The sequence below is a fragment of the Xyrauchen texanus genome, chromosome 3, assembly GCF_025860055.1.
Source record: "Xyrauchen texanus isolate HMW12.3.18 chromosome 3, RBS_HiC_50CHRs, whole genome shotgun sequence".
Classification (NCBI taxonomy): domain Eukaryota; kingdom Metazoa; phylum Chordata; class Actinopteri; order Cypriniformes; family Catostomidae; genus Xyrauchen; species Xyrauchen texanus.
In genome coordinates, this window is record NC_068278.1 from 54,523,321 (window position 1) to 54,595,409 (window position 72,089).

At 38.6% G+C, this 72,089-nt stretch overlaps 1 long non-coding RNA gene across 1 annotated transcript; it reads left to right on the forward strand.

Moving 5' to 3' along the window:
- Window positions 1–30,762: 30,762 nt before the first annotated feature.
- On the forward strand, window positions 30,763–33,883 carry LOC127628296 (uncharacterized). The gene is made up of 3 exons (XR_007968649.1): window positions 30,763–30,845; window positions 31,467–31,581; window positions 33,680–33,883. It is a non-coding gene; the product is annotated as an uncharacterized LOC127628296 (long non-coding RNA).
- The last annotated feature ends 38,206 nt before the right edge of the window (window positions 33,884–72,089 follow it).

Here is a 72,089-nt window from a genome sequence, read left to right on the forward strand (position 1 = left end):
GGCCCAGGAAAGGTTGTATGTCCTTTGCCAGCTGAGGAAGTTAAACCTGCCATAGGTGTTGCTGAAACAGTTCTACTCAGCATACATCGAGTCTGTCTTCTGCACTTCAGTAGCTGTGTGGTTTGGTGTAGCTATGAAATTGGATATCAGAAGAATACAAAGGACAGTTCAGAATAATGAGAGGATTATTGGTTGCCCGCCGCCCTCCCTGCAAGAACTGTACACTTCCAGAGTGAGGAAAACGGCTGGAAAACTCACTCTGGACTCCACTGGACCTTCACTGTGTGTATCATTCTGCTTGTGTTCGTGCTGTTCTAAACTAAAGTGTAAGAGTAGTGCATATGTGTTAAGAGTTACTGTATAAGTGTCACTTACATGTATTTTTTATTAAAGTTTTTGACATTACATATGTTAGCCAGCAGGTGGTGGCAAAAGATAATTTTTGTGTGTAATATGAGCAGTTGGAGACGTGAAGTGAATCCGTCAGTCTTTGTTTACATACAACAGCGCTCCATGATCGTATCTTGTATTACTACTACATGACAACAGCTAGAAAATAGCTTTAAACGGCTTTAAATGAACAACTTCAGCATTACGGCTCGTCACAGCTGAGAGACACAACAGACAGATTAATTACACAACTCATTACTTACTGGAGTTTACACACTGGAGAAAAAGTACTGTTCAAAATGCAGAGGACATTGCGGTTTCTATAATGAAAGACTCTTGAAAACTGGCTATCGTGAAATAGGGAGAATTACCCCCGCTTAGATGGCTATTTTTCCACTGAGAAAGCTGATATATATATATAATTTATTTATTTATTTATTTATTTTTTCCTATTGTGTATTTCTATATATACTTCCTATCCACCTTTTATTTTTATTCTATTATAATTTTGTATTATTATCTATGTCTTGTTGCTGTATTGTTTGTACACTGGAAGCTTCTGTCACCACGACAAATTCCTTGTATCTGTAATATCATACTTGGCAATAAAGCTCATTCGGATTCTGATTCTAATTATTAGCTGATGCTTCAAAAGCAACGGGTACAGAGTTGAAATTATTTACATTTTGAGTGGAGCATAGACAGACCCTCCACGGGAGCACTCCAACAAGCTGATAGTTAAGATTTGACATGCTTCTGTGGTCAAATTCTGAATTACAAATGATGCAAAGTACTTTATTTTTGTCACAAGTCCAATCTGAGTTTGTTTTGTAAGAGGTCCTTTCTCCATCACTTCATCATTGGCACGGTATTGCTGTTGTGTGTTTCTGGTGTGTACATAAGTGAAATGTCCCTGTTGGACACACCGCAAAGGTCTTGATCTATTCCAACCAGTGTTTAGAACTCACACGTGCTCAATGAAATGTCAGAATCTGATGCAAAATTTGTTAAATGTGTTAACAATTTTTTTATAAAAATTGGTAAAAAAAAACGGTTAATAAAAATTAATGCATTAAACATTTAAAATAAATCTCATCCGTTAACGCATTCATTTCAACAGCTCCACTTTAAACCCTTCAAAAATTTACTTCCACTGTAAGTGCCTTCCTATGAACTCGATTGATTTTTGCTTCTTTTAAAGAAAAGGAGGGACGAGTCAAAATATTTTTTTTTATGGTAATCAACATTACGCAACAAATGCTGTCGAGCTAAACTTGTGTTAAACCCTGAATATTCCTTTAACAAGATACAGATATGCAACAGTAAACTACTCCACACTAACCATCCTACTGGCTGTAGAGGGAATCCACACACCTGTTGAGAGGAAAATAAATGAAACTGCTCATTGAATTAGAAAGGGACTGTGGAAGAGTGAGTCTGTTCAATTGATTGTGTATGCACATTGTGATTTGGCATTACTTCTTTTTTTCAGGAGTAACTTTAGCAAATGGCAGGATAAAATTGCTGCAGTCAAAGTATTTCATGACTGCCATTCAATGGGGGAGAACTGCTTAACAAGAACACGTTATTGCATCATGCCAGCTAAATTTGGTTATGCCAGCTAGATTGGACAGATGATATGGAGTGGAGAGAAAGAATACTCTTATTTAGTTAAAATTTCTGCCCATTCACTTATGCTCTCTCTCTATCTCTCTCTCACTATCTGTGTACAGGCACTAGACACATTAATGTTCTATATCTTTGTTTTATAGTTTTTAAGCACTTTTACACATTAGACAAACTTAATGTACAGACATTTAAAGCAGTGGTCCTGAACTGATATGGTCAAAATGCAAATAACAAAATGCAACTATCCATGTAATTTTGCACACAGTAGTAATGTAAATATAGCAAAATAAAAAGGCTTATCAAGTTTGAAAAAAGTGAAAACGCTCCATATATATTTTGTTGTTGCCATCAAAGGCTGTGAATCCAGTCAAATTCTATAGTATTTTTCCACAAAATAATGTATTACTTGTGTTTGTTCTATATGTTAGGCTGGTAAATTGCACTTCAGCTGTTGTTTATGCATTTAAAAATGCCAATTTTGTATATTGTTGTGCCTGCACAATTTATGGTAATATTAGTACATTTCAATGTTTAAATGTAACCAAATCTTTCACATGATTAACAATTTTGGCACTTTGTTGTGTCGCACCTTCTTGGCCATTAAGCAAAAACCAGTTGAAAACCACTGAACTATAGATCGATTGAATCAACTGCCATCTTTTATTTAAAATACTGTAAAGTGATAATTTCAATCATTAATATTTAATAGTGATTTTTAAGTGTTTGCATGGCAGCTCATGTATGTATTGTTAAGTGTGTTAGATACAGGTCTTTGGTATTTAAGAGCATTCACATCTGGAAAGGACTAAGCGATTGTTAGTTTCCCTTAAAAAGTTCATAATGTCGGGTGTATGGCTGAATACCTACGGTGGTTGATGCAAAAGCCATTTGGAAGCAAGACGGGTAACTCCAGGGAAAAAATACAATGTACCTTTGAGCATACAAACCATGTCACTCTAAATAATTCAAAGCCCTAGCTGTTAATGTTGTCCCACTTCAGATTGAAGGCAAAAATAACATGGAAAAACAACAACAAACCTGAGTGGAGACATGCAGGATATTGAATATAAGAGCAAGTGAGATGACCTGGAATTTAATATTCAAACCGTTTTTGTTTTTTACATTAGAGGGTGTTTCTGTTTTTGGCTACTTCTAGATTTGATGGTTCCCCTAGGATAAGGGTTGTGAAATATACTATTATTATTTATTTAAAAGAAACAGATAAAACTTTGTGTTTAGGACATCTAAAAACTATTTTTCAAAAATGCAGTGAGCAGCCTAACTTTTTTTTAATAGATTTATCATGTAAACATGCACTAGATGGTGGTTTTTGACCATTGCGACATGTCACATTAACAATGCCTTAAGAAGCATTTAACCTTATTTGAGTCTACATCGATTTGCTATTGGATTACCCAAAGTATTTAACTAATACATCAGTACTTTGAGCAAAATATTGGAGATTTACATGCATGTCGTGGTGTTTCCTTGCATTCTTTGTGTTGCTTGGTTCTTGGCTCTTGGTCGAAAGTTCGTTCCGTCAAAGTTTTGGACCTCTGTAAGATCGGAAAGTTATTGTCTCTATGAATGATGAGGTTGGCTTTGAAGCGAGGCCTTCTCTGAACAATAGAGAGTGAGGGGCTTCCACGGGACTTCAAGCATCTATGACCTCACATGACATGGATCTGGTTCTGAAGAGATCCAGAGAAGCCCACGAGGGAAAAGTCAGAGTGAAGTCTGAGCAGGAGAGACAAGAGAGGAAGAGAGAGAGAGCAGAGAGAGTGTTCTTCCTTTTTGGAAACATTTGAACTGAAATTGGCCACATCCCCAAAGGTGTCCTGAGCCAATAAAAAGTGACTTTTCAGAGTCACATGGTCGACTGGGCTGTCCATTCCGACAGTTGATTTTATGGTCCTTAGTTTCAGAGTCTTACAAATCTCCCGCTCAAAAATATTTAATCAAGAACTTTTATATCTTGAGAATGGTGCAAGAGACATGATATCCGTTGTCATCAGCTTCCTCCATGTAACCAAGCAAGGGTTTGCATAACAAATGTTACATTCTTTCACTTTTATTATACGTGTACGTTACAAATCATACTGGTTAATTCCTTGGTTATACAACATGGATAAAACATTACACAAACTTTAAAGAGGTACATCAGGCTACAATCATTAATTTGTCAGTTATACAATTTACCACAGTTCAAATACATTTTCAGAATTACCTAGCAAGACTATGTATTGTATAAATCATGGAATTAAATGCATTCTGTACATTTTAGAAGGTTAAATAGGTAAAGTGCTGTGACTTTGTGTAAAATGTTCCTGGATTAAGATGAAATGTGTTAGTATTAGAGTCGTGCAAATCTGATGGTCTTTTGGAAACCTTTCAAGGAAAAGTCTGCTTTAACTCTGTGTGGAAGTTCAGACCCTCATGCTGAGGGGCCTCTCTGACCAATGACCCTTTTTGCTTTAAATTAGGTTGTTTAGAGTGTCTTGACCAATTTATTGTCCAAAGACAGTAGGAAGTTGATGCTTGGTCCATTAATTTATGATGTTGAGGAATTCCAGGAATAAAAAGGATGGATTTTTCCTAGATTCAAATCATGTCATTTCAATTCTTCTGCATGTATAATACTACATTTCTGAGCAATGTGTGTTCTTCTTTTTTGCATTTGTCAATTTACGCATTTGTTGATCATAATTTCTGAATGTGAAAAAGTTTACACATTTGTGCATCATATTTTATGGAAATACATTTGTTTGTGAATAGGAATTGATATTTTGTGAATATATTCTTTTTTGAGATGGCTCCATAGTCTCGTAAAACTTCTGTTCTAATTCCATTTGCAACGCTGTGTCTAGCTTTTTACTGCAAGAAAGTGTGCGGTGTGAGATGACCCTTAGAAGGCAGCTGCCATCAGTATGTTCTTGGTAGACATCAAGGCAGCTCGCTAGTAAAAAGCCATCTCAAAATCACAAGCTCCAATCGGTTTGGATGTCTGTACATATTGAAATTCAGACAACAAAATCTACACATGTTTTACGATCATTTCTCTATTTTTATCAGAGACCGTATACAGAGACTGTTTTTGACATTATTTGAATGACTCGCCCTATTATTCTGGGATCACCAATTTCAAATGCACTCACCCTTTAACATCACATATAGAACAAAACTGTGGTTGGTCACTTTACAGTGCATGTCACTCACACAACAAATTCCTCTCACTCGCCATTCTTAGCTGGAATAAGGAGCAATATGAACCAGACTGCATAACAATAGTCCTGGCTCTGTGAGACTACAATATGAGAGATTCAACCTTTTCCTCTACAAGCCCCATCATGCCCTTCTAAGTGTATTAGAAGTCAGTAAGGTGTTCTACTTCGGCCTTTGGAACAGCACTGATGGATGTTTTGTGCTATATGCCAGAATTGTAGGAAAAGCTGATGGACTGCTTTCTGTAAACCACTGCCCTCGGGTACTGACCTTTACACATGACGTTCATAATATTATATATGAACACATGTGAATCTTTAAGGCACTAGACAAATGTACTGATATATCTCAGAATAAATGTGATCAGGCATTACAATGAATGTTACACACTATGAGGGTAATTCATTTTGAATATAAAGGAGAGGATATACAAGATATAACTAAATGAGATGGCAGCAGAGCTGAAAAGACCAGCATGAATTTCCATGCTTGTATTTTTTCATTTTTCAACATCAAATTAAAATCACCATAATACAAGCTTTGTACTGAATTGTATTTTAATTTATTCATTTTGGGGCATATATTTGACCTTTAACTCATTTCCACAATCTCCTGTCATGCACAAGGACACTTCATCTTTTATCAATCAGGCTTCTGCTGTAGTCGGTCTGAAATGACCACTGTATTCTAGATCATGATCTAATTCTCAGTCAGTGTTTGAGTAATCTGAGCTGCAGTAGACCCAGAGTGCTCAGCCTGACCAGTGCTCTAAAGCAAGGAGTAATTGGACCTCCAGGGAATAGAGACGCTGCTCATGTGACTGCAGTGAGATTCTCTAGGGCCTGCTACAACACCACTGGTGGCAGGCAGAAGTGTCTTCGATTGCAAACAGCCAGCAAGCCAAATACAGTTCAGAAACGGCATGTAAACACTGTTTTCTCACCCATTCACACTTCAAATGGATGTGCCAAGTATGCGATTATGAATAAGCAGGAGAGAAAGAAGGATGCACACTTTCATAATAAAGTTTTTATACTGTTTATTCTGAAACCTATGTATTTAAAGGCGAAGTACTGCAGAATCTGCGCCTGTTTCAGTACTTGTGAGAAAGGGATAAATGCATACTGTAGATAGATAACTAGATATATTCCTTGTATATTCTTAGTTTCCTAGAGTAATTAGTCTCTCTAACAAAGGCCTGTGTAATTGAACTACTAATTACAAAGCTGAAAGGCACAAATAAAATCTGTTATAGTCAGTTTTATGGATGGAAAACGAGTGGGAGGGTGAGAGAGAGAAAGGTAGAGAGAGCTCATTTGCATCTGTTTTCTGTAATGAGAAATTTGGCTGTAGCTAATAAACATTCCATGCCAGACATCACACTGTAATTTCAATAAATTATCTCTGCAGATACGAAAAATAATAATTAAAAACAGGCGGTCATGAAACTTCAGTGGCGAGAAGCTTTGTTACTACAGGAAAATCCCCTGCCCTTCTGTGCTTCAGACATTAGAAACAAGCATATCCATTTCTCTTTTTTTTAGCTTAACAAATCTAACAAAACAAGTGCAATTTGAAAGGAACAATAGCATTTTCCTTGTCAGTATCCAGTGCAGCTACTTAATTTATTTATTTATCTGGGGTCGCAAGATCCATTGTTACCAACATAGTTCAACGATTTGGAGTTTCCCGAAACTGTAGTTCCAATGAACATTTGTTCCTTGCATAGTTCCTTGTTAGTTTGCTGTGTGTACATCATTTGACTTCGCTGAGGCTTCTATATAGTTTATTCCATATACAGTTTATCTTTCATTCAGTCAAGACTTTGACCACATATACATGCATTTAAAAAAACCTTAGGAAAGCCCGCTATCGCAGCGCAATGTATCTGTTGCATGCAGATTTTGTGTCTTCAGCCGCTTTCGGCCCTTAAACAGCTTTCTGGAGTACGTGTAAAAGAGCTATTATAATTTTATATCCGCAGAAGTTATTACTCCACACCCTGCATAACATCATTAACGACAGCACTATATTGTTGAATAATGGATGTGCAATATAGTTCTATCGGGAAGACACGCAGGCTTGAGTGAAGTTTAAGATGCCATTTATTTCATAGATGTAGAATAGAAACTAATGTCTCTCTCTTTGTCGTAGGCCCCGTCCGGCAGTCTGAGGGAGTTCTACCCGGAACCGTAATGTCCTGCCGGAGATAGGAGGCAGGGGCAAGGAGCCTACCCCCGTGTGGGACGGGGCTGAACTGGTGGTGGTGGGGTGGTGGAGGTTGCAGTGTTAGCACACAGAAACAGCAATGTGATAGAATGTGAGCGGACTTATAAAGCAACGACTTGCATGCGATTGGCTAGGAATTAACCAGCTAATGATGTGATGATGATGTACAGCTGCTAGTCTTCCCGCTAGAACTATGCTGCACTTCCAGTTCCTGCGGTTTTTGGAAATTTGTGACTAGCTAGTTAATTTCTCTAATGATGCATCGTACTATGGTGGTTAAGTAGTGAGTTACATAGTTGCACAGAAAATGCACTGCTGGCGTTGGTTTGTTGGTTAAGAAATTGTGATTTTTGTCTAGGAACCATTCTACAAATGAGTGCATGAAGTAATGAGTAATGATGCATTTGGAAAGCAAGATGGCGGCACGCTGCGATACACCTTGTTTGACGTATTAACAAATAAACTTTTAGGACTCTACATATACTCTATAAATACTTCTACTTCCAAAATGCATATGTTCTTAATTGCTGTTGCCTTTTGAGCATCCTGCATGCTGGTTTAACATATCAGTTTTCCTTGGGAGATAAATACAGTTTAATTGTATCCTGCTTTCAAAGACCCTTCACTACACAGAAAAATAAAATGTCTTGTTTTTTGTTTTCACTCTTACAGCATTATAAAAATCAAGACCTAGTGGAGATATAAGGCCTCCACTCAAAATTAGAGACTAGAAATGTTTATCATCCTCAATGTTTAAACCAGTGCTAATCAATGATAATATAACATCTTTTGCAGCCCACGTTATGATTTCATAATCAAAAATAAATGTATCAATAGCCTATCAAACGTTTATGAATTGGGAATTGTCCATGTTCAGGAGTATTTGCTGTTGTTCTCTGTATTGCCGAATCTCAGCACAGTTAGCTGTTAAAGTATGTAACAAATGGAATAATGAAAATGTTACTATAAAAAAATACATTTTACAACATTATGAAAATGGTTCATAAAATATGTATTAATGTGTGCATCCAACTGTTCTAAGTCTGGGAATGTGTTGTAGTAGTCTTGCTGGATAGACCCCTCTCCACATGTCCCCATACGTTCAACAAGACTTCCAACTTTGGACACTAGGGGCAGTGGTTACAATTTTGGTACAACTGCGTAACACAGGCTGATTTAAGCTGAAGAACCTTCGACCTACTATCGCAGAATTCAAAGTGAGATCAGTCTGGGTGGACATACTTTTCTTTTTCTAGAGTTTTCAAACACAATCCAGGCCAAACTCTCATCTGCAATAATTGAATAAAACATCAGTGTGGATCTTTCAACTTGTGGTGATGTGGGCGTGGCCAAGCAACGTCTGTGGTGAGCGAGGCCATGAGATGAAGAACAGTAAGGATTGACACTTGTGGGAAATTATCTCTAAATGCTGTTCTATGTTACAGTGAGAGCTGGAGAGGGATAAAAAGGGTGTCCGGATTGCCGGAGGAGATAGAGTGAGATTCACAAAGCTGGCTGTGTGTGTGTGTGTGTGTGTGTGTGTGTGTGTGTGTGTGTGTGTGTGTGTGTGTGTGTGCTTTTGATTAGTGTGCTGAAGAGCCAATAGTATGTGTGTTGATGCTGAAAAGTGTCAAAATAAAGACTCTTTGTGGATTGTTCACCCGGCTCCCGCTTCCTCCTTCAGAGAGAACTAAAGACGTGTTAATCTATTATAAATTACTGAGCAGTATCTCTTTTCTCCATCAAAACATGCACATGCACATTACATGCACATCAATGTCAAAAATTCTCACTCTAAGCATTTTTAAATCCTCCAACATCCATTCAAGTTTCAAAGCTGGCTGTATACACCAAATAAATGTTTCCTTTTCCAGTCTTATTCCATTTTCTTCTGATTTAACTAATACAGTGCATGGGAGAGACAAACTATAAATCGGTCTCCACAATATCCTCTCCCTACTGAAGTCCCACAGGGACCCTGTATTGGGGCCAATGCTATTCTTTGTCTAGGAAGAAATTGCTCATTTCTGTTATTAATTCATGCAGATTTTGTATTGCTTATATATAAGTTATTGTATCTTCTGAATAGCTACAAGCCAATGATTTGTTTGCAACAGATTTAAAAATCTGTAAATAGAAAGGGTGCACTATTAAAATGATCAAAATCCAATATTTCACGACTAACTGCTCCCTTTAAGATACAACAAGAGAGACACAGAGAGAATATCAGCCACAAAAAAGAGCAGAATTGAAATAGAGGGGTGTTTCATGAGAAGAGAAAGAGGGGGTGTTCGTAGAAAGAAAGCTCTTAGAAAAGTGTAAAGTAGAGGGGAAGCTTGGTGGAATAAGAGAGGGATGGATAATCACTCCCCTGTGTGGGCGTCACAGGGTTCCTCTAATGAGAATGTGGAGGGTTTTCTGCTGCAGTCGTGACTCGTTTGTTCTCTATTATTGTCTCTGAGTTTCTCCTGCACTGAGAATACAGGAAACATTTACACTGGCATTTACATTTATTAATTTGAAAGACGCTTTCATCCATAGAGACTTTCAAAAGAGGAAACATAAGCGAATCATCTGAAGGAGACAGTGGTATGAAAAATGCCACATTACAAAGTTTCACTAGCATCAGAACAGTATTCAAAACAGATTAAAGTGCAACAATAATTTAAAAAAAAACTTGTTAAGTGCTCATGGAAAAGATGCGTATTTAGCCTTTTTTAGAAAGTGAGTCAGCTTCTCGGAGGGAGTTGGGAAGGTCATTCCACCAGCGTGGTATGATGAAACTGAAAGTCCGGGAATGTGTTTTGTGCCTCTTTGTGTTGGTACAACAAGGCGACGTTCCTTATCCAAACGCAAGCTTCTAGTGATCGTGTAGCTCTGCAGAAATGCTTTTAGGTATGCTGGAGCAGACCCAGTGACTGTTCTGTATGCCAGCATCAGAGCCTTGAACTTGATATGTGGATCAACCGACTGCCAGTGAAGAGAGACAAGGAGAGGTGTAACATGTGCATTTATTAAAGACCATACATGCTGCTGCATTCTGGATCATTTGCAGGGGTCTAATTGCGCATGCAGGGAAGCCTGCAATTAGAGCATTACAGTAGTCCAGTCTAGTTATGACAAGTGACTGAACAAGCAGTTGTGTGGCATGTTCAGAGAAGAAAGGTCTTATCATCCTAATATTGTAGAGTGTAAATCTACATGATCTTGCGGTCTTTGAGATGTGGTCTGTGAAATTTTGTTTGTTATCGATGATTACCCTTAGATTTCTGACCGTTTTGGAAGGTGATACTGTAGTTGCACCCAGTTGCACAGTGATGTTGTGTTCAACAACAGGGTTTGCTGGAAAGACAAGGAGTTCGGTCTTGGCTGGGTTAAGTTGCAGGTCGTGTTCCTTCATCCAGGCCGTGATGTCTGCCAGGCAGGCAGAGATTAACAGGAAAGAGCAATACTTGTAGGTTTAGGTTGGTTTAGTGTAAGGACTTCTGTTTTGTTCAACTCTAAATTATTTTTTAAGAACACTATTGGTAAGGTTTAGGTTAAAGTTTTAGTTTAGGTACAGTATGTACGAATTACTAAAATACCCATCTAATACTTAATACTACATTTACATTTACGCATTTGGCAGATGCTTTCATCCAAAGCGACTTACAGTGCACTTATTACAGGGACAATCCCCCCAGAGCAACCTGGAGTTAAGTGCCTTGCTCAAGGACACAATGGTGGTGGCTGTGGGGATTGAACCAGCGACCTTCTGATTAACAGTTTACCAGTTATGTGGTTTAGACCACTACAAGACCACCACTCGACCTAATACTAATCAACTTAAAACTCTCGTGTGATGACAACATAATTGCACTTGCTTTTTTGAAGCGTGCCATTATTGTTTGCAAAAATGTTGCCATTGTAATGTAAATTTGCAATTTTTCCAAAAAGAAAAAGAAAAAAATAGTTAGAATTTATGCGCTGTGTCACTATGTGTGAAATGGAAAATTACATTTGAGAGTTGCAGGGGAAGGGAACATTTTCAGTGAATAATAACTTTAATATTGTTATGTTCCTTCACATATAGCATTTATTATTGTAATAACATTTATAGTTTGTCATGATCCACAGGAAAATAAATCCCAGGATACAGGTTTGGAATGACATAAAGGTGAGTAAATAATGACAACATTTAAAAGTTTGGGTAAACTATTCTTTTAAGACATGAATACTAAGATACTAAGGATATGCTCTTGACATGTGCATGACCCTTTTTGCGCTCTATACTTTCCTATCTATCTTTAATATACTCTTGAATAAAAGGCAGAAAGTCCATACATTTAAATATACTGTGTTATAGCACTTTAGGCATACTTAATTTATGGTGTATAATCTAAATGTTGAAGTTGTGTCTCTGTTATCGTCCTTCCTTTTATAGCACATATAGAGAGAGGCATAATGAGAAAATATGCATTAATGTGCTTTATGTGTGTAGTTTGCTTAAAACATATGCATCCATTTGTCATTGCACTGATCACAAACTGTGTTGAAAGGTCAGAAGAGAGCGAGGTGCTGTATCGGTTTGTATGCAGTGTTAAATGAAAAGCCTGGTATGTAAAGATGAACTTGAAAGCAGAGTATCTCCTCTAATTAGTGATATGAAGATAAAAGGCCATCATCCATAATTGGGCATGGCACGAATACCCTGTCATCTCCGGTTCTCAAACTTTTTCTTGAAGTTCGGTTTGAGTACTTGCCCTCTTTCATCTGATAAAAAATAAATAAATAAATAAAATACTAGTAGGTTCCTTGTAACTGCAAACACGTTACCTGCAAGTACTGGAGAAGAGGTTATTCCTGTGCAATTTAAGGTCCTCATCAATATATTGGATAAAATAAAAGGCTCACCAATTTTAAAGATGGCATTCATATTAGTAAGTTCTTATAATCAAAATATCACAATTAAAAGGATAGCTTCCCCAAAAATGATGTCATTATTTACACACCCACATGTGGTTCCAAATCTGTATATCTTTATTTCTTCTGAAAACCAGAGCTTGTATAGATCGCACCAAGGAGACTGCTGATGTCAGTGTTTATAGTGAAAGAGGAGTTGAAGTTTGGTCAGTTTCTCACCCAAAACTGATTTTTTCACTTCAGTAGACCTTAGAAGCAACACTATAAAATATAATTAAGCTTTTTTGAGAGAATGTATTATTAACCTTACTATACAGTTAGGTAATTTTTTATTAATATCAATATTTGAGAAGTAATAAAAATGGTTTCACCCGGCCCCTAATCAGGCTAATTAAGCCTCCGAGAGGAATAAAGGCCTACCGGAGACAGCAGTGCGACAGAGAGAGAGATTTACAGGCAGCTGCCCGACAACTGTGTGTGTGTTTGTCTTTTTGGTTCAGTTCTTCATTAAACTGTTATTTATATTGTTAAGCCTGTTCTCGCCTCCTCCTTTCCCTTTTATCCCTTTAAATCCTCCACTAGCTATCTGAACATACAACAAAAAAGGGCCACAATGCAGAAAAAGACACACTCAGAAATGAAGGAGTGAGACTTTAAGACATGCTGAGTGCAAAACTAATTTTCTCTAAAGCTGCTTTGAAATGATGAGTGTTGTGAAGAGTGCTATACAAATAAACATTTTTGAAGGCAGAACACAATGTTTGCATGTACACACTCATGCACACACACCTACACGCACTACACTTAAGCAAATTATTGGTAAACATTTCTTATTTTATGTCTTCTCTTTGGAACATCAGGTTTGGTTTGGTCAGGTTTGACTGTAAAAATTATGTGGCATTATTGCAGAAACTGACACTTCAAAACAGTTACAAAAATAATAGTTTAATCAGCCAATCGTGTGGCAGCAGTGCAGTGCAAAAAACATGCAGATATGTGTCAGGAGCTTCAGTTAATGTCCACATCAACAATCAGAAAGGGGGAAAAAATTTGATCTCAGTGATATGGAGCGTGGCATGATTGTTGGTGCCAGATGGGCTGGTTTGAGTATTTCTGTAACTGCTGATCTCTCTTCGCGTGATCACTGAAGCAATCAGGCATAACACCTGCCCTTAAGAATCTATTTGGGTGTGAGAAAAGTATCCAGTCAAGCAGGGATTTGGTTCTAGGGACGATTCTAGTCAGCTCATGAATTAGTTCGGTAACATTTAGACTACTAAGTATATTTTTTTCTTTGTCAGATGACTTAGCTAACCAGTTTTTGTTGAAATCACCTAATAAGATGATTTAATTTCTAAAGAAAATGGAATTAAAGGTGGAGATAAGGAAATTAAAGGACTGGTGGCATATATATATATATATATATATATATATATATATATATATATATATATATATATGCTACCAATGGTTAAACATTTATTTAAATGAAAAATCACCTTAACAAAAACACATTCAAAATGTAAAGCCTCAACTGTGGGTATGATTACCCCATATACGAGATCAGAGGAAACATACATAGCCACACCTCCACCCCTGTTGAGCCATGTTTCAGAGAGAATAATAGTAGGACAACACATGCATGAATTAAGTTGATTTTAGGCACAAGATTCCTAATAATCAAATTAATATGAAAATGAATTATTTTTAATCCTGTCTGGGAGCAAAAACTAGCAACGGTACTGTCACTAATCAAATATAGGGTTGAAAATAGTTTAATCCAAAAAACAACCACACACTGCAACCCCAGACACCATATCCCAGAGCATTTCCATGAGTAAACCGATCAGTGTAGGTAAAGACCATCTATTAAACTCTAAGCTTAAACTGAATTAATCAGTATTAGAAGAAGAAGACATTGCTCCAAAAAAAATTATAATAAATTCACAAGCAGATTGGGGCAGTAGTAATACACTGACAGGCACTAGCGTGGCAAAGAAGAAAATGATGAAGAAAAAGTAGCACAATCAGCTTTGCGACAACATGATGTAAACAAACAACAACAAAAGTTGAGAGAGATCAATACCTTTTGCATCTAACAACAGCACAAGAAGAATATCTAAAACAAAGAAAAAGAAAGAGCCAGATTGTTGGACTGTCGTACTGGAGGCTTATATTCTACAATTTGCCACAGCTTCAGTCATCAACCTCACCTCAGTAGGTAATCATTATCCTGCTGAAGTCAAAGAAGACATAAAGGCAGCTTCAGCCTCTTAATGGCAGCTGAAACGCCGCTGTTTGCCATCAACAAAAACACACAGCGTGCAAAGATAACGGAGAAAGAACTTCATATTAAGTTCACGAAGCTTGCGTTTGACAGGATCAAATAGCACTGAAGTCTGGTTAGATGTAGAAATGAGTCCCGTATCTACAGCTTCTTTTTCTCCCTGGCAAGGCGAAAGATTTTCACGTTATCCTGGAAGTTAAGAAGTTTGATCATAATAGGCCTGGGTCTGGCTCTGCCGCTTTGTCGGACAGTCGGAGAGCAGTGGGACCTCTCAATAATTGGTGGAGTGGGGAAGTTGTCTCGTCCCCGAAGCTGTGGAATCAACCTGTACATGAAACCAATGATATCATTGCCTTCAAAAGAGTTTTGAGCTCCAACGAAGTGAAGAATAAAGCATCGACTTTGGTTTTCCAAGTCATCAACTTTGTCCATCAGGTAAGAGTTGTCGTTCTCTAGCTGTTGAATACGAGCGACACACTCCTGCACATTGTCCTCATTATCCCCAACATGCTGCTGTAACAAATTAACTTAAGTTTAGTATTTAGTAGTTAAGGTATACAGAATACTGCTCAGACTACATTGAATGGGATCCAATTTTGTGTCAAATAGGGTGACCATATTCTGGTTTTCCAAAAAGAGGACACATCATTTTTTGCCGGGGAGGGGTGTCGGGGATTGGGGTGGGTTGGAATAATAGGGTTCAAAACAGTGTTACTATGAATGCAAACTTTAATATAGTGAAAAAGACACTCTATTAGAATGACATCAATATATATAAATAAATACAAATTTCCAACATTCTTTTGAATGTCCATGTACTAAAATAAAATATTTGATGCCATGAGTGTACCTTCATTTACTATTACTATTATTTTGAATGGCCATGCAAAATGAAGCAATGTGATAACAATTTTACCTGGTCACAAAAAGTAGTCTGTTAATCTACCTGATGAACTTTCACCTTTTGCTGACCCTTTATGCTTCGCAGAGCTGATGTGTGCTTCTAAATCACTTGCACTTTTATTAGCAACTGACACATAAGTGCCAGCTTTACATCTTACGTTCCGCTTCCCACGGATCTCGACCTGGACGAAAACATGGGAATTTTTGGTGCAAATCTTCTGTAAATGTGCACTTTCGTTTGGGCATTGTTTCCACTCAGCTGTCATTTGCTGCTACTGTCAAGCAACTGTTTGATGCCGAACACAACAGCGCTTCGCACGTTCGCGGAGAGATTGACAGGCAGGAATCTGACCATTAGTTGCTGCAAGCCTCTTATAATCGACCAATTGGTGTGCGAGAGGGCAGGACTTACAAAGAGGGGTTAAAGCAATTCAAATATGCACATCATAATGCAACTAAAGCTGAATCAGACAAAGAGGACATGTCTGGGAAAAAGAGGACGTATGGTCACCCTATGTCAAAGTGTCAGCATGTCAATCTTGATCCGTTGAATGGCATCCCACAAGGTTTGGAGTGATATATGCCGCACATCCATTGTGGCAAGAACACATAAAGATCAAATATACAGACCTCGTGGCTATGTAAAGTGACTTAGTTAAGGCTTATTTAGAATCAGTTCAGGTAAAAACATGTGAATCAGGATAAAGGAGAATTTACAAAGCTACTATTACATCAACAATCAGACTTGAGCTCGAGGTTGTTCACTCACACTGTGGCCATCTTTATGGGAATACATTCCAAATGTATCTCTCCCAATGGGTATGGCACACACTTGTCAATTTCCTTAATGTTTACCATTAACCACAGGATTTTGGCTAAAGGCACTAAACCATAGTCGCTCTGGATGTGAGTGTTTGCTTGAATGCCTTAAATGTAAATTTAAGAAACTCACCTAGAGTAGAGACATGAAATTTAATTAGCACACTCCTACTTTGTTTTGATGAGAGCTGACAATGCAGCACAACAGGAGTTGGATTCTGATGTGCTTCTGTGGTGTTGCTTTAGGGATATCGATTGACACTCTGCATAAAGTTTACAGCAGCACCTGTTTCTTTCACAGCATGAATCAACAGGCACAGCAAACCGAACCACCGGAGACTCAGTCTTTAATGCATGCCCACGGCTACTTGCGGATACAGGCACACACAGTATTTATACACGCACAATCAAACGTATTAAACAAAAACATAAAGCTATTTGAAAAGCAGGTTTATAGCAGAGATTTGTATAAAGGACAGATATTAATTTTCCTGTTATGCAGAAACCATTGAGCTCTATTACTTTACAAATTATTATGCGTGAGTGGTAATTAAAGGTTGTATTTCCATAACAAGGTATGCAAGACTTTTATAAATATGTTCTGGTTAAGCACAGGGACTAAAACTTGCTTTATTACTACTTGATTATTTGTACAATAGAAAGAAAATTAACAGAATGGAAGCTAATAGGATGGAAATAAAGAGCTAATGTTAGCTTATTTGAGGGTGTCAAACTAAAGTTAATGTAGATTTTCTTAAACTGTATTAAATTGTAAAACAAAATGTATTTTATCACACAAAACCTAACAAAATGAATAATAGGTACTGATATTTATGCCATAGTTTTCCAAACCGATCGTATCGCTTGAGAAAACATGGATTAAACCAATCGAGTCATACGGATTACTTTTGTACTGCCTTTATGTCCTTTTTGGAGCTTGAAATTTTTGGACCCCATTGACTTGATTTGTATAAACAAAAAACACATAAATTATTCTTCTAAATATATTTGTTTGTGATATAAGTGTAAACTAAATTTGCATGTAAATATAATTCAAAATGCATATTTCTTATGGTAATGCAAGCCTATATACTTTTTGTTAGTAACTTGTATTGTAGCTAACTGCTTTTTGCTTGACTAGTTTAACAACAGCTTAGGAGGCTATTGTCACATTTATGTGTTTTCCTCTTGGTTTCATATCTTTTATTTTCTAGTTTAGTACCTTTTCTGGTCATGTGGTCCTTTGTCATGTGATTCCCGTTTCCCTCCATGTCATGTGTCTTGTTTTCATTGGTTTATTGTCATGTTACTCATTATCAGTTCTATTGGGAAGACACGCAGGCTTGAGTGAGATTTAAGATGCCATTTATTTGATGCCCAGATAGCAAGAAGTCGGCGGTCCGCTGGCGGTGCGCCGGCGGCAGTAGAAGCGGCAGAATGGCGATATCGCAAACACGTTCGTTTTTGAAAGCGGCAGCCGCCTTCCTACCGCCTTCGATACGCGGACGGCCCGCTGGCCAGCCGCCGCTCCGCCGCCGTTATATCGAAGGCGGACCGTCGGAGGCAAACGCTTTTTTTGAGCGATCTGCCGCCGCTTATTGTATATATATATATATATATTTATAGCATGCAGTTTATCAATAATAATGATTGATCAAACCAGACAAATTTCCATTTGGCGTTTTAATTCCACAATTCAAAGTACAGTAACTGTCATTGAAACAAGATGTCAGATCACTGAAATATAAATAACAGGAAAATACAAACATTATATATACACACACAAAAGAACATGCAGGTTTCCAATTTCTTTTTTTTTTTAAAAAACACTATTGTAACACTTACAATAATTGTTAATAATATAAAGAGGTCAGCTCTGGGATGAAAAGAATTACCAGTAAACACAAGCAATGAGGATATTTGGTACCAAAGAAAGTGCAGGATACCAAATAAATTGAGGTATAACATCATATTTACAAGTCATTTCTAACAATAGGTTAAGTGGTAATAATTTAGAGTAAAGCTCTGGAGTAGAATATACCATTATAACTGCAATACTGACCTGTGGCACAAGGATTTACAAGCTATATGTAACAATAGAATAACAGTTAAACACTGTGGTGGAATGAAAGTAGAATTTTTGTTACTAGTTAATGTGCAATATCAAGTATCAGAGGTATGAAATAGGATTTACAAACTATAATAGAATTGTTAAGCACTGACGGAATGAAATAAGCCAATACTAAAGTCACGGTAAGTAGAATATTTGATACCAGATAATGTGCAAATATCAAGTATTAGATGTATAATCTAGGATTTACAAGCTATATTTAAAAATAGAATAGTTAAGCACTGTAACAATGAAATAAGCAGCAAATTGTATATGAAATAATTGAGATCTTTGGTATCAAGGAATGTGCAGGTATAATATACATTTTGACATTCAACTTACACATGACAACAAGTGGGAATAAATATAATTAACAGCAGAAAATCTGGCTGTAGAGAACACAGCCAATCAGAATGTCTGGAGAGGTTGGGGACTTCTGGGGGAATCACCGGTTTTCCCCGACCTCCAGAATGAGGCAGTGCAAATTGGCATATCTTCAGTGTTTCCTCGTGCGCCTGTATAAAAGGACAAACCATCCCATATTCATCCAAGGAGCTGCCCTCAAAGCAGGGTCACGAGAAAAAAAAAAAAAAAGAGCAATTTCCACAGTGAACAGTGTGGATTGGGTGAGTGTAGTCTGACACTTTTAGCAGGCTTTTTAGGGGTCTTGATGTTACTGACTGCAGGATAAAGAAAGGGTTCCAGTTGTCAGTGATGCTGGGGTGTCAGTAGTCAGCCTAGGTTTAAGGGGTCGGCTGTGGGTCCCTCTCAGCTGTGCGGCGCTTTTTCCACCTTCATGTTCAGATGCTCCTTTCAGGTAACGCGTAACGTTAACCTGGATCGCCTCATCAGTGGCATCCTGGGTTGCTGGGTTCTTCCGGATGGCTCCTGTAGAAAATAAAGATCTGTCATTCCATTTGAATGGCATAAGGTCATACACATCTACTTAAATATAAAAAAATATCCAACTTACTTTGAACAATGGTCTTCAGGAACATGTCTCTAAAACATGCTTTATCCCCTACACCAGTCCAGGTTGTATTGATGGAAAGGTGATTAGAGAAGATACTCTGAAGCATTCGCCACACGGTTGTCTTTAGGTCCCTCCCACATTTGATTGCCAAAACCGAAGCTGAAAATACAAAAAACATGTTACAAATTACATTTCTCTGAAGCTTCTCATAAATTTAAAATGTGACAGGCTGTGGATTCAGACTGTAGAATATGCAGTGTACAATCTTAATTGTACTTTTTAGATTACCCTATACCGTTATAAACGAAATCGGCACACTTACAAATCGTTGCTGGAGCTCTTTATCCTGCCTCAAACTGTTGTCAAGCAACGCCAAATGTTCCTGGGTGTCTAGGGGAGTAACAGATCCCCTGTCAGGGATAACTCTCCAACAGACACATTGGCACTGAAACGTTGCAGCATAGCATTTTGTCGTCCATGCTACGCACAACATCGCCAAACTCCCAAGACGCCGCAGCATTAGGGTTTGATCTGCACCTACAGGGGTTCCCAGAATAAAAGAATAAAGTAGTCAGTCCTGGACCTTCAAATACTAAACTATGACATTTATATCTAGGTCTACTACATGTACAGGTGGCCCCAGTGGGAATTAAACCAACAACCACAGGTGTTGTTTGCAAGTTGTACCTGATTGCCCAGTGCGAGCAAATGTCTTCAACATTGTCCCAACTTGCTTCACCTGCTCTTGAAGCGAGCCGCTGTCATCTGGGAAGTAACAATATATTGATTAGCAATACACTAAATATAATAGTAATATAATATAACCACAATTATCATACCAGTAACTTTCCCTGTAATTTCTATCCACAGTATGTTATGCATGGCATACAAGTTCATAATGAAGAACCCTTATGATAACATCAATTTCATTTTTTTTTCTTTGAAGCAGAATATTTGTTTGTAAAAGGGGAGGAAAAAGAAAATGAAATATTGGTATACAGATTTTGGTTGATATATCATACCGTACAGTGAAATGTGCTATTGTTATATCCCTACTCACCTGAAGGACGGATAGATCAGGCAAATCTCCAGTCAGGCCTTTGTGGAGTGTGTGCTCCTGCATATCCACAGGTATTTTAATTCAAACATGCAACATATTGTAATAAATCTACAATATTCAGCCTTTACCTTACACCCTCGGTTGTTGCTCTACACTTATTATATTAAATACTTATTTATATAGCTTGCTCACTGTATAATCATGATAGCCTAATACTTATAACACAAGATTGGATCTTAAACGAATGACTGAGTTGAAAACTTGAATAAGAACGCATTTTACACAGAGGGGACCAGCTAGGGAAACTTAGCTGCCTACAATAACTGTTTTCATTTGAGTTACATTAATCATGAATAACCTTAGCCGAGTCCCCAGGAACATCGGGCTATTAAAGTAACAAGCCTATAACTGCGGTCTTATTAATTCTAGCTTCACCATACACTCAAACTGTGAGGTTTATCTGCTTTTCTCATGGACCTGTAACACAATGCCCTGACAGTGACTTCACCGGTGTCCTGATCTTTATTAGAAACTGAGAGGAGAGCAAGTTAATATAATTGATATCACAATTATCACAAAAATTAACAAACAGTCTGCTTTAAAACTAAGAAAAAACAAGCTTCTATACTAACGTTACATTAAAAATGAGCTAACTAGCTTAGCCGCTATCTGCCGGCACACCACATTAGATTAAAATACTTACCCTTGTAGTTGTGCAGATAACTCGATATGTAGAGTTTAAAGCCCTTGTCCCTCTTGCTTGTCGGAGCAGGGGACCAGGCATCAACAATGCGATGAACATCGCTGACGCGTATTTTCGGAAGATTCTGGAGACGTCCAGTAAAAACAGACATTTTGGGCGACGCGCAAGTAAACCGGAAACAGATTTGGCAACAGCGGAACTTCACTGTTCAGTCTTTGTCATGTGTTTTAGCAATACATTTTTAACATTTATAATGCGTTTAGATTTTTTTTATTACCTTTACAGGGACTTTAACACTTTCTTAAACATTTGTACAGGTCAAATTGCAAAACCTGTAAAATAACAAAAAAAATCGAGGTTGGAAAAAATGTAGACATAAACGAAATTTCTGCGCAACTGTGAAACCAGAGGATAATTTAGCTTTTTCATTGAGTTTATCCTTCACGTCAAAACAGGGATTTTCATGTTTATGATAGATATCACCATGGTTGCAAATTAATAAAAAATAATTAAAGTATAGGCTACCCGATATTTTGGCCATGTTGCATACTCATACTGGCTCACTCTCGAGAGTTACTATGCGCACACAGAGACCAGGTGCTCAGGCACCTCAGCTGTTTGGGGCTTCAGGTCAACCGGGAAAAGAGCAAGCTCTCCCCGGTCCAGAGCATCTCTTTTCTCGGTCTGGAGTTAGACTCAGTCTCAATGACAGCACGTCTCTCCAACGAGCGTGCTCAGTCAGTGCTGAAATGCATCGCTTCCTTCAAGCCAGGCGCCGTGGTCCCGCTAAAACGTTTCCAACAGCTCCTGGGGCATATGGCATCCTCCTCGGCGGCCGCGCCACTGGGGTTGATGCATATGAGACCACTTCAGCACTGGCTCCGGACTCGAGTCCCAAGACGAGCATGGCACCGCGGCACGCACAACGTAAAAGTTACTTCTGCCTGCCGCTAAACCTTCAAACCCTGGACAGACCTCTGCTTTCTAAGGGCAGGTGTACCCTTGCAGCAGGTGTCCCGACGCGTTCTGGTCACAACCGATGCTTCCAAATTGGGTTGGGGCGCCGTGTGCAATGGGCGCGCAGCCGCAGGCCGGTGGAACAGAGGCTCGCTGCGCTGGCACATCAACTGCCTAGAGCTGCTGGCTGTTTTTCTGGCCCTGCAGAAGTTTCTCCCGTTAACTCGGAACAAACACGTCCTAGTCAGGACAGACAGCACCACGGTCGTAGCCTACATAAACCGCCAAGGCGGAGTACGCTCCCCCCACATGTCACAGCTCGCCCGTCGTCTCCTCCTTTGGAGTCAGCAGGGACTGGAGTCACTGCGCGCCACTCACATCCCCGGCAACCTCACTGTGATAGCGGACGCGCTGTCAAGACAAAGCTTGCCTGGCGGGGAGTGGAGGCTCCACCCCCAGTCGGTCCAGCTGATTTGGGACCGGTTCGGCAAGGCTCAGGTAGACCTGTTTGCCTCCCAAGAAACCTCCCACTGCCCGCTCTGGTATGCCCGGACAGAGGCTCCCCTCGGGGCAGATGCGCTGGCACACAGCTGGCCCGCGGGGCTGCGCAAGTACGCATTTCCCCCAGTGAGCCTTCTTGCACAGGTGCTATGCAATGTCAGGGAGGACGAGGCGCAAGTCATTCTGGTAGCCCCCTATTGGCCTACCCGGACTTGGTTTTCGGACCTCACGCTCCTCACGACAGCCCTTCCCTGGCGAATTCCCCTGAGGAAGGACCTTCTTTCTCAGGGACGGGGCATGCTCTGGCACCCGCACCCAGACCTCTGGAACCTCCACGTCTGGCCCCTGGACGGGATGCGGATGATCTAGCCGGTCTACCATCTACCGTCGTAGATACAATCAGCCAAGCCAGAGCCCCCTCTACCAGGCATCTTTACGCCCTAAAGTGGCGTCTGTTCGCGGACTGGTGTTCTTCCCGAGCCGAAGACCCGTAGAAGTGCGCAGTTAGGACAGTGCTCGTGTTTCTTCAGGAGAGGCTGGAGAGGAGGCTGTCCCCTCCACCCTCAAGGTGTATGTTGCACGCTATCGTGCCCACCATGACACGGTAGACGGAAAGTCTCTTGGTAAGCACGACTTAATCGTCAGGTTCCTAAAAGGTGCCCGGAGGATAGCTCCCTCCCGGCCTAACCTGTTCCCCTCCTGGGATCTCTCGGTCGTCCTCACGGGACTCCAGAGACCCTCCTTCGAGCCGCTTGACTCAGTTGGACTCAGGGCCCGCTCTCTCAAGACCACCCTGCTGATCGCGCTCGCTTCCATCAAGAGGGTCGGGGACCTGCATGCGTTCTCTGTTAGCGACGCTTGCCTGGACTTCGGTCCGGCAGACACTTTCGTGATCCTAAGACCGCAACCGGGCTGTGTGCCCAAGGTTCCTACCACACCCTTCAGGGATCAGGTAGTGAACCTGCAAGCGCTGCCCCAGGAGGAGGCAGATCCAGCCCTTTCACTGCTGTGTCCAGTACGTGCCTTACGTATCTACCTGGACTGCACACAGAGCACTAGATGCTCTAAGCAGCTCTTCGTCTGCTTTGGGGGACAGCAGAAAGGGAATGCTGTCTCCAAGCAGAGACTCGCCCACTGGGTTGTCAACGCCATTTCCCTGGCTTATCACACCCAGGCCGTGCCCCCCCTTTTGCGGGTCCGAGCCCACTCCACCAGGAGTTATATATCAGCGTCCTCATGGACACTGGCTAGGGGCACTGCCCTAGCAGACATTTGTAGAGCAGCAGGCTGGGCAACACCTAACACTTTCGCGAGATTCTACAATCTCCGAGTTGGGTCAGTATCGTCCCGCGTTCTCTCAGGTACCGAGCCCGTAGAACTCGGTGGCACACTCACGATCTGACCGGGTGAATCGCTTGCACCTAGCGCCCTTCCCCCTAACCAGGGGAAACAGTGCGCCTTCATTCCCAGGAGATCTCAGGTTTGGGACACTGGTTGATTCCTCCCTAGCCCTTGTGGGTCGCAGTTCAGCGGAGGAACTCGCCGACCCAAGCCACTGCGGGTACCGCAAGCTACCCTGCACTGGTGTAGGTGCTCCACAGGTAAGGCCTCCTTCGGACTCCCCCTGTGTGTAACACCACGGTTCTGTCCCCTCTGGCGAGCGGACTCCCGTGCCTCTCTTAGGCAGTCACGGCTGCCTCGGTTGCTGTGCTGTATGTTCCCCCCTCTATAGGCTGGATCCACCACCGCACCGACTTTTCCACATAGGCCCTAAGTCAGGCCTCTGATGGTTTTGCCACTTAAACTTGCCTCCCCTCTCGGGTAGGCATGGCCTCCGCAGGGTCTTCACCGCCCTGAATAAGGGCTATGACCCCCTTCCCTCAATGCGTGTAAGGGCCCCGGCCTGAGTTGCTCTATGCGCGAAACAGAGAGAAAAGAGGCCCGGCCAGGCTTGGCCCGTTCCCAGGTTGGCAGCCAGCACCTTGTTCCCCCTTCCGGGGTAACAATAAGGAATCCTGATGGCATAAATGGGGCACTGGGGAAGGGTACGTGCAGCCTGATACAGTTGGTCGTCCTGCACGTAAGAATACCTGCTCGCTCCTGTATCAGCAGTTCACGTACACGGCTCAGCGTGTGGCGCTTTTATAAGTGGACCCTTAGTGTCGCTTCTCTGACACAACGTGGAGAGAGCGACAGAAGGGGAACGTCTAGGTTACGTTTGTAACCTCCGTTCCCCGATGGAGGGAACGAGACGTTGTGTCTCCCCTGCCACGTCGCTGAGCCGAGCCACTGTTGTGGCCGGACCATTTCCGGCTCCTCAGAAAAATCCTGAATGAACTCCCGTATTTGCGCCGCTTAAATACCCTTATGTCCGGGGGCGGGACATGCAAATACTGGTTGCCAACTCTCATTGGCCTTTTTTCATAGTCCAGAGGTGAATATCGGCGCTCAAGAGAGACCCCTAGTGTCGCTTCTCTGACACAACGTCTCGTTCCCTCCATCGGGGAACGGAGGTTACATACGTAACCTAGACGTTCTGATGTGCGGCAACAGGTTGTTGAGCTTCACAAAATGGGAAGTGGCTAAAGGAAATTGCCAAAGCATTGCAATTTTGAACAATAACTAACAATAATTAACATGTTCCAATCAACTGGAGATGTTAAGAATCAGCCTAAGGACGTGTGTCTATATTGTCTCCATGCATAGTGAGGAGGATGGTTCAAGTGGCCAAAAATTCTCCAAGTATCACAGCAGAAATGTGTTGGGTCTTGGGGTCAGAAAGTCTCGTAAAAAATATCAGACATCACCTACATCACCACAAGTTGTTTGGGAGGGTTTCAAGAAAAAAAGCCTCTGCTCTCATCCAACAACAAACTCAAGCGTCTTCAGTTTTCCAGACACTGCTGGAACTTCAAATGCGACTGGGTTCTATGGTCAGATGAAACAAAAAAAGCTTTTTGGCAGCAAACGCAAGAGATGGGTTTGGCGCACACAGTGATGAAGTACCCAATGCCCATGGTTAAATGTGGTGCATGCTTGAATGTTGTGGGGTTGTTTTTCTGTCAGAGGTCCTAAAAAAAATATATATATATATATATATATGGAGTGGTGGTGGCGTAGTGGTTAAAGCACAGGGCTTTTAATCAGAAGGTCACAGGTTCTAACCCCATGACCACCACCATTGTGTCCTTGAGCAAGGCACTTAACTCCAGGTTGTTCTGGGGGGATTGTCCCTGTAATAAGTGCACTGTAAGTCGCTTTGGATAAAAGCGTCTGCCAAATGCATAAATGTAAATATATATATATATATATATATATATATATATATATATATATATATATATATATTAAAATAAATAAATTTATTTTATGATTTGATATGTTATTAAAATGTAATGTGTAATGAGTTTTGGAGATTTCAGTCTTTGCCTATTCAAGTAGACAGGGGTAGTACTTGTATATCCATTGTCAGTTCAGAAAAAATTATAATAAAAAAAGCTTTTAAAGTTAATGGTCCTATCATGGTATTCAAATAAGGAGGTAGTAGCATTAGAAAACCTGATGGAGGTTAAGTGCCACTTTGCTCTTATGAGCAAACCTGTGTCTCCTCCTGAATTGCAATCACTGAGGGAGCCACTTCCCTGATGCTTTGAATCACAAATATCATGTGAATGTGAATTAGGGTGAAACAGTTAGGGTAGAAATGTTGACAGCATTGTGGTGTCACAACCTCCAAAGCCCCAACCCCATCACAATCACTGAGGTGACTGCCACTCAATTCGCTCTGCTGTCTGCATGTAGGATGAAGGGAATTGATCACCAGGATGGTTGTGCATTGTATTGCTTTGCTACTTTTTTTATCAGTTTTTTTTTTATCAGTTCCAACACAGGTGCACTTTTCTTTGCAAACAAAATTATGCTTTGATAGAGTTGTACACTTTGGTTAGTTAAAATTAAAAAACTGAATTCTGATATAATTTACTCACTCTCATGTCATTCCAAACTTATAAGACTTTTTTTCTTCCAGGGCACACAAAATGAGATTTCAATAGGCAGAATGGTTGTATCAGTCACCATTCAATTTCACAGTATGTAACAAAGGTGCAATGAAAGTGAATAGTGACTGAGGCTAGCATTCTGCCTAACATCTCCTTTTGTTCCATTGTTCCATTGAGGTATAATACAATTTATATAGAGATCTTATTAATGACAGCTGTGGACGGTAAGTGAACTGCAGTCAGCCTCCTGTTGCTTGTGATGTTCACTCTAGTTTTCACTCGACCATGATCACATTCCAGCTTAGCCAGACGGTATTCAGTAGATAAATGTTTTGGTCTAAGATAACATTACCTACTGTTGCAGACTGTCTGTTGACGCTGTTGAATAGCAGAGGCACTGAGGCAAGGCTCTCGGGAGCGTGCATAAACATCACATAATTTGGATATTCCCGGCAAAAACGACCCGCTTCCGGTCTACAGGCTTTAATAGGAAACCTAGGAAGTTTCCTATTAAAGAGAGGGCTAATTTTTTAAGTTGTGTTACAAGCCGTTCACACATTGGCAAAAAAAGGCAAATATTACATATAAAATGTTACATAATGTACCTTTAATTTTTAAAGTAATTTTACATTTTTAACATTTATTTTTTGCCACTTATTCACTCAGATTGCCTTCAAAATTGTAGCATACTACTGTTTGAACTTGCATAATTCCGATTGTTTCACTTATAAATATAACTAAACTGGTAGGGAGTTTACAATAAACAATGCACAGTCCTCAGTAAGTAGGAAGCAAATTTTCACTTTAAATTTATTTCTTAATTATGTTATGTAATTTCTACAACATTTTCCTCTCAATTTTAGTTTGTTCATATATGAATTCAAAGTTGTTGTAAAAGTGCAAAACTAATCACTGAAATTTGTAACTTTGGCCCAGCTTTGATTTTGATCATAATCAACATACAATATAAACAATTCAATATTTAGATAAAAGTTTAAGGCATTACTTCAACTTAAAGGTGGGGTATGTGATTTGCAAAACGGCCGGCAGAGTTTGAAAATACACAACTCTAAGGTCCTACCTTCTCTCCTCCAACGCTGGCCCTGACTCCACCCATTCGAAAAACATGGATGCGCAATCATGCACGAGCGAAAACTCAGATGCGCAGTGTTCTAGACTCACTAGTCAAACAGTGCATTCACCTGTCAGACAATTTTTCAGAGCAAACTGTTGACACAGCAGGAGGAGGGGGTCGCATACCACTCTTGAAAGGTGTAGAGCTGATTTTCTCATAACTGTAAAAAAAAAAGAACATAGCCAGCCCTGGCGACTGTACAGCGGTCTTCTATTCAAAACAGGATTCATAGAAATGTGGAACAACCCCACTAGCACTATAAAAGCTCTATTCTCCATACATAAATACAATCGCTTCCTGTTACTGGGTCACGAGCTTTGAGTATGCGCATCGAACGGGACACGCGGCCAGGGTGGTGGGGGAGGGGGCATGGTACGACCGTTTGATTGACACATTTTCTGTCCAATGATTCTAGATGGTCTTGAAAATGATTGGCTGGAGTTTTTCGAGTCCTGCCCGTTCCACAGATGATTAAATTGCTTAATTTTCATTTCAGTGCTTCTAATTTACAGCCAGTAAGTGGGTTAGGAATAGGATTTCAAGTTATTTTGAAAAAATGGTCAAAAAAGAAAATCACATACCCCACCTTTAAGTTTTTAAACTTAGTGGGTTTACATTGTTTAAAGTGTAACATCATGACTACAAGTTCCAGAAAGAAAAAAAAAACACTTTGAAAACTAGTGCTGCAATTGAAGATTTTTTTTTTTTTTTTTTTATAGATTATTTATTTGATAAAACGATAATTGAGATACATTTATGAATAAATATATGAGTGTTTTTTATATATTATGCACCAGAAAAGGTGTCAAAATGTGTACGGTATAAATTGCATATAGTTTTTCCAAAAATAAAATAAAAAATATATATATGTGTGTGTGTGTGTTTTGAATGTAAGAAGGTGTCCTAGTGTTGTGCTGTCTGCTGAAGGGTTGGTTTGTTCTCTGTATAAGCTGCACGTTGCCTAATACAGTTGAAGTTTTGCTTACTGCCCCCTGGAGAAAACAAGGGATATTTCAAGCTTGAATTGCTCAGGAACGTTCCTCATTATGGTCAGGGGAAATTATTAATAGCGTAACTTGTTTTAACGCATCATGGTGTAACCCGGTTAAAAAAGCATGAGGTGATAAGTGATGCTTGTAGGTAGGCCTATCATTTAATAATCAAAATATATAAATAGTGTGATTTAAAAAGGTTGAAATTCATTTAAAAAGTTATGATAAAAATGTTAAAAGCCGTTTAAAAAGTAGTATATGTTTATTGTTTGAGGTGAGAGATAATGTATTTCTGAAAACTGTCTAAACCAGCATTTATGGGGTTAATAACGGGGAGTCATGGCTCGGGTTGATTATTGGTGTTAGGATGGACGAAAAAAGAGAGTGAAGCAAAGTGAGCGTGACAGGGAGTTAATTTGTGAATTAGTAGTGCACAAACCAGTGTGTAACTTGTGTCTTATGATTGTTTACACGACAATCAGTGAGAAGAGCGACAAGCTGCATATTGAGAAACAGGAGGAATTTTTACACGAAGTTCAGAGACTGTTTACTTTTGGGTTACTGCAAACGTTAATGTTAACGCTTAGTCACCTTGATGTATATAGGCTGGAGTCCGTTCATTACAAGTGAACGACATTTTCTAGTTTAAAGTTTGACTTCCTCAGTTGAACAGTTTGAGGGTTTTATTCGCTGTTTTCGAACTGAAGACAGAAAAGAGACTCAGACAGAGCTTGGAGCAACCAGGACTTCTCTCGTGAGTTTTACTGGAAACGTGGAGGATTAAAGATAAACAAACGGAGTTCGTGTTGAAACGCTAATCTGATGCTGAGCCTGCTACTGTGACTATGGGGGTAAGGAGTGGACAGAAACATTAACTCAAGATATCCTTCATTTTGTTTGCTCGCTGACGAGCGAAACGGCCTTTAAGTTTTGGGCCACAACGAACACAAGCACCGCTTCAGGCCTGCTACGGTATTTTAGTTTTATAATATTTTTGGTTGCCGGCTTAGATCGCATTAAGGTGTGTGTGGCCCACAAAGCATGTTGGTTTAAGTTACTTTTAAGTAGTACACTGAGGTTTTCTGAATTAATCCATTTGAAGGTTAATAGGGTTTAAATTGTTGTCTGTGCATTTATATATGTTACAGTATTGATAATATTTTCTTTAAAAAAGAGGGACATTTTACATTGAAGGTTTTAAAAAAAGAACAATCATATTCTTATTTCATTTTCTTATTTTATTGGAGATAATAATTTCTTTGAGTAAATAATTGATATTTATTTTTCTAAAACCTTGTGTTGTGTTATTTGAGTACTTACCTTGAAAGAGGTTATTATTTTATTCTGAGAGAGTATACAGACACTTATGGTTAAAAATCTTTATTAAAACTATAACTTAAGAAAGGTGAATTCATAGGTAGGTTAGAGAAATATTTCATGTGTGTATTTTAAAAGAGAGATCCAAGATAACATCTAAAACTGAGGTAATCAGGGTAAAACACATTTGATAAATACCTTAAAAGAACCCAAAAGCTCTGCCCTCATCAATATACATACTGAGGGGAGCGCTACAATTATATATCCATATTATATATAATACAATATGCACTGAATTAACCTGTTCAATCGACAATCTTAAGATATAACAATAAAATAAAACATAATCTAAGTGTTAACTGACAAGAGGTAGAATGGTCTCCAGGAACTCACACATTCCCTCCTCTGAACATAGTAACATGTTTCTGTAGTTTAATGTCTTTATTTTATAAATATAAGGGACTGTGTTATCAGAGGCGGAGCCAGAGGGGTGACACCCCTGCCATCTAATTGGCTACCCCGGGTGCCACCCCAACTTTTCATTCGCTACTGGCAGTTGCTGATGCTGATTGACATCTCATTTAACCTCTTGTCAAAATAAGTTTTTTTTTGTTTTAAATGTTCGCCGCAGCGCACGCAGTTTTCAAACAGACGACGAGCCGAAGATGAGAGAATATAGTTGCAAGATACAGAAGAATAAGAAAACGTCATATTTGAAGTAAGTTAAGGTTTAACATCATGTTTGTTTTGCATCAATTAAACATGAAAAGAAAGGGAGAGATGTATTTTTAAAGGGAGAGTTCTTTTTAAAGAAGCAAAAACAGGCAGATCAGGTACAAACAGACCCCAGCCCTTGCATCATCACTGGAGTCAGTGTGGTCAGACTTCAGGACCACCAACAGGTCAGAGCATGTACCCGACACAGGCAGTCATTCACATGCCAAGTTCAGGAATTTACGTTGAGATGATTTTGTCAGATTAAAAGAATAGTTCACCCAAAAATAAAATAATAATCATTTACTCACCCTCATGCCATTCCAAACCTGTATGACCTTCTTCTGCAGAACACAAAAGATATTTTGAAGCATGTTGGTAAACAAAAAGTTTTGGGTTCCCGTCGACTTCCATTGTATTTCTTTTTCTATACTATGGAAGTGATTGGGAACAAAAACTGTTTGGTTACCAGCATGCTTCAAAATATAATATTTTGTGTTCAGCAGAAGAAAGTCAGTCATACAGGTTTGGATGTTTAAAATGTTGGTTCATGTGTGTTCTTGTTGTTGATGGCTGTGGCATTTATATTGTGATTATACACAAATTGTTCTTGTGTTATAAAAAGATGTATCAAGGGATGACACAGAGACCTCTTGTTCTGAGAAAGACAGTGAGCCAGAGCTGCCAGGAGATGTTCAGCACTTATAAACACAACAGAGTGACCCAATACTTTTCTCAATGTGAGTACTGTGTGTGTGAGTGTGTGTGTGTGTGTGTGTGTGTGTTATTACTATCAATACCAGAAAAACAGCTTGTAAATCATACACTCACCTAAAGGATTATTAGGAACACCTGTTCAATTTCTCATTAATGCAATTATCTAATCAACCAATCACATGGCAGTTGCTTCAATGCATTTAGGGGTGTGGTCCTGGTCAAGACAATCTCCTGAACTCCAAACTGAATGTCAGAATGGGAAAGAAAGGTGATTTAAGCAATTTTGAGCGTGGCATGGTTGTTGGTGCCAGACGGGCCGGTCTGAGTATTTCACAATCTGCTCAGTTACTGGGATTTTCACACACAACCATTTCTAGGGTTTACAAAGAATGGTGTGAAAAGGGAAAAACATCCAGTATGCAGCAGTCCTGTGGGCGAAAATGCCTTGTTGATGCTAGAGGTCAGAGAAGAATGGGCCGACTGATTCAAGCTGATAGAAGAGCAACTTTGCCTGAAATAACCACTCGTTACAACCGAGGTATGCAGCAAAGCATTTGTGAAGCCACAACACGCACAACCTTGAGGCGGATGGGCTACAACAGCAGAAGACCCCACCGGGTACCACTCATCTCCACTACAAATAGGAAAAAGAGGCTACAATTTGCAAGAGCTCACCAAAATTGGACAGTTGAAGACTGGAAAAATGTTGCCTGGTCTGATGAGTCTCGATTTCTGATGAGACATTCAGATGGTAGAGTCAGAATTTGGCGTAAACAGAATGAGAACATGGATCCATCATGCCTTGTTACCACTGTGCAGACTAGTGGTGGTGGTGTAATGGTGTGGGGGATGTTTTCTTGGCACACTTTAGGCCCCTTAGTGCCAATTGGGCATCGTTTAAATGCCACGGCCTACCTGAGCATTGTTTCTGACCATGTCCATCCCTTTATGGCCACCATGTACCCATCCTCTGATGGCTACTTCCAGCAGGATAATGCACCATGTCACAAAGCTCGAATCATTTCAAATTGGTTTCTTGAACATGACAATGAGTTCACTGTACCAAAATGGCCCCCACAGTCACCAGATCTCAACCCAATAGAGCATCTTTGGGATGTGGTGGAATGGGAGCTTCGTGCCCTGGATGTGCATCCCACAAATCTCCATCAACTGCAAGATGCTATCCTATCAATATGGGCCAACATTTCTAAAGAATGCTTTCAGCACCTTGTTGAATCAATGCCACGTAGAATTAAGGCAGTTCTGAAGGCGAAAGGGGGTCAAACACAGTATTAGTATGGTGTTCCTAATAATCCTTTAGGTGAGTGTACATGCCACATTTGTTTTTACATTTATATATTTAAGTGATGGATAGGTTTAGGGGATAGAAAATACAGTTTGTACAGTTTAAAAATCATTATGGAAATTCCCCATAAAACATGGAAAACCAACATTGTGCACGTGTGTGTGTGCATGTGTGTGCGGACCCCCGAAAGTAGCAGTGGCCACCCCAAATATAAAACTCTAGTTCCGCCACTGTGTGTTATGATCCACAACTGTTTTTATAAAATATAATTTATTGCATTATATGTAAGATTTCAATACATTATGGTTAGATTTAAAACCTATACGATGACCAACAGCAAACATTCAAATTGATTGACTTTTCTGTATTGCAATCAGTTTTATTGACAAGGACGTGAATGCACTCACTCACTCACTCAGGGCAGTCTTTGAAGTTCAACAGAGACTTGCAGTAAAGACAGGTTTTGCAAAAAGAAAATAACCGTATTAACCCGTTTCAGCCATTTTTTTTAAATGAGTTTTATCATGCAAATCCATTTTTCACAACTGTAAAGTTATGTTACACACATAGATTCTCCATGTGCACATATCCGACTAATCGTTATTAAGATTTGTTGTCGATTATTTTCTGTGTCTATTATAATCAATTTCGATTAGTTGTTTTAGCACTAGCTGCCACATTGCATACAAGTTACACAAAGAAATAACTCACACATTAGCTAACGTTAGGCACAAAAAAAAAAAGAATGCTAATAATTCAATCTGCAGAGTAACCACAGGGGTAAGTTGCAAATTTTTGTCTCTACACCTTTTCAGAGAGCAACTGAACTGGTCTGCCAAGAATCACATGACCATGTTACCTCCTGCCCCATGTTTCCACTATTCTCATTCTGGGACACCTGCACGCCATGACTGGGCAAATCGCCAGCCTTCCCTGTCACTGACCAAAACCACATGGACTGCCAACTTTATCAACCAGCAGTTCTCACTACACACCTCTCACTTTTTTTTTTTAAATAAATGTCCTTTTGGTTAATTGGTCATGAGTTTGTGTTTTGGCCTAATTTTTGTGAATCAGGTTGATGTGAAATACTGCCTTGAAAAATAATTAAAACTGTTAATGTCTCCTAATCTATGACTCATCTTAATAATCATTAAGGTTCTTTGCCATTTTAGGATTGCAGAATGACATTTAAAGACGATTAGGTGTTCTCCGTCTTTGCTTTCACATTGTTAGTGGATTTATCTCTTTTCAAGAGACCTTTGGTCTATCAGTAATGTTTTAAATACCACCTCTAATGGGAACATTTTTATTAGTGTCTAAACTGCAATGGCCCAAGCAATAAAACATCTACCTATAGCTTTTTATTTGCCATTTCTTTTGGTATATTTATGCATCATTGTAGCTTTACTTTTTCTGTCATAATTTACTAACCCTCATCAGGTGTACTACCTGATTTAATTAAAGTTCTACATATGATTTATGCACTATTTTTCAAGTATGCTATTTCATAGTTTTGTGTGATGTACATGTCAAAATTGAAGTCACTATTTGATAAACAATGTCCCTTTGCGCTGCAGCCCTCAAATCTCATTCACAATTTAGCACAGTGTTTCCCAACCGGGGTGCCGTGTAGAAGTCCTTCAAATTAATTTTTCTTTTTTTTTTTTTATGATAAAATGTAAATAAATCAATTAATAAATATTAGGAATATCTAATGTCTGAAATACCAAATAAGACAGACACATAAATAAAAAAAAATCGATACGCCCCCTCACTGACCTGTCAGCACGTCAACGTCTGTATGCGTAACGTATATGCGAGTGTTTTATCCTTGACGATGCGTGTGTAGTGCAAAAGAATATGGACAGATTTCTAAAAAGAAAAGCTCCAGATGCTTCTGGGCCGTCAACTTGCTCATGTAACAGTCCAGAGCAGGCCGCTGAGAGCAGCAGTAAAAAGAAGAAAAGACAATATATCGACAATTACTTGTCATATGGCTTCATCTTTATCGGAGATCCATCATGTCCTCTTCCTCTGTGTCTGGTATGTGGAGACAAATTGTCGAATGAATCAATGGTTCCTAGCAAACTGAAATGGCATCTGACAAAAAATCACCCATCTCTAGTGAGCAAGGATGCAGAATATTTTATTCGACTGAAAATGCAACATGAAAAACAAGAGGAAATTATGATGAAGAGTGCAAAAGTGTCTGAGAAAGCATTAAAGGCAAGCTATCTTGTGGCTGAAATAGTAGCTAAATCGAAAAAACCCCACACGATCGCTGAGACTGTAATCTTACCTGCATGCAAAGCCATCGTTAACACCATGCTAGGCCCACAAGCAGCGAAAGAAATATCAAAGGTTCCCCTGTCAAACAACACAATTAGCAGGCGAATAGAAGACATGTCTTCAGACATTGAAAGTGTGGTTTTGGAAAAAATCCGATCCAGCGGCAAATTTTCCTTGCAGCTGGATGAGTCGACTGACATTAGTGGGCACGCACAGCTCCTGGCAAATGTTCGATTCGTAGATGGAGACAGTATTAGAGAAATTGTTTTATTTTGTAAATCAATGCCTGACAAAACAACGGGAGCAGAAATATATCGTGTGACAACAGAATATCTTGAACGGGGGGGTTGAATTGGAAGGACTGTCACAGTTTATGTACTGATGGGGCCGCTGCCATGACGGGGAGAACGAAGGGCTTCATTAGCAGAGTGAGAGCGCAAAACCCACATGTGAAAACCACTCACTGCTTTTTACATAGGGAGGCACTGGTAGCAAAAACCCTCCCGAAGGAACTCTCCGATGTACTGGACAGAGCAGTAGATGTAGTTAATTTTATCAAGGCACGCCCACTGAAGAGCCGTCTATTTTCGATTTTATGCGAGGAAATGGGAGCGGAACATCAGAGCTTGTTATTACATACGGCCGTTCGATGGCTATTACGCGGCAAGGTTTTGGCACCACTCTACGAACTGAGGGAAGAGTTAAAAACGTTCCTTAATCAGGAGAATTCAGGATATGCAGAGTTAATTGCAGACATGGAATGGTGTTCAAAACTTGCATATCTCGACCCGGCTGGCGATGAAGGCGACTTGGGGATAACGATGGGCTTGGTTTCGCCGGGTAAATCCCCACAAAGCACCCGCACCCGGCACGCTTGCTTGCTTCCATCTGAGCCTGGTGGCTAGCCGGCTTTCTCCCTTGAGCTCCCGGAATTGGATGACTACATTGCCGCTGTATTGGAGAGCGTCACAGCGTCATTTGATGCAGATGACTCGTCTGGGATGCCACCTTCCGGTCTGCTCACCCAGTCTGAGGCTGACGCGCAGATGTAGTGATCTAGTGTATCTACCACCTGCTTGTTCGAGACTTGGTGTTCTTCCCGAGCCGAAGACCCACAGAGATACGCAGTTCGGTCAGTGCTTCTATTCCTGCAGGAGATTCTGGAGGGGAGGCTGTCCCCCTCCACCTTGAAGGTGTATGTAGCTGCTATCGCGGCCCACCAATACACAGTAGACAGCAAGTCCCTTGGTAAGCACGACTTGATTATCAGGTTCCTGAAAGACGCCCGGAGACTGAATCCTCCACGGCCCAGCCTGTTCCCCTCTTGCGACCTCTCAGTGGTCCTCTCGGGTCTTCAGAGTCCCCCCTTTGAGCCGATTGATTCAGTCAACCTCAAGGCCCTCTCCCTGAAGACGGCCCTCCTGATCACGTTAGCCTCCATCAAGAGGGTTGGAGACTTGCAAGCATTCTCTGTCAGCAACACCTGCCTGGAGTTCGGTCCGGCACTTTCTCACGTTATTCTTAGGCCCCGACCGGGCTACGTTCCCAAGGTTTCTATGACCCCTTTCAGGGATCAGGTCGTGAACCTGCAAGCACTGCCTCGGGAGGAGACAAACCCAGTCCTTTCGTTTCTGTGTCTGGTGCTTGCTTTGGGGCTTGTACAAACTTGTTCAAATCTGGAAACCCGGTGGTGTCGAAATACTGTTAGTGAGCGGGATCACACAGGCCAGAACAAAAACAAATTTTGACCTGGAATGGAAACTTCAATGTATACTGGCTGTAGCATTGTTATTGGAGAAGACATTATTTCAACTTGGAATTTCAACTTGGTTTCCAAATTCTCTACTGACATAATAAAGTTGGTCATTTTATGATTTAGTACAGTTTTGTCAACACCTTAGTTATCAGTTTCTGCAAAATACAATATTAGTGGACCTCTATTTCAGACAGCATATTTGAATAATTGAAAGCAAATGAGATTTGCGAACTGTGGAGGAGGAACATATTTTCAGTGAAAAACAAATCTTGGTCTTCACAACACTTTAAAAATAGCACAGATGGACTAATTTTATATAAATTTTTAGTACAGCGTCAACATTCTGCTAAAATTCTACTTTATTGTGTTCTACGGAAGAAAGTGGGACATGTAAGGAACAACATGAGAGTGAGTAAATAATGACATAATTTTAATTTCAGCTCTACATAAATGTATAGATGAGATTATCCTGAACATTGCCTCATTCCCAGTTCCAATTTAATATTAATATTATTGAAATTAATTACATTTAACTCAAGCCTCACAGTTTATCAAAGTTAAAAGTTGCACTTTCAGAAATGAAGAATGCATCAAGGACACTTATCACAACAAGCAGCTCATCCATTCATATCCTGTATTTTTTGCTCCTCTGAGTCTGACTCTAAAACCTCTCTACTGTAGATCTACATCTGTATTATTCCATCCCTGCCTCTGTGGCCTGCCTTCCTTTTATTGTGATGAAAACAGTCCAACTGTTTGCTCTGACTTAGCCTTTACTCTGTACTAATGGAGGGCTCCTGGAGTTCTCTCTGACAGCCTACCACCACAATAATGGTTACTTCTCTGAAAGAGATCTTACAAGTAGCAAGGATGTAGACAGCCACAAAACAATGCTCTGTACTCCCCCATAAGGGCAGCGACCCAAGGGAGGTGTTCAGTAACTACCGACTCACTGCAGGGGTATTATTGCACAGCTGTGGTTTGAGAAATTTAAATTACTGGAGTTCAGTAGAGAATAGAACAGGGCTCATGGAAACATGTGACATTCATGAATGTCTAAAAGGTAAGGTTGTTTACCTAAAGACAAACCAGTACTAGATTTTTATATTTTCTACAGAAAATGAGAGTGGTGTTTGTCCACGCAAAACCTCACTGCTCACAATTCTAAGGTGTTTCGGTGGTTGCAAGGGTCTTCTGAATGGTGTTTAATGCATTGCTATGTGGTTGTGAGGGTGTTTCTTGGTGGTTGCTAAGGTTAGATATGAACTGTTATGGTGCGTTCACATTGTATCAGAATTTCTGTAATCATGGGATGGCAACTATGAGATACTACTCAGAGCAGTTCACGTCCTCAGACCTTGGAAATAATTTGTTTCTATGGCAACACTTACTGAACAACACCAAAAATGGATCCATGTGTGATTTTTTTTGTCAAAATATTTAATCACTACATTAATGTATTTACCTTATTCACTAATAAGCCAAAACATTATGACCACCTGCCTAATGGATTCGAACCAGCATCTCTGGCATGGGAGGTGGGCATGCAAACAAGGAGGCTAAAGGCTACATCCACTAGCGTGGATTGGAGTGGTTGCATAGTGGGCTAAAGCACATAACTGTTAAGGTCGCTGGTTCGATCCCCACAGCCACCACCATTGTGTCCTTGAGCAAGGCACTTAAGTCCAGGTTGCTCTGGGGGGATTGTCCCAGTAATACAAATAAAAAAGGATAAAAAGCATCTGCCAAATGCATAAATTTTAATGTAAATGTAGTGTCAGTTGCAAGTGCGCCTCTTTAGGCCAGGGGAGTGAGGTTTACACAATGCATAGCTACCTACCATCTGGCTACCGTTACACTCACCCCCTAAACCTCACTCCCATCCGGGTCAGGGCACCACGGAAATGCTCAACCTGTTCCAAACGTGATTCGAACCGGCGTCTCTGGCATGCGCACAACAAGGAGGCTAAAGGCTGAAGGCACTAGTGTCAGGCCAGGGGAGTGAGGTTTACACACTGCACAGCACATAACATCTGGCTAGCATTACAGAGGCATGGACTCTACAAGACCCCTGAAGGTGTCCTTTGGTATCAAACTCATTGTGAGGTCACAAGCATTTTGGTTCTTTTTACGTGCCGTTACATTGTTCAATTTGGAGCTTTCATAGAATTTCAAGTTAACAACTTGTAACTGGAAACTATTTGAATTGCAATTGTAAACAACTTTGTTAACAAGTTCTACGAAGATGTGAAAGTTTTTTTACAAGTATGAATCTCGTAATTACTGTAATTCCAACATAACTGGAACGCATCATTAGATGTGGATTGTTACCCTCCTTAAAAGCAAGTCTATGGGCCTCTTTTGCCCATTTTATCATCCACCAAACCTAGGGCATGCTGAGTGACTCCAGCCAGGTCTCCTAAGCAACCAAATTGGCTATAATGTGGTTTACTCTCCGTGGGGTCCGTGGTGAGTTGTGCGTGGATGCCACAGAGAATAAAGTGAAGCCTTTATACACACTGTGTCTCCGCGGTAATGCGCTCAACAAGCCAAGTGATAAGATGCGTGGGTTGATGTCTCAGACGTAGAGATGAGTCACTATGCCACCACAAGGACTTAGAGCGCATTGGGAATTGGGCATTCCTAATTGAGGAGAAAAAGGGAAAAAACTTTTTTTTAAGTAATAACACAACCCTCCTCAAGGCACACCATTTCAGGTATAATTCATGTTCATAGCACAAACGGTCCAGGATGAGTTACATGCCAAAACGTAATGCATTGGTTTAGGGGGTTTGTTTAATCCCCTAATGCTAAAAATATGATCAATAGTGAGGACTAGTGATGCCTACCTTGGCAACATTACTAATAACATCCTTACGAAGATAATCCAATTAACTATAAAAGATGTGCAAGCTGTCTAAATCAGAATATACAAGCATTTTTTTTTTTCACGTTTTGTCTTTTAATTAAATTGCAGTAAGAGTTTGAAGCATCTGTTATCTAGATCTAAAATCAGGTTTCAAATTATAGCCTTCTTTTTATTATGAACCCTTTCCAACAATGCTGGTCTGAATTATATTACAGCACTGTCTGTTGCTTTGTAGTGGGTTACATCATGGTGCTCAGTGCATTAATACTGTCTCGCACACACAACATTACATTATGACATAACATGTTATGCATGAGATGAGACTCCATCTCACCGCTATACATTTTTTAATTATGAGACCTCAATGAAAGACAGACAAACAAGACAAATTAGCCCTTCCATGGTCTTAACAATCAAGTCCCACTGTTGATCTCACCGAGTCAAATTTATCCAGCTTGTTAAATCACAGTTCAACAGTTTGATAATTTTCTTCCCAACAACTTTTTATTAGATTTTTTTTATCATCAATAACCGACCTTTCACTAATTCACAAATGTAAACTGTACTAACTTTATATATAGTAAATGCTTTAAATTTTCAGTATACACTCACTGAGCACTTAATTAGGAACACCTGTACACCTACTTATTCATGCAATTATCTAATCAGATAATCATGTGGCAGCAGTGCAATGCATAAAATGTTACAGATACAGGTCAAGAGCATCAGTTAATGTTCATATCAACCATCAGAATGGGGAAAAATGTGGCATGATTGGGCAGTGGTGGCTCAGTGGTTGAGGCTCAGGGTTACTGACCAGAAGGTCAGGGGTTCAAGCCCCAGCACCACCAAGATGCCACTGTTGGGCCCTTGAGCAAGGCACTTAATTCCAGGTTGCTCTGGGGGGGATTGTCCCTGTAATAATTGCACTGTAAGTTGCTTTGGATAAAAGCATCTGCCAAATGCATAAATGTAAATGTAATGATTGTTGGTGCCATATGGGCAGCTTTGAGTATTTATGTAACTGCTGTGGAACTGTGTAGGGTTGCACCAGCTGTGTGTAAGTTAGGATGTAAAGTTCACACTAAGGGCTTAGTAACTACTAGTTAGTTTGTAACTAAGTCAGTGCTTAATTTGGTTACACCACCTGTTCTTAAGGCGAGACTTAACTAGTAGGTCTTAAGCTTGAAGTAATGTTTAGTTGCATAAAATGACTTTTACCTGTATTTATCCCATAAGTAACCTTCAGATTTGTACACAGAAGTATTAAAAGGTTATGCATTTCAGTTTTATCTCATTACGGTTGATGTTCAAACCTTGTAACCCGTAACTGTTAGCTGTAATAAATTAAATCCCCATTAAAATACGATACATAATAAAAGTAGAATTGATAAATCGTATATTTTCCCTGTGTAAATAACAATAAATAAATAAGTAGTGATAAATAAATACTAATACAACAGGCTCGGAAAAATAGACATATTAAATATATAAATAGAAAAATAGACTTACATATTTTGGAAATGCTGAAACTTGACACTGGGCGACGCATCCTGAAAAAACTGCACCGTTAGAGTAGTTTCATGCTGAAGAGCTGCTTAAAAGTCTTTTCTCTCTCTTGTAAATGTAAATGAGTGTAAATGCCAACATCATCATATATGTCGAAAGGATTGAAGGCTGTCACGCTAAACATGAGATCATTGATGTGATAAAATATCAGTCTGCTTTTTTATTCCATCCGTTACTCCTGGTCGGAAGCTTCTGTAAATATTTAGTTTATATGTAGGGTTATGTTCTACCTAGGTTTAATGGTGCAATGCAAAAATATTTATTGTGTTAATTGTGACTTAGTGCCCATTTATGCCACAACTAGGCTAAGTTGTAACGTACGTACATCTGGTGCATCCGGCCCCTATTGAACCTTGAGGCTGATGGGAAACAACAGCAGAAGATTAGTCAGGCACTTTATTACAACCAAAGTGTTCCTAATAAAGTACTTAGTAGCTGCTTTTCCAATATTGGGTAAAATGAGGGCATGCTAATGCATTCCATGGCCAGTTGCATTCCCGTCAATGGCCTTTGGCCCACCAATTGCCCTTGGGCCAATCAAGGACATCTGGGGATTGAGGTGGGTTCAATGTCAAAGGCGAAGCTTCACGTTTCATGAATATGCTCGATTCCAGCCTTGCTGAAGCACCCCCAGATCATCACTGATCTTCCGATGCTAGACAATATGGCTTGAAGGCTTCTCCAGGTCTCCATCTAACCATTAGACAACCAGGTGGATGATTGTGATGATCTGGGGGTGCTTCAGCAAGGTTGGAATCGTAGAGGCAGATTCGTCTTTGTGAAGAACCTTTGAATCAAGCCACGTACAAGGTTATCCTGGAAGAAAACTTGCTTCGTTCTGGTTTGACAATGTTTCCCAACTCTGAGGATTGTTTTCTCCAGCAGGACAATACTCCATGCCACAGCCAGATCAATCAAGGTGTGGATGGAGGACCACCAGATCAAGACCCTGTCATGGCCAGCCCAATCTCCAGACCTGAACCCCATTGAAAAACTCTGGAATATGATCAAGAGGAAAATGGATGGCCATCACAAGTCATCAAACAAAGCTGAGTTGCTTGAATTTTTTGTGCCAGGAGTGGCGTAAAGTTATCCAACAACAATGTGAAAGACTGGAAGAGAGCATGCTAACACATTTATTTACATTTATTCATTTGGCAGATGCTTTTATCCAGAGCGACTTACAGAGCCCTTATTACAGGGACAACCCCCCCCGAGCAACCTGGAGTTAAGTGCCTTGCTCAAGGACACAATGGTGATGGCAGTTGGGATTGAACCAGCGACCTTCTGATTAACAGTTTAGCACTTTAGACCACTACACCACCACTACTCCATGAAGGCTGTGATTGAAAATCAGGGTTATTCTAACAAATAATGATTTCTGAATGCTTCCTAAGTTAAAACATTGTGTTGTTTAAAAATGAATATGAAATTGTTTTCATTGCATTACTTGAAAACACTGTATCTCTTTTGTTATTTTGACAAGTTGACATTTCCTGCAAATAAATCCTCAATAAATGCTGATTTCATCTGAATTATTTTAGAGAAAATTGTCTTTCTTTTAAGAGGCTGGTAGTTATATTCTTTCACCAGTTCTGAGCTGTTTCTCACTCTCTCTCCCCACAGACTGTGTCTCCATGTGAAGTTTAACCTATTATGAACATGTGAATAATTCAGCATGTGCTTCCTCCATCTGATTTTGCTCCATGTCTCTCTGCTCTCTCTTCTTGAGGCATTTAGATTAAAATTCATAGCCTGCTCACTGCACACTCTATATAAACTGCTCCCATTTCAATTATGCACATGTTGATAGAGGTTTTTGCTGTTTGATTGGGTGATTAAGCTCTCGTGTTTTCATGTGTTGCTATAAATATTTACCTGTCCAACTAAGTTGACATCTTAAGTTGGGTTTCATCTAAAGCTTCAGTGGGACAAGTCATTGCTGTATTATTATTATTATTATTATTATTATTATTATTATATATTTCAGCTACTCCAGATACAGTAGATCTATGCTAAAAAAACTGAATAGATAGAAAGAGATATTCATTTGCAAAACCTTTCAATGACCTTCTGCTTTCTCAGTATTCAAACAGCATTTTCACTTATCAAATTATTAAATAATGTGGATCAATGCTGTTGTTGTGATCAAGCAATTGAAACCCCAGTCAACAGATATCAAGGCCACACTATTTCCATCCTTCAATTCTATTTCATTGAATAAAGAAATGCAACCTTGATAGATGGACTGGAACAAAAATTGGAGGTGAGGCCTAATAAAATGTAAAAACTTTGAAAATGTACATTTTAGTTCAAGGCGAACAGGCTGATAGAGGCCAGGCAACAACGTCTTTGAAACTGAAGGAAACAGGAAATGAAGCTACACTCGAGAAGAGCTGTGAAAATATAGACTGTTGATTGGGTGGAGCATCAAGACCAGCGTGGGAGAATCAGAGCAAGGCCTTTGATCGAGCAATGCAAAGAACGTCAAGTAAAAATGAATGCAGAGAATCTAAGATAGAATGTTTGTTTTTATATAAACCAAAGAAATACCCTTCGGGATAAAGAAATGTCATGAAACTTCACATTTTGTATTTGTAGATCACCAACAACTTCGGTGTGAACCAGTGCAGTGAACCGTAGCAATAAACTGCCTAACAAAATCTATCATCCTTTTCCTTCTCCCTTACTGAATAAATATTCTCAGTGTTGCAAAAAAACAATGTCAAGACGCCCGTATTTGTATTAACTGCAGCAAAAGCAGATCCTGGATTCCCTCACAAATTGTTTGGCAGTGTCTAGACGTTGTGCTCTGAGCTGTGCTGCTGGGGAAAAAAGTTGAATGCATTCCAAACGTGGAAGAATTTTAATGAGCGCAGTGCCGTGCAACACTGACATTAAGCATAATGCATTTCACCCTGTAGCAATCCTACAGAACGAACCATGATAAGGAAGAATTGCTTTGTTTGCATAGATAGACTTTTGAATAAGGTTACCCCTGTAGAGCTGTAATTTTAAACAACATGCTCATTATTTGGCAGGAAATGATTTTGGATAATACTAGTGCTGGAAAAAACAAATTATTTGAGTGAATCAGTTTCTTTGGACAGTTCAAGTAAATGAACCATTTCAAATAAACAATTTCCTTATATGTTCCTTACGTTAACTCGGATAACTCAGATTCATTTTAGTGAGTCGAATCTTTCAGATGGTTCATGTAAATGAACTACATTAGCTCACATGAATGATTCACTGATTCACTTAAGTCTCGCACAGCTTTAAAGGACTTATATTTTTAAGTATTTGTTTTTGTTAATTTCTGCTGTTTCTCAGTATATTCGATTCAGTTATATGAATTAGGACATTTTCTAGTTCTATTAGTGAATATGAAGTAAAAATGTATTTTCAATTTAATGTTGTCACCTTACAAAAAGTAAGTATGGTTTTACAATAGAGTAGTAATCCTGTAGTAACCATGAGAGTAACCATGGCTAATTTTGTGGTTACTAAGGTTTTTCTACAAATGCCATGGTTAAATTGTGGTTACTGTTGTAAAATGGTAATTTTCATTTGAAAATGTAACCCTAATTAAACTATCAGGAGATATTGAATTCTGCAATCAGAAATTCTGGTTAAAATACTTTAAGTTATGAATGGTTTGTAGCTTGGGAAGCTTCCGTTTCAAAGTGCCCAACAATGGTGTAGTGACTGTATATTAAAAGTTAAGGGCATACAACACTGCTGTGTATTATCAAAATAATCATATATTCAAGCCATAAACACATTTTGTACTCGTGAATTATTATTATTTATTTTTTTAAATGGCAAATGAATGGCCAAAACATTACAAGGACCCCCTTTTATTTTCACAACTAACTTCAGTTGTGGCTTAAGTTTCCAAATACTTTTTGGAAGCACTCTATGCTGGTGACCAATAGGGCTGCATGACATGGAGGAAAAATACAATATGCAGTTGGATAATAAGTAGTTGGATAATGAGATATTCAATATGTGATATGCAGGGGTTTAGAGTAACGCATTACAAATACTCAAGTAACTAATAATAATTAAGTAGTTTTTCCCAGGAATTGTACTTTTTAAGAAGTTTTAAAATTGCTTACTTTTACTTTTACTTGAGTAAATTTTAAGAACTGTAACTCTACTTTTAATGCTCTATTTTCCCACCATCTGTGTTCGCTACTTCCCTGTCCTGATTTTATTTTAACAATCAACATAAGTGGCTTGGGAGAGTCTTGTGACTCCCATCCAATCAAATCACATTTAAAAAACTTGAATGGCAGCTGCAGATCTGGTGCCATCTGCAGAGGATACCTCAAACATATTTCAACACCTGAACCTCACGGCCGCACCTGAAAATGATTTTCGCAAAGAAAATGGCCAATTGCTTGATCGTGTCATGTGAGTTTAACTTGCTCAAGCCAGATATCAGCATTAATCCTGCCTCTAATGTGAAGAAACATATCGAGGTAAATTTAATAATTCTGCTTACTAGATTCTGTGTGTCTATAATGTAGCCTGTAAATTAGCTTTCTATGACAGATATGCAATAGGGCTGGGTGATAAAACAATCTTGATGTTTATCTGAAAAATTTGAAATGTGATGATAATATTTTGAGTAATTTTCTATACTTAGCCTATGATCTACATCTAGAACAGGGGTGTTAATTACATCGATCATGATAGCAAGACAACCACTGGTTGGTTGATCTAGATAAAATATAAAAGATTTACTTTTTATTTCCTGACGTCTGTAGCTGCGCGCTGTTTGATTGACACATGGTTAATGTTTGTGCGCTAATGCGGTACGTGCCTAAGCAGTCAAATACACTTCATAATTCAATCAATGCCCATCTTGGTGAGGATTTCATGTAAACGTAGTCCATTTGGTCTACAGTGAACTTAAAGAGTGGGACAAAAATCGTTTTTGCATCAAAATGCTGGACTTGAAGTGTACATTATCCGAACTGAGCACTGTCTAGTAGGCTATATATCATATAAAGTCTATTAATCAAACAACAAGCAAATGAGAAAACCACTCTCTGCTTTTGGCTGAATAACTTCAGTGAGCTTTAAAAGTATTAATGTAATAGAATAAAACAGTGACATTTTTAATACCAGTATTTTTTTAGAATATTGTTCGTTTTTTAAATAATACCAACCCCTAATGTAGAGAGTGTGTTAAATTGTATAATAAATTACCAGGAAAGTAGAGATGATAAAATTATTTATAATTATGCTTACCTTTATCAAGTTTTTAGGCCTGATAGAAAAGTATCAACATTTGCAGAGCAATACTTCAGGCAGAAAATTCCAGAAAAAGATAAATATTTAAGTCCAGTAGATGGTGATATGCATGTAGAATGTGAATCACCAAAAGCAAAAGAAGAAGAATGTAAAAGTTAATGTGGAGATTGACTGAGCAGGGAGGAGAATTTCTAGCAAATATGGGGTATGATTCTTGATTGGTTAAAAGGTCACAGGTTCATATCCTGGACGAGCCCCCAATTGTTACGACCTTGTAAAAATTGGGGGAATCGTCCATCACTTTTTGTTTGTGAGCTGTGGTTATGTTGTTGGTTTGCCCCGACATGGTCACAGGATCTGTCAAGCTGCATGTGCGCTCAAAGGTGCAGGTGGTGAAGTTGTTGTACACAAACATAGTGCTAGTGAGCATCCTGACATTTCTAGTCAGTTTCCCTCTGCATTCCCTGCCTGTGTGGTGACGCATACACAATTGCAAAAGTTCAGAGACATTGTTGATCTCTCTGAAACTTTACTGATTTCCCAATCAAATCCTGTTGAGTGTAAACAGATTGAAATTGGCTCAGAATCTGTAGAGTCAGCTGTAACACAATAGATCCCCTTAAAGGTCAGAAGAGAACAATTTACCAAGTCACAATCTGACCCCAATGTGATCAAGAGAAAGTAAAAGTAAAATGGTACCGATTATATCAAATGTACCCATGATCACAAATGCACTGATGCAAATGTCTGTGGTGTTTAAAATTTAAGGTGGCTACAAGTTGTTGCCTAATGCTGTTGTTGAAAGTGTTGGTTGACTTTACTTACAAACCCTTGGTTTGTACATTTAGTTGTGGGGGTATCATGTCCCATTCAACAAGTAACACTACGTCCCATTCAACAATGCCCCATGCAACAGCTAACACTACCTATTCAAACTGAGCAGGGCGCAACGCTCTCTCTCCGACTTACAGCATGAAAAAAACATGAATGAACTACAGAGTATGTTGAAAGATACAATACAACCTAATAACCCAATACAATCTAAATGTTAGGGTTACTGTTAATGTTGAAATTAGTTAGTTAGTAATCTTTACTTAACCAGGATACAAATTTATTGAGATAAAAATCTCTTTTACAAGAGTGACCTGGCCTAGCATCAGCACTGACAAAAATGACAGATAACATAACATGAAAGTACAATTTAGACCCTCACCCCCACCAAAGAATGACAAACAAACAAAACTAAATTATCAAAATAAATCAACCAATGACATGCTTTTCTTGTGCTTTGGATCTGTGCCTACTGTATCCACATAGCACGCAAATACACCAAGTGACAATCAAGCTCCCAGTCTATTTTCCGCAATCTGCGTTGCCATAACCGTACATTTTAAAGTATTATCGCAAGCTCTTGTGATATGCATATTGCTATATGTAAATTGCTATATTTCGATTCCATCCTGTTTTTTTTTTTTAACGCTCCACGGTTAATTTAACATGAATCAGTTTCCTCTGCCCTGCAGTAAAACAGGTGGTACTCTGTTATTCTCTTTCAAATCTCTAAGCAGGGATATAGTCAAAAACTCAAGTCAATTAGTAAAAATCCTCTGCGTTGCGCCCGGCCCCTTATGTTACCACTCGTTGATTTAGCTGAGACGAAGGCATGTCTCCTTAGAGCTGGATAAGGTCACTGAGCATAATCCTACAAGTGAATTAAATTTCAGCTTGCACTTTTAAATTAAATAATTTAACTCCCACCTCCTAATCACAGAGGAGAGCAGATATGCACGCTAATTGCACAGGATAACATTACTGATAAGGCTGAGGCTGACTCTTAAGGGAGCTTTGAGGAAAGAGCTGTGACAATGGTTCATCCAATCAGATGGGCTAATCACAGGGACAGAGAACCCCCAGAGCGCCATGTAGACACTGGTCTCAACAGATGTCAAATGAATTACATAACATAGAAGTCTTTGTGGTTTTATGGAGACTTATAATGTAAAATAGGATTTCCCTTGCTCTTTAGATATTAAGCTCAATGTACTTCGTGGACATACTCTAGTGTGTATAATGCACGGCTCTCTTCCCAGTCCACCCAAATAATTAATGGTAAAGTTCTATGCTGGAAATAATAATAATAATAATAATAATAATTGTAAAAAACTAAATACAAATTATGACTATTTATTTGTGAGGAAAAAAGTACCAAAAAAATCAAGTGTATGTGGATTACTGGGGAAAAAAAATTACATTTAGCCAAATGCAGAATACAGGCACTTTAAATATTAAGAATAACAGAAGATTAAAACTTGTATTGTATGACAAAGTTTGTCTGATGCATATCCTGATACATATTAATGTATATCTAAAGCTTTTTGTAAGAGAGTAACTTCATTTTAAAATGCTGAGTTGCTAAGTCTGTCTGTTCAAAAAGAGTGTGCAATATAACTTTTAATTGCAAGTTGCTTTGACTTCATATGAAATACCTAGTCGGGTTGAAAGGAATATATTGCAACTGAAGTGTTCAAGCTTTGGGGCTTGTTCTTTTACAATGCAAAAAGATGCAATTAAATGGTAATAAATGCCTTAGCGCTGAAATTAATTTTCAAGGAATATTCCCTCTTGGCATTCACTTACAAGACTAGGTATGTGGGCTGATTCTATGGCGAGAGCCCAAGGATTTAAAATAACCCTGTATGTATGGAGGAGCCTACTTCTATACTGCATGGAATATCCCAGCTATTCTCTTTCTTTATTACCTTTAAATATAAGTATTATCAGACTCTCCTACTCACTGCATCACATGTCACTTCTCTGATTCCTTTTGGAGCAAAGACTGTAAATAACAAAAAATTAGACTTTCATTAAATAAGAGAGTGAATTATAAAGGGGTGCCAACAGTCATCTGAGTTACTAAGTTGCAAAGCCTTTAAATACAGGTGTACACCTACTATAAATGGTAGCAGACAGTTAAATTCCATTATCAGTTTGAAATGAAAAAGTAAACACAGAGTGCATGAAATCAATGTTGTCTGTTTACTGCTTTCAGATATGTGACTGTCTCACATTAAATTGTTTCTAATCAAGGTCAGTTGATTACCGTAGACAATTACCATATAATTAAAAGCTCATCAATCCAGGTTTAATGAGACTTAATCTTGATTATGAAACTATCCTTGAAATTCTGTTCTGATACCACAAAAATAAAGAAAATGATAGTGTGTAAATAAACATGCATGTTTACATCTTATACTGTACAATTTGCAATCATTTAGATGCCAATTGTATGTCTTTTTTATGAATGTTTAACCACATAAATATTGTTTTATCATTTTTCAATAAGCATACACTTAAGCTAGTTTTCATAGTTTTCTTGACTCTATGTCCCTGTATTATTTGTCTTACATCTGTGATGCCATAATTGATTTTGAGAGTTTTCTTTGTACGGAAACCAGATGCTCTGACATTCAGCCTAATGTCTCCTTTTGTGTTTCACGAAAGAAAGAAAAATATATGGGGTTGGGCCAACATGATTACAAGCTAATAATGTAAACTAAAATCCTTTTAGTTGGCCATAAAACACAATGAGGGACCATCACAAGTTTCCTTTGTTGCTTCCTTTTATTTTTTACTTTATTTATGTATTTATTTTACTACATTCAGGGAGATTTACTGTAATTTATATTTAAAAAGATTGTTAAAATAAGCAATTTATATAATTACCAATATTAGTAGACAATGTTATCTTCTGACTGTTTACTATGAGCTTTGTGCTGTTTATATATGTTATATTTGTTGCACTCTAGTCTGTCTTGGATTCTATTATTCTGATGCAATTGCAACTTTGTAATGCAGCACTTTTTTGTACAACTGACTCCTTAAGATAAATCGTTTATTATGTATTATTCCTCTTTTGTAAGTCACTTTGGATAAAAGCATCTGCCAAATGAATAAATGTAAATGTAAATAAAATTATAATGAATTAAACATGTTTGTATTAGGGTGTTTTTTCAGGCCCATTCCTGTCCCAGGGGTTAATTTTCATCAAACATATTTTTATTTGTATTTATGTATTTGTTGTTATATGAGGGTTATTAAAACTATATTGATGATTTCAATATACCGAATTAATTGGATGTAATTTTCAATCAAGCTATACATTTTCCAAATTATGCAAAAAGTGTGAACATTTTATTTAATATTGTGTGTATTTAGGATACATAAAATGTTATCTAAAGATATTTGCCTCGGCAAGACAAAGTAGGCAATTTTTATTATTTATTTTATTATTGTTGTTATTATTTTTATTTAAAAAAAACATTAAAAAAATATTTTCATCACCATTAATTCCACAACGGAATTATTAAACATAATACAGCATTTAATATATGTGCTGGAAATGCCACTGTGATGGGAATTTTCATTACTTGAAAATGACATTAATCTCCTGTGATACAAGTACACAGGGGTGCAACTACCCCCCAGTATTTATTCCATGATCAATGGAAACATGTAAATTTTTCATACTGTAACCCTCCCCCCAATGTTCAAGAACATGTTAGTAGACCATACATTTTTTATCAATTTAATCGTCAATCCATCCATCCAATCGCTTATCCGAAGTTGGGTCACGGGGGCAGCAAACTTTCCTATCCCGAGCCACAATAATCAGCTCTGACTGGGGGACCCCAAGGCGTTCCCTGGCCAGTGTGGAGATATAATCTCTCCACCTAGTCCTGGGTCTTCCCCGAGGCCTCCTCCCAACTGGACATGCCTGACACCTCCCTAGGGAGGCACCCCGGGGCATCCTTACCAGTTGCCCAAACCACCTCAACTGGCTCCTTTCGATGCCAGTTGAGGTGGCATCATCTGCAAAAAGCAGCGATGAGATCTCCAGCCCAACGATCCGAACCCCTTCCCCACCCTGACTATGCGTCGATATACTGTCCATGAATATCACTAACAGGATTGGTGACAAAGCGCAGCCCTGGCAGAGACCATCCCCCACATGGAACGAACTCGACTTCATGCCGAGGATCCGGACAAAGCTCTCGCTTTGGACGTACAGGGATTGGATCGCCCTAAGAAGGGACCCCCTCACCCCATACTCCTGCAGCACATCCCACAGTATCTCCCGGGGGACCCGGTCATACGCCTTCTCCAGATCCACAAAGCACATGTAGTCTGGATGGGCATACTCCCAGGCCCCCACAAGGATCCTTGCGAGAGTAAAGATCTGGTCGTTCCACAGCCAGGATGGAACCCGCATTGTTCCTCTTCAATCCGAGGTTCGACAGTCGGCCGAACCCTCCTCTCCAGCACCTTGGAGTAAGCTTTACCAGCGAGGCTAGAAGTGTGATACTCCTGTAGTTGGTACACACTCTCTGGTCCCCCTTTTTGAAGAGGGGAACCACCACCCCCTTCTGCCACTCCTTGGACACTGTCCCGGATTTCACGCAACATTGAAGAGGCGTGTAATCCATAATTCCCCCTCCATATCCAGAGCTTTCAGCATTTCTGGTCGGATCTCATCAATCTCTAGGGCTTTGCCACTGCAGAGTTGTTTGACTACATCAGTGACCTCCCCCAGGGAAATTGAAGGGCGTGTTGGGAATTAGGAGTTCTTTAAAGTGTTCCTTCCACTTCCCAATAACCTCCTCAGTTGAGGTCAACAGCGTCCCATCTTTCTGTATTCAGCTTGGATTGTTCCCCGTTTACCCCTCCTAAGGTGGCAGTCGGTTTTCCAGAAGCACTTTGGTGCAGACCGAAGTCCTTCTCCATGGCTTCTCTGAACTTTTCCCACACCCACTGCTTTGCCTCCCTCACAGCAGAGGTCTGTATATATATATATAAACTCTGGGCTTTCTTTTTTCACTGGTGTTGTTTTTCCAGCAAATAATTTAGTAAGCTAATCTGCATGCCCTCCGCGTTTACCCTAACCCGGGTCAAATTAGCATTTTACAGGTGGAGGCGACGGCAGCTCTGAGCCATGAGCAGTGCCCATGACACATCGATGGTCTTTGTTGTTACTCTCAATGGCTTTTAGCTGGCATCGCTGCTAACAGGTGCTGATCGTAGCTACAGAGAAGGAGAGCATTTTAAGTTTACGTGTTTAATGTGACTCCCTCAATTTTGAATGATTGCAGAAGTTATGCACTTAGTTTATCTGGCCAGGGTGGGAAAAAAACCTATTGAATGCTTGCTGGCAGGGAGGGCTGCTACAGTATCAAAGCTATAAACAAAAAAAAAGTGATGTATGAGTGCAACATTGTCTATGACAGTCACATTTATGTGTGACAATATGGAGGGCTTTGGATCATATTTTTCTCTATCATATTCAGTAAACAATCTGCCTCTCTTTTGGCTTATGATAAATGAATCCTTTTGAATAAATCAAAATGAATAAACATGTTGAGACACAGATGTGAATTAAAAGAAACTCCCTTGTCAAATTATGGTTTCTGACACATTTAGCAAAATAAGGCCTAGTGCTGAATAACACAATTTGTTTGGGTGGTGGATTTGTGTATGGAATTTTACAGCTCGGCAACTTTGATAAGTCTTGCGAAGGGTGTCCGTGAACTTAAGGGCATGAAGTAGGGGGGCTTTCATTAAAAAAGGAGGAGAACCACAGTTTTAGAGTGAGACAAACTAACTAATAACACAAATCATCATAAAATCCAATTGCTATATTTACTGATATTTGTGCTGTTGTTTGATGTCATTTCATGGATGGTGATGTCATTGCAGAACTGACTTTTTTTTTAAAGGGATATTACAAAAGAGTAAGAAGATGGAGTAATATTTAAGATATAGGGAAAAAACAATAAATTCATTATCAATAAAATATAGCAGTCAGGATTAACATGTTAACGCATGAGATTAATTAAAAAAGTTTAACGCATTCTTTTATCTTAATTGCAATTAATGCATTTATATTAATACAGCATTAACCAGCATAAACACTTCTTGGAAGGGCAAACCTTTTCTATGCTTTTCATGTGGAGTTCAAAAATAAATATGGCTTCACGATTGCTGTAACAAAGCAGATAGCCACAGTTTACCGGAAGTTTTATATTGTGGAGGATGAACGTTTAAGAGATTTAATGCAAGTTGCAATGAATATGCAATCTATGTGGGGGCTAGTTCTTTCAATTAGTCAAACTGCCACTTAGACTTTGGGAAAGGTTTAATGTTACTTGAATTGTTGCTATTTTAGATCATTTTTATCCTTATACAGTGAAAAGCTTTGTATGGTAAATGTTAATAAAGCATCATATTTTAACATATTGGTTTGTTTTATTTCTTGAGATGGAAATAAATGCATTTTAACAGGAAAAAAGTATATATAGTGTCAGATTTCAGGACTTTCAAAAGTATCTGATTAATCACGATTAAATAGATTGACAGCACTAAAATAAAAACTATATTCTCAAGAGAGAAGGCAAAGCAAGGAGAAGGCAAAAAGGACAACATTCGCTCAAACCAAAGTAGTGAATTTATTGTATAAAAGTAACCCCTCAGTCCGTTTCACGTTTCCAGACCTTTTAACAGCAAAGGTCTGGAGTATATTGAAGATTAAACACACTTAAACAGGAAGAGCTGTCTTACTGACATGTAAAGTGATCAATCACAATTGGCTTTGCCATAGATTGTAGTTAGATTGTAGTGCAAAAAACGTAAAAAATTAATAAAATAAAAAAATTGCATTTTTGAGCCATGGGTTCCCTCTGGATTTTCCTGTGGGTTTTTATAATGGCAGTTTAGTTTTTCTGAGTAAAATAAGGCCTGTAGTAAACATTATGTTTTGATCTACAACATAAATTACATACAGTCATACCCCAATGTGAAGTTTTGAGAGTTTTTGAAAAAATGATGTCGCTAACAAGTTGTTAGATAAGAACTACTACGGTTTTCCATTTCTTCTGGCACATTCACACACATGCGTGTGGTAGTTTTTGTCCTTATCTAGAAACTTGTTAGCATCATACTTTTTTAAACACAGTGGCTTCAAAATTCACATTTGAGGTATGTGTATCTTCAAGTAATGTTAACCACATACCTTATTTAACTCATAAATTGAAAACCCCCATTACAAAAAACTCATAGGAATTTCCAGAGGGAACTAATGGCAAATTAACATTCAGCGTTCACATACAAATTATTGTCATGGCTGAACAGCTCGATTACGTGCTGTTCAAGTAGACTACGTGGGAAAAAATGTCATCCACCAGTGATGACCATCAGACAAATAGCTGAAAATGTGTACTGTAGAGAGTCTAAGTACAGCACAAAAAAGTGCCTCAAATAAAATTCTGAATATCTTTCAAGTCAATATTTCATGTCACTAACCTAGAACTAACAAACTTGTATCAACCTGGAATCTTGTGAACAGGACCCTGTTATTACCCTGGAATATTGTAGAGCTACATTATTAAGAGATTTGAACACAAATAATAAAATTTTACAATCAATACAGTATCTGACTGGCAACCAATGCAGAGAGCACAGAATTGGGGTGATATGATCATGTTAAACAATTAAATTGGCGATTATTATATTGAGACAGCATTTTAAAGTTTTGTGTGCCATATACAGTACAAAATATGGTTAGTCAGCCTGGTCTCGTGAATATTATATGAGCATTGCAACGTTTTTGCCTAACTGAGATTTTGTGCTCCATAACGCATTTGGCTGCACTTTTCAAGTGAAATGTCCAGCAGGGGGCGCCAAAACTGAGGTTGTAATCAGACGAGGTTTTTAGGGTGAATTATAGATTCGTTTTTAATGAAACATACCTACTTAACCCAAAACTTTACCCTTAACTTAACCAGCATTCTGAGATGCTATTCTTCTCATCACAATTGTACAGAGTGGTCATCTGAGTTACCGTAGACATTGTCAGTTCGAACCAGTCTGGACATTCTCTGGCATTTCCATCTGCAGAACTGCCCCTCACTGGATGTTTTATGTTTTTGGCACCATTCTGTGTAAATTCTAGAAAATTTTGTGTGTGAAAATCCCAGGAGATCAGCAGTTACAGAAATACTCAAACCAGCACATCTAGCACCAAAAATCATCCATGCGATTATTTAATCACCCAGTCGTGTGGCAGCAGTGTCAAAATGTGGAAAAAAAGTGATCTCAGTAATTTGGACCATGGCATGATTGTTGGTGCCAGATGGGAAGTGCCATTGAGCTTGAAATCATGATTGTGCCTAGAGACTGCAATGGCAAGATGTACAGTGAAAAAGGAGTTATATTTTGGTTTGTTCTCTCAAAAAAAAAAAAAGAGTAGATTATTTCTGAAGTCATGGATTAAACCACTGGAGTCTTATTGTTAAGAATGTACCGGCAGTCAAGGAGATTAAAAAGAATATGCAGTGCAGGGGGTTTATTCCAATGAAGGTGCCAAAACAGGTGGTTTCCAATTGGAAAGAAATTTACAGTGGCAAAAAGAAGAAAAATTAAAAAAAGAAAAGAAATATACGATATATACACGGTTGTACTTGGCTATTACACTCTGGCCCAAAACTCCAAAACGTGGAGCTGCTTTTATAGGGCTACAGTAGCTCCTCAATTTAAAGGACATACCATTTATCGGTTTTCACTTAGAATAGGAAGACACGGTGAATAAACAATTATCTGTAACATAAAACATAAACATGGTTCAACATAAAGGTTATCAAAAACACTTCAGACATTTCACAAGAGCAATCATTATTCCCCAGGATTACTTACCTTTTCAATCAATTGTCAGACGAGACCTTTAGCTTTTAACAAACCACAATAAAACAAACCTGTAGTCTGAGGCAGCATAGGAAAAAAATAAAAAAGGTATTCAGTGGGAAAACAATTAATTATTTTATCTACCACAGTACCTGTCAACACAGTATTATTAGAGAATACCAAATCCTGATTTAAATCTATTTCCCCACAAAATAACATGTAAATTAGCTTAGCTCTGATAGGACATGAAACCCAAACAACTTAAAAAATCTCATGATTTAGGTGTTCCATATTCATGAATTAAGCGGATTAACTTTGCAGTTATAACACTCATTGGGGTATTGCCATGAAGATTCAGCAAAAACAACAAAGATGAATGTCATCTTTATACCCTTGTTGGTACAAGCACAGAGCTCAATTATGATTCATGTGTTTCTTTTCCAAATCGACTGTAATCTTGCGCCTGTCCATTAGAGAAGAGTTTTGCACAAGGGCGTAGATTTGGCTTGAACATTGGTGGGGTTGCAGCGTGAAGAATTAAGATGTTTCCCTTGATCATGGTTTAACTTTTGGGGTACTTTGGTACTTGCTTGTTTTGATTATTAGGGGGGTAGGGGTTACCTGGAATCTACACCCCATGTTTTGCACAAAGCTTATCTTGGCCACGTCATGTGTTGGCTCTTTATGTAATTTCCATATGGTACAGATACATCTTGGGAAACAATGTAAAGCTTTGAACCCATTTCATCAGTATTTCTTGCTCCCATTTTTATCTAATGTTGTCTATATTCATATCACCAAGGAGGCCATAATACTATTTGAATTTGTCATGGTGTGATGCCCCATAAGTATTCCCAACCAACTGCAATGCAATAGAGTATACATATCCTAGTATGGGGAGCAAATATGTCTTGTATAATCATTATTATAATGCTGTAAATTATTTAGTGGACTCCCCATCACACGTACAGGACATGGATATGGAGCAGGAACAGACTGAGGGTGGAGAGATTTGATTTTTACCGCATTGCAGGTTTCTGGTCTCTTTGTATTTGAATTCATATTGAATTCACACTGCATATTATCAGTGTCTCTAGTCCCTGAAGCTGAGCTGCGGTGTCTGACTGGATCCTTGTTAAAAACAAGTGCTATGAAGGAGATGACACCTTGCTGAGCCAAAGCAAACATCCACTGCTCAGGATTAATATTTGCTGCTTAGTTTTTAAAAGCAAGTTTACAGTACATCAGCATGAATATCATTTGGATAGAGTTGATTTAAATTTTGTGTTTTGCTTAGAGCCCATATGGAAAATTCAAAACAAAATCCTCTTCAAAAGTAAGAATCAAATTTTTGCATCACTAGTACAATCAAGGTTCGAAAATCGATAGTCTTGCCTCAAACTCACACCACTGGTTGAGCCAGTAGTGGGCGTAGTGGGCTAAAGCACATATAACTGTTAATCAGAAGGTTGCTGGTTCGATCCCCACAGCCACCACCATTGTGTCCTTGAGCAAGGCACTTAACTCCAGGTTGCTCCGGGGGGATTGTCCCTGTAATAAGTGCACTCACTGTAAGTCGCTTTGGATAAAAGTGTCTGCTAGATGCATAAATGTAGTAGGTAATGCAGGGTGTTGTTGACTCAGAGTATACATAACATACATTATATTTCCCTGTGTGAGGCTTCCAAATGTCATGAAGTATAAGACAAAATATATGTTTTTAAGGAAAATTCTAAACATGTTCTAATAATATATTTATTTTAATTATACTAAGTTTATTTAAGTACATGTATAACATTTGTAAGTAAAATTTACTGATTTTTTTTTTATTATTAAATATGTTCAATTTAATGAATATTATGTCATGACATAGATTTTACTTAGTTTTATACCATAAAAGATTTACTTCAAAAGAAAGAAAAAAAATATGAATTTTTTTTCATTAGCGCTACAAGTGCACCTGACATGGGCTGTGTCTCGTTTGGAAGGCTGTGTCCTCCGGAGGTCGCATTTGTCGGCTGCATAAGTCATCGATGCTGTCTCGTTTCAGAAAATTACTAGGACACTTCAAATGCAGCCTTCGAATGTGACCTTCTTTCATGGGAATTCAGAGAATGCATGAGGTGTATCCTTCATGGGCATTCATAACCCACAAACAAAAATTACATTCAATAAAATGACACCAATTTGCCCGTAAATATGTTTGGGCAAATATGTTCAAACGCAAAGAATGTTAATTCCCAAGTTGAAGTACCTCAGTAGATGGGTGCAGAGTATATAATATGTGTAATTATATTAATATATAATTAAATAAAGTATTAGACAAAAAGTACAACTTTAAAATCTATTTTCTTTTCTCTTTACATCATTGTAACTCTCCTAATTTTGCACATTGGTTCTCATGTGTATTATCATGTTTGTTGAATGTGTGAAAGTTAATGAGATTTAAAATGGGTCTTCCTCATCCCCATCTCAATGCAACTCAATACAATTTCTTACAATTCCAACATCTTCTAGTAATTATTACAACTTGTTGGTTTGTCATGAGACTACTTTGGATAAATTTGATCAATAAAAAATAACAGAAAACTCAATTAAGGGACCTGTTTTAAGAGCGCAAGCGTTATATTTGCAACGCAATGCCTAAAGTCATAAGCGCAAGGTCAGTGGGCATGACCATGAAGTTTTGGTATTTTTGTTCAAACATTTGCTAAGTCTAGGTGCATGTGAATTGGCGAAATCGCCCACGCAATTCACAAAGGTTCTTCAGTTATTTAACGTCTGTGCACCAATGATTTAAACAAAAACAGCACATAAATAAGACATTGGTAGTGTAAATGGACTGTATATAATGAATTAGAAGAATTGAAATGATGTTCCTCTATGTATTAACTGTGTCCTTGATGAATGTCAGGCATAATTCTATGAGAGCGACACGCTCCTTTTATGCATGGAAAAGGTGGTTTGGATGTATGCGCTGTTAAATTAAGTAATTATTATTAATAATTTTCATCTGCTGACACACAAATCATGGCTAATGTAAACAGTAATTGTATCGGCACGCACTTCACTTCTACCTGTTGATTTTGATTTAGAAAAATATCATTCCAAAAATATTTCTAAATTAAAATGACAGTTTAGAGGTCGAATTGAAACGCCTTAGCGAAACGACCAACTTCTTCGGAAAATAGCAAATTGTGCTTTGCGGCTCTTCATTTACATACAATACACCCACAGTTTGTGACCATACACCCACAGTAATGCAAACACTCCCACCCACGGCCAGTTGCGCTTTGGCATGAAAATTGCTCTTAGAATTAGCGCTCTCACGAAAATTGGATACGATGTTGCGCACAGTCTTAGCGCGTAGCACTGAACTTTGCGCATGAACAAAAATAGACCCTAAGTTTCTTAAGATTTCTGTTACATCCCTATGCATGTATGTGTATGCATGCTTGTTTTGTGTTCTCTTCTCTGTTTCCCTCTCTTTTTACACACTCTGATTAGGTTGCTGTTATTGGTTATCTGGGCTGCCAATCTTAATTACCCTGATGACATCATCTCCACTCTCCACCAATGGATGGCCTTTCCTTCCCTTTTAAAAGCTGTTTGAATCCATGTGTTGGCAGCTTTTTTTCATTTGATGACAGCTTTACTTGTTAGCTGCTGATTTTGTGTATTGTCCCTGGTTCTTTGTGACCTTGTACATTCTTTTTGTATACTGACAAAGTCACTCGTTACCCATTCGTGGTTATGTGACTTCATCAGTATTATTTATATAACTCTCTGCTCATCTAACTAGAGTGGAAAAGTGGACAGGTAAGAAGTCACGTGACATACACCTTGCACCACGTAGACTGTGATTTTTGTATTAGACACCTTAGGTAAGGAGTGAGTGCCAACCCCTGTACTTTTGGTGTTTTTTTTGATAGGCAGAATAGATAAGACATTGGCGTTTCAGACGCTGAAGACCGGTTTTATTTTCTTTCTTGCGTTTTGTTTGAACTAACAATTTATTGAGTTAAGAGGGCTATAAAAATAAGTTATTGTTTTGATTCTTTTCTTTTGCTCCACTCATGTCCTTTTCCCCTCTGGTTTCATTATTAGTATGTTCTTTGCACAACCTGTAAACACCCTATTCAGTTATCTTTGACTTTTCGTTACAGTGATACAACTCAGAATAAATTACCTTTTTATACCGTTTACTTGCCTGGTTGCTTTTTGTCATTTGCCAACCCAACACACACCTTAAATCCATTTACAATTAAAATGTTACCCCTCATACCCTTAGACAACCCTAGGGGTCGTAACAATTTCCATTAGTAATGAATTGAAAAGTGTTTTCTGATCGTCGGCCGGCATGGAATAATATTGCTCATGGGCCTACTGGATATTTCTTTGGCATTAATGGAAGTGTCATCAAGATCTCTGCTAGAAGTCCAGTGTTGTGAACTCTCAGTTAACTTCACTGTTGATTCAAAGCCGTTTCCACCAGAGCAGTTGATAAGCAGTTTATGAGAAAACAGGTCATGTCTTCCATTGGTCCGACCTTTAAAGCTCAAGGCCTAAAAAGCCTCTTTGTGTATTTGTGTGTATGTGAAAGAGAGAGATGGGAGAGGAAAGGACTGGGAATGTTCACAATTCGTGGTGTAGTTGAGAAGCGGTTACTAATAGTTTGGGGATGAAAAGAAACCGTGGTGTGATACTTAACCATGTTGCACTGTTGGCCATGCCTGACAGAATACATAAAGCTACTTTCGAAGGTGTTCACTGGTTCATATCTGCAGCTGGCTTTTCAATTTAGCTGTGCAGAACTTTGGTTAAAAGCGTTTTATAGACACTGATATTTTTAAGCCAAGATTTTAAAGTACTCTGGATGGTTAGATACAGTAAATGTGTTAACAATATTTGCCAACACAAGAAGCTGTGCTCCCTGAGCCGCATCTTGGTTCCTCCCCAGATGCCTCATCTATTTAAACATCTTGGGGAGTATTTCCTTGCCACTGTTGCCTTTGGCTTGCTCACTAAAGGGATAAGGGACTATCCTCTGTAAAGCTGCTTTGGAACAATATGTATTGTGAAAAGCACTATAGAAATTCATTTAATTCAATTGAACTTTGAATTAAACTGGCAGCTATGAATTAACTGTATAAATGGCAGAATATAACAACATCGCACAAGCCTGATGTGAAGTCCCACAACTGCATAAAGCTGTAATGGTCTGTTTTGTAAAGTGAGCCTAATGTTTTCCAGAAGGTTTGCTAGTAATTGTTGTTCAAATATTCACATTGCGAACATCTACATGCATTGCTGCTGTATTTACTCTATGCTGAGGAGTAGCTAGTCTATGCTATTTTACAAGTATACTATTAGCTAGCATAAAATACTTTATTATTATACAAGTTAAGCTCAGTCAACAGCATTTGTGCTATAATATTGATTACTACAAAAACATCCGTCCTATTCTTTAAAAAGAGTAAAAATCGAGGTTACACAGAGGCGAATTTTGGAAGGTTAAAAGGCAGAAATATGTCGCTTTTACACAAGCACTTACTTTAATTCTTGTGTATTATTTGAAAGTCTTTAAAACTGTAGTTTATACAGTGGTTTTAGGTTTTATGGCACAACATCTTAAAGGCAACAAAACTGTAATATTGAATAGAACATTACACAGAAATGTTACTAAGCGATTTTATGACACTAAAATAATTTTAAAAACATGCGTATTGTTTACGTTTTGTGGCTATGAGTATTTCAAAGTTTAAAGATTGGCCCCATTCACTTCTATTATAAGTGCTTTACTGTAACCCAGATTTTTGCTTCTTTTAAAACTGGACTACTTAAGACTTTTTAGTTAAAAATTAACAAATTGCCATTATTGATCGAGTACACCAAACAATCAGAGTTCAAAACATTGTCCTTACCTTAACCAGATTCACTAATGGCTCCTACACACTTCACGACTTTCAAAGACATCGTATCGTGGAACCGTTCATATTACAAAACTGTTGTCTTGTCACTGATGTTGTAGCGTTTTCAAATTACACGATGAATCCACGACGTTACAAGACATTTCACTATTGACGAATTCCCGACAACTCTGCCTGGACTCCAAATTACGTTTCACAACAGAGTACACTCGAGAAGTGATACGAGATACGAAAACAAATGCATGATCATATGTTATGCTTTTCAGAATATCATGTGTATGTTTTTAATCACCTAAAGGCATCATATATTTTATTTGGTTATAATATGAAAAAGTAGTTCATACAAAATAATCGACCTATTTGCTCACCTGACTGTCCAAGAGAATTGGCAATTTCTCTGCAACTCTTCTCTTCCTCCACCCGGTTGTGGTACAGTTCAGAGGAAACATCTAATAGGCACTGGTGCTCCTGCCAATGTTCTACCAATTTTTCCTCCATTTCTTCGGTCCAATGAGACTTTCTTGTTACCGCAGACATGCTAGTTGATGTTCTGTTGCAGGTACATCAGGACTCCTCCCACTGAAACTTCCCGTGCCCTGTTTCTTTCTCTCTCATTGGCTGTAGATCAACGCTGCTGTTGTATTCAGTCAAAACATATTTCACACTGCACGATTTGGACTCGCTGACGGGTCCAGATATTTAACATTCTAAATATCTCGCTGACATCGGCTACGTGTCGGCGATTCTCTCAAATCGCATCTTTGATTGTTCACACATTGCGATCATTGCTCACGGGAGCGAGCTCCGATTTGTCCACGATTTCAGGCTTTTGTCGGCGATCTCCACAAAACTGTCGGCGAGTGAAAATCGGGCTTAAAATCATGTAGTGTAAACTCGGCATAAAGTAAGCCTACAGAAGTGATTTATATTTTGAGCTGCTGGGTCGGATTTGGAATGAATTCGCTGGCTTATGAAATTCTTCCTTGCATCATTACGTCATGTCCGTAAACACAGGAAAGAAGAACCGGCTGTCTCGTGTTCCAGCAAGAGAATCTACATTCATTTCAGTCAGTCACATTCACACAGTTTAGGACAGCATCGCAGCAATCTGATGGATGTTTACCTGCTACAATACTTGGATATGTTGTCTGCAGGGGCATAGCAACCATTATTACTGTGGGGGGTCTACCTGGGACATGACCCCCTCACTTTTGGTAATAACTAAATTCGCAATAGCACGACAGACACTGAGCTGTTGACAAAATGCAATCTATCTGAGACAAGATGTGAGCAAAAAGAGAAGACATGTTTGACAATTGTAAGTTAATGTTGTGAATCAGATTAAAACATTTTACATTGTAACTTTTAGCAAGTTTTTATTCACGGACCTCTTTATTGCTAGTCACTGAATGACCAATAATGTCTCATGTACAACCACCATCCAAAAAACTGAAGCAGACAGACATTCAGGATTTCTGTCATAGGGTCATGACAACAATAATCTCATGGCATACTATACATCTAAACAATGATATTGTGCTTTGACTTAAATATGTTTTTTGTTTGGCCATTACAGTGCTGAAACACGACTGACGTAAATAGTTTTTCCGCAAATTGCTTGCAATTCAAATTTTTAACCACAGATGTCACTAGAGAGAACAAAGTTACGTATTGCAGCTTTAAAGACAAGTCTATCGATCTACCTGCCTGCCTGCACTGTACTTTACTGTGCTGTACTCCAAAAACACAATGTGAGCTGGTGATCACTTACTGTGTGTTTTTCTTTTCAATAGGACTATAAAGGCTGTTGTATGCCATGTAAACCTCTGTATTTGACACCATATGGGGGGCTGCTACTTGCTTTTTTTTAGCAGAGCAAAAGCAATAAGTCTTTGGTATACTGCGATGTGGCAAAAGTGTGAAACATCTCAGTGACAATAAATCAAAGGCAGTGCTTCTTTATGTATGTTCAGAATTGCAAATAATACATCTCTGTTTAGGTTCCTCTGTGCTATTCTTAAGCCCTGAAGAAGTGCCAATGTATTCATTTTATAGTTCATTGAAAATGACAGGACTTGGAAAATATATATTTTTTTCTTCTTTTGCAAGCAAGCATTTTTCTGGCTGTACATTCAATTCAGGTCTGGACTGGTAATCTGGCATACTGGGCATTTTCCCGGTGGGCCGACGCACTTTGTGGTCGATCAGGGGAGGAATGGCCATCGGGAAAACAGAGCGGGCTGGTGATTCGGTCAAATGAGCTGCCGCGTTATGCAGAATGGACCACAAAACAAACAAGGACAACTTTCTCCTTTGACAACCATTCAAAAGTAAGTGCATAATTCCATATAAAATTTTCAAAGGAATGCTAACGGACAGCTTAAAGAAATGTAAGCGCAGCATAGTTGTAGCGGGAAGACTAGCAGCTGTACATCATCGCACCATTAGCTGGGTAATTCCCAGCCAATCACATGTAAGCCATTGCTTTATAAGTCACAATCTATCACATTGCTGTTTCAGTGTGCTAACACGGCACCCTCCACCACCCCACCACCACCAGTTGAGTCCTGTCCTGCACGGGATAGGCTCTTCGCCCCTGCCTCCTATCTCCGGCAGGATTTGACGGTTCCAAGTACAACTACTTCGGACCACCAGATGGGGCCTACGCCAAAGAGAGACATTACTTTTCTGTTTTATATTCTTCACATAAATGTCATCTTAAATCTCACTCAAGTCTGCAAGTCTTCCTGATATAACGATGGTTCTTAGTTGATGGGTCGCGACCAAAGAATGGGTCACTGGTTTGTTTTGATTGAGTTGTGGATGGTATTTTGGCCCAAATTAATTTGTCACATGGTAGATGCAAGTCAAATTTCAAATATGCTAGCATGGACATTTAGAACTAAGGCTGCACAATTATGACAAAAAACATATTCGATTATTCAGAGTTGATTATTTTCCTTTTGCGATTCATTTTGATTAATATAAGTTACATTTAAGTACTTATTTTGGGGATGATCAACTGCATGCCATTTTTTACTACACATCCAAAACAAGTTGCAAACTATGTTGTATTAATTTATAGTTGTTATATAATAAATAAAGTCAGTGCCTAAAAAGTCAAATTCACATTTGTCCTTTCGGAAGCATGAGAAACAAAACTGTTATTTAAATTGAGTAAATTATACACAGAAGAGAGCAACAGATTTTGATTGGTTACAATGCTCAACTCAACAGCTGCAAAAACATGTTTAATTGAAAATGTTGACGCAACATGAGTAGGCCAACATGTAATTGTACTCTTGATTCCAAAAATTGTGCAGCCCTATCAACAATCATGAACTAAACTTTGCAAAGTAAAAGAAAATATGATAAAAATATGTAGAATACAGGTTTACTTGCAACAAGGATAAACATCAGTAAGTATAGGCTGCCTACAGCATGACACTATCAAAATTCAAGAGACATTTAATAATAAACATATTAATACATTTCAATGTTTGAATTTAAGTTGAATTTATGTTAGTACAACAATGAAGTTTGGTTCTGTTTTCAGTCACCCCTTTATGTCCAAATTATAATCTGGGAATTAAAGCAAAACCAATTGAGAACTACTGTTGTAGACCTCTTTTCTCTTATTCATGTACATGATGGAAGAACGTATTTATGGTTGAAAAATACACTGTAAAAGAATACAATTCTCATGACCAATCCATCGGACAGAGAGAAAAAAAGAAATACACTAAAGACATTTCCCAAAATAAGGCAATTTTCATTCCATGATACATCTCAGTGTAGGAAACCATGAAACTCAATCTTGTGTGGCTTACGTTTGGATTTCAAAGAAGTCTTCCTGTAAGGAAATGGAAAATAGAATGGCATATAAACCTCTGGGAAGAGAATGAGATACGGTAAGAACGGCTTTTTCCATAATGGCACTCAACGTCGAAAGGGAATGCTTCAGAAGGTTGTCTGTCTGAAAGCTTCAGTCTTCAGACAACCGACTCCAGACCAATGCTGATACCATCAGTCGCATTCTCAGAACTCTTAAGCCCAGCCAGAGCGCTTTATCATTGTCTTCATGATTTTTTTTGCTGGTGATTTCGATTTCCCTGAAAGTGTGAAATTAATACGCATAATGCATGCTAATGGATTACCATTAATAGTGTGGAATTAGAGAGGCCATGTTCTCGTGTAGTCTACTAATGGAGGGCAAAACTCTATTAATTCAAACCATCTAATTATTCATACTTCCAAGTTGAAATGTTTGAAAAGTGGTGTGCCTTTAATGAGAAATGGCATTTTCGCTCAATATTATTTTTGTTTTTCCAGCATTTTTAAGAGTGGCTCATGTGTCCAAATAGGCTTTGGGGACACAATAAAACTGATGTTAATAACGGTGGCAAAAAATGTAAAACAACTTTAAAACTGAGGCAAATACAGCTACTGTAGACAACAGAAAGTTCCTAAAGAGCTTAAGGAGAATTTGCCTGCAACTGTTCTGAAACAAGAGTGCTGCATTTTCAATTTAGAAAACATTGTCCATCTGTCCAACTAATTTACTGCAATGCATCAAGTGTGACAGGAGGAATTAATCTAGAAAATCAACTGTAATACAGGCTCAGTTGGTTTATCTCTCAGAGCTTTAGAGTATACATCAGATGCAGCCTTTAGCTGCATACATCTCAATAGCTGTGCCCCAAATTGTATACTTCTGCACCATTCCATGCCATTTTGTTGTGTGTTAGCACTATAAATGCCATGAAAAAAGTGTACTGCTAGTACCCAGATGATGTACTTCTTCATCCGATATGAAGGAGTGTTGAATATAGAATGCAACTCTACAAAGCGAAAGGGGCGGAGTTATCTGGCTGCGATGCTGGCCTGACAAAACAGTTGTAATTATTTGTGAATATATCAACTAGCAAAAGCTCTGTGAAGACAGCACCTTACAAATGTGAGTTGAATGCTTTACCATCACCCCACGCTATGTGAATATGTACATTAATTGAGATTAATGTACGGATTAGTGTTAGATTGAGGTTTGCTAACACGCTAAAGCTAGCGGCAACACATCATGTGAGTTTGAAATGTCACTTCCGTCAGTTGAAAAATGTAAATAAACTTTAGTGTTATGACGATGCTACATTTCGAAAATGTAAATACTAGATGGCTGAGAGTATAGTGTAAAACCAAAGTGCATAGTGCATCACCATCTTTTAAATTCTTAATCTAAATGGAGATCCAGTGTGGTGTCACATGTTTCTTATTAAAGGCACGGTCACATTTACCTTCACACAGAGAAATTCTGTCGCCGATTCGTTGTGTAATTTGAAAACGCTACGACTTCCATGACAAGACAGACAGTTGTGTATTATGAACAGTACCACGATTCGACATCTTTGAAAGTTGTGTAGTGTGTAGGAGGCATTAGTGTTACCGTACGTGTCCACTGACATGGAAAAACTCAGTTCAAATTCGCTCTCAACGCCCTGCTCTTGGGTGTCACAGTGGGCTGTCTTTTCAATTGCACACTTCCCATACTACTTTTACTGATTCTGCCACATCAGTCTATGGCAGAAATAGTAAGAGCTGTATGTAGTATGCCATTTCAAACTCATCCTATGATTGTTTTCAGTTCACGGTTAGTCTAATCATACAACCATGCATGATTACAGTCGGAATGATGCAAGCTTTATTTCTGAACAACGAAATTATAAAGACGGTGTTGATTTATTGTACTTTTTTTAACAAGTATGTAGCATCGTCATAACACTAAAGTGCATTCATTGTGAATTGTCACAATGAATGCACTTCATTTGTCACGTCTGTTTGAAGTCTCACTTTTGCTTACCCAGTCACAGTATTATCATAATGAATGTGGGCAATCATCATTTAAAGTCAGTTTGTGATTAAAACACTTAATCCAGCAGAAATGTCAGCATTATCTTCATACGTTGAAGTGCTTATGATAGATGTCACTGCTTTATCTCACAGTGATTGGCTGCCTCCTACCATTTTCCGCTTGAGTAAACCTGTGAATTTCTCAACTTTTTTGAAGCCATCCCCCGCTTTCCATGCTGACAATCCTGAGCATGACTTCCATAGGATTACGGTAAATGTGACCGTACCTTTAAACTGATAAGAAACCCATATCCCTTTTAAGATTGCCAATTGAATGTACTGGTGGAGGAACTTAATTAATTTCATCCTTTCAAGTTGTTATTCAATATGTGTAGAGTGAGACAGAGTGAAATAAAATTATAGTTAATGTTATTTGCTGTTTGATTTCTATATGCTTTCATATGCTTGATTTGTATATGCTTTCAGTATTGTTCCTTCAATATCCTGTGTTTCCATGTATGTATACTGTAATATGTCAAACGCAACACTACACTATGCATCGTTTAATACATCCATAAAAAATGGCAAACATGTGAGAGCATCCATTAGGCTGAAATTATGCAGTCTTTCTGTGTTCTTTGCTATTAAAAAAAAAAAAAACGGTATGCACTCAACCTCACCTGCTTTGTGGTTTTTAACTGGTTTAACAGTATTTGAACATGACATTGAATGATAAAATATTATACAATGCCTTTTGCTTTGGCTTTTTGTAAGGCAGATTTTCCTCCTGGAATCTACTCTTGGGTGGCTGTGGCTCAGTTGGTAGAGCGGGTTGTCCACCAACTGCAGGGTTGGTGGTTCGATTCATGGCCCACATGACTCCACATGCCAAAGTGTCCTTGGGCAAGACACTGAACCCCAAGTTGCTCCCAATGGCAGGTTAGCACCTTGCATGGCAGCTCTGCCATCATTGGTGTGTGAATGGGTGAATGAGACGCTGTGTAAAGCGCTTTGAATACCGCTAAGGTTAAAAAGGTGCTATATAAGTGCAGACCATTTACCATTTTATTCTGTCCAGGATTGCATAAATCCACATCTGCCATGCAATTGACACTTCACTTGTAATACACATCAAATATGCATCATTTTTAGAGGTAAAGGAACAGTATGTAAGACAAAACTATTTATGTGTGCTCTTGGTTGTAAGGTTGCTTTCCAGAGAGCTCCATGGTATGATCTCATTATTTTACCAAAATCACTGAGCACTTAATTAGAAACACTATGTTCCTAATAAAAGTGCCTGGCATGGTCTTCTGCTGTTTTAGCCCATCTGCCTCAAGGTTTGATGTGTTTGATGCATTTTGAGAGGCTATTCTGCTCACTGCAATTGTACAGAAGGGTTATCTGAGTTACCGTAGCCTTTCTGTCAGCTCGAACCAGTCTGGCCATTCTCCGTTGACCTCTCTCATCCAAAAGGCATTTCCATCCGCAGAACTGCCGCTCACTGAATGCTTTTTGTTTTTGGCACCTGAGTAAACTCTTCTGGAGTTTCAGAAGAGATCTCAACAATACCTTAAAAATAAAATCTACAAAAAAAACTAATTAAAAATTTAATATGAACTCGTATTTCTCATGAAATTCTTCCAAGACAAAAATATCTGAGCTATGCTATCCACATTCATTTTAAAGCACTATAATTTTACTGTATGTTAACAATGGTGTTAATCATTTCTGTTTTTATTTCTTCTAAGGAATTTTAGAGGAAACATTTGAGACAAAGTTGATCCTTAAATTAAGCATAACTGAAAATGTCATTAAGTCTCCTCTGAGTTATGAAATTGCAACCTCTAAGTAATAAAATATTCATCTGGGTAAGGCAATTTAAAGTGACTTACGAGACTGTATAATTGTGCATTAGAAATTAGTATATTATTATGTTGCTAGCAATAATGTCTGAACTAATGCTCCTTTTTAATGATTCACTGACAGCAGTCAGTCATGTCAGTCTGAGCTTGTCACACATTGTTATTCAATACTATTTACAGTATTCAGGAGACAAACTTAATTAGCGTGGAATTATAAAAGGATATCTGAAGCTACGATTTTTCAAAATCGAGGACTGCTAAATTTACCAAACGCTGCTGAAAATGACCCTTAGCTAATCCTCACCTTAAAAACATTACTGACTAATCTTATGTTGGCAAATTTTGCCATCTGCCATACTATCAGACAAGCTTTTTCATGTCAATCTGTAGAATATTTAAAAAATGATCCCAAAATATGGTAAAATGTGTTGCCAGGGCATATAATAATGGTGTAAATTTCTGTGGAACACACAAGATAAAAATTTGAAGAAACGTTTTGCATCTCTTCATACAACGACTTCAACTTTTTGATAGTGACCATGTTGGTTAAGCTTTAAAAATGAAAAAAAAAAAAAATATATATATATAAAAAAATAAATGCCAAGAAAGTATTATAAAAGTAGCCCATGTGACTCTATTCCAAGTCTTCTGAAGCCATAGAGTCATTTTGAAGTCATTTTGTGAGAAATAAAATGAAAGTTAAGCTATTATTCACTGGTAATCTTCCCATGTGCAGGAGGAGTTTGTGCAATTTTCATAGAACATGTGTATCAGATGGTTGGAAAAAAAGATGATATTATATTATGGGATTGATCTAGTTTGTAGTTGAAGCAAATTGCCAATCTTGCTGAGAAATGTGCAGCATGTGTATGTGGAATATGGAGGTGAGATGAATATCACACATTTGATGGATGATGTCTAATGGAACAGATGTGTTCTCTAATTGGGTTGCTGAGATCTCACAGACACATGGGGGTGCCTGCCAGTTAGGAAAATTAGACGTTAATACTAATATATTCTATCGTAATTTGATGGAGAGTTGGTAAGTCAAGCAGTGTATTAATAGAGATAGTTTGATAACACAATCTAAGAAATATTACCAGGAGAAACGAATGTGTCTAAAATACAGGATGACTTGTGCCTGCTGATAGCACTGTTTATTTGTACACGCTATTTCAGCACCCGATTCGCTATAGGAATGATATATTTCAGGAAATGGCACAAACTTTTCCTAAATATTCTGTAGATCCAGGCAACTGAATAAATGATTTAAAATGCTGAAATTGCTTGATATATGATGTGGTTATAATGCTCTTCTCCATAATTTTATGAATTAAAGTTATGTGAATTTGTCCCATAATAATCGATTTATGTATTTAAAAAGTTAAGTCCAATTTATAGAGTGAAATAAGACTAAAGAAAAACTTTTAAATGTTTCAACTGAGAAAACATAAAATGTATTCATTACTGATCATCCATTGATTTATTTGAATTATCATTTTATTGACTGTAACAGGGGTTAAAATGGGAAATGAGGAGGCGGGAACCGGCTGAACAGTCAAAGTAATATTTCATGTAAAATAAAAACAAAAAGTAACAAACATTAACACACACACGGCAACTTTGTGTGGCTCTCTCTGTCTCTCTCGAACTGCCATATCTGGCTGCCTTTTTCCCACTCCTCGGCTGATAAGTCCGATTGGGGTCCGGGCGTGCATAGTCACAGCCCTGTCCCGCTCTCCTCCTCGTCACAATGATCTATTATGATTCTTATCTTCTATGCTTGACCTGATTTTTAGTTTGCATTAAAACAGATTCAAGACTCACTCTCTATGCTGTTGTAGCCTTGATTAATCTGAATTTTTAACATTCAAACATTAATTGACAGCTTTATAACCTGGGGAAGCTTATAAAATAATATAAATATGATGATATATAGTATAATAATATATACTATTAAAAACTCATTGTACATGGAAATTCCATCTGTTCCGATGCAATCATTATCCACAGCGGTTATCTTAAAAACACACTTATTCACCTTCTAAAAGATCAACATGAAATGGTGTGGAACAGTGAGACCAAAAAAAGGTTGGGTGGGACTTT